The sequence below is a fragment of the Capra hircus genome, chromosome 1 (genome assembly GCF_001704415.2).
Source record: "Capra hircus breed San Clemente chromosome 1, ASM170441v1, whole genome shotgun sequence".
Taxonomy (NCBI): domain Eukaryota; kingdom Metazoa; phylum Chordata; class Mammalia; order Artiodactyla; family Bovidae; genus Capra; species Capra hircus.
In genome coordinates, this window is record NC_030808.1 from 127509409 (window position 1) to 127581497 (window position 72089).

At 39.4% G+C, this 72089-nt stretch overlaps 1 protein-coding gene across 4 annotated transcripts; it reads right to left on the bottom strand.

The window, feature by feature from the left end:
* SLC25A36 (solute carrier family 25 member 36) lies at positions 10389–45193 on the bottom strand. Of its 4 annotated transcripts, none has more exons than XR_001918224.1 (8): positions 44875–45190; positions 32542–32706; positions 27686–27763; positions 25483–25583; positions 21568–21604; positions 17762–17828; positions 15292–15581; positions 10389–14276 (listed from the first exon to the last, which is right to left on the bottom strand). XR_001918224.1 is itself a non-coding variant. In XM_018049798.1 (7 exons), the coding sequence occupies exons 1-7, from the start codon at positions 44913–44915 to the stop codon at positions 14083–14085; spliced, it is 936 nt and encodes a 311-aa protein (XP_017905287.1). In that variant the 5' UTR covers positions 44916–45185; the 3' UTR covers positions 10389–14082. The 4 variants fall into 4 exon arrangements, 2 of the variants coding, with proteins under 2 accessions (XP_017905287.1, XP_017905300.1); XR_001918222.1 differs by lacking the exon at positions 21568–21604 and having other exon boundaries at positions 10389–12103; positions 13776–14276; positions 44875–45185; XM_018049798.1 differs by lacking the exon at positions 21568–21604 and having other exon boundaries at positions 44875–45185.

The following is a 72089-nucleotide window of genomic DNA, read 5'->3' on the forward strand; positions in this document are numbered from 1 at the left end:
GGAGTTCATCTTTCAGTCATATCTTCTTGCCTTTTCATACTGTTCACAGGGTTCTCAAGGTAAGAATGCTGAAGTGGGAGATCTTAGCCAAAATGAAACTGTTTCCCTCAGATTAGGACTTGCACTCATGTGTTAGGACTCAAATTTGCCCCAAACCCATGGTCTTCCAACTGAGACCATATACCTGTTTCAGGATCTAATGAAGGTCAAGGTCTTGATGTCTCATTGCAGAAAGAATTCAGTGAGAGACAAAGTGATGGGCAAGAAGTGGATTTATTTAGAGAGAAACACACTCAACAGACAAGAGTGTGGACTGTCACCCAGGGAAAGTGTGGCCTCAAAATGTGGTGTGGTTAGCTTTTATGGGCTATGTAAATAGGATAATGAGTAGGAAAATTATTCCAAGTATTTAGGGGAAGGGGCAGAAATTTCCAGGAACTGGGCCACTGCCCAGTGTTTGATCTTTGAGGTCAGCCTTGGAACTGTCATGCTGCTCCTGGGTATGTCATTTAGCTTGCTGATGTGTTACAATGAGCATATACTGAGGCTCAAGGTCTGATGGAAGTGGCTTGTCTGCCATCTTGGACCTATTTAGTTCCAATCAGTTTATGTCATGTCCTTAGGCTATGTCATTCTTTCAAAGTTTATTCCCTTGCCCCCTTTCCTCCTTTTTCTTTGACAATATTTATAATACTGTATTACATACCTGAAAGTTGCTAAGAGATCTGATTTTAAATGTTTTACCACACACACATATAAATGGTAATTATGTGAGGGGACAGAAGTGTTAACTAACTTTATTGTGGTAAACCTTTGGCATACAAAATTGTACTATCAAATCATCATATGTACATCTTAAAGGTATACAAGGTTATACGTCAACTGTATCTCAGTAAGACTAGGGGGAAGGAAAATATTCTTGTAATAGTATGGGGAAAATAAAATTTAAAATAAACTCTAAAATTCTATTCTCTGAATTATTTCCCCAAATGGTGGAATTTTGGAATTCCAAATTTGGAACTACCTATATCCTGTAGTAAGATAGTTAATATTTATTTTTTATTTTAAACAACAGTGACATCAGCAGAAAAACAAAAAACCCTCTGTATGATTTGGATACATGCTGAAGTATAAGACGGGCCTCCCTGATCACTCAGTGGGTAAAGAATCTGCCTGCAGTGCAGGAGAAACAGGAGACACAGGTTTGATCTCTGGGTCGGGAAGATCCCCTGGAGGAAGAAATGGGAACCCACTCCAGTATTCTCCTGGAAAATTCCATGGACAGAGGAGCCTAGTGCACTATAGTGGATGGGGTTGCAAAGAGCTGGACATGACTGAGTGCATGACACCTGAAGGACGAGAACCACGGCCCCAGTGTGACCTTAGAAGGAGAGTTTTGAGAATCACAGAGCCTCAGTCTACTGGAGAATTGTTACAGCAAAGCCAACGTGCTCTCAGTCCAAGATACTTAAATACACAAGCAATAATTGCTTATTAGGTTGAGCCATTATGCATTCAAGTCAGTAAACTACAGTGCGCTAGCCAACCCTAACTAATACAAAGGCTTGCCTCATTAATTTTTAGCCTTTTTCCTTTTCTAATGTATGGACTTAAAATGAAATTTTTTCTTAGGACTGCTTAAAAATTCATCAGTTTGAACATTTAGACTCTTTATTATCATTCAGCTTAAGATATTTTGTCCATTTGATTGAGGAGAACTGTGGGTTCTCTAGAAGCATGTGTCTCAACTTCGATGCTTATGAAGTTCTTCAGTCTTCTTGTTGATTTCCAGTTTAATTGTTTTGTGGTCTGAGAAACTCAAGGAACTCCTCTGTATGACTTCAATATTTTGAAGTCGGATGAAATTGCTTGGGCTCATTTTTGTCAACATTCTGTGTATTCTTGAAAAATCGTGTATATTCTATAGATGTTGAATGCAGAATTCCATGCATTTCTATTGGGTCAGCATTGTTAATTATCTTGTTGAAATCTATGTGCATACTTTTTAAAAAAAATTTATTTATTTTTGGCTGTACTGGCTTTTCATTGCTGTTCGTGGGTGTTCTCTTGTTGTGGCTTGCGTGGGCCACACTCTAGTTGCAGTGCACAAGATTCTCATTGCGGTGGCTTTTCTTGTTGTGGTGCTTGGGCTCCGTAGTTGTGGCACACAGGTTTAGTTGCCCCTTGGCATGTGGAATCTTCCTGGACCAGGGATTGAACCCGTTTCTCCTGCTTTGGCAGGTGAATTCTTAACCACTAGACCATCAGGGGAGTCCTATGGTTTCTCTTTTTACTTGCTTGTTCTACCAATTTCGGAGTGAAGTTTGTCAAATACTCTCACTACTGTGATGGGTTTGTCTGTTTCTTCTTGTGGTTCTTTCTGTTTTGGCTCTACACAATGAAGAAATTTAATTAGATGCACGAAAAATTTAAATCATCGTGTCTTTGGTGAAACAAATCTTTTATCATGACATGATTAACTTTCTTGAATTCTAGCAATGTTTACTTGCCGGAAAGTGTGTTTTCTCTGGGGCTTCCCTGGTGGCTGAGCAGGCAGGAAACAAGGGTTCAGTCCCTGGGTGGGAATGATCCCCTGGAGAAGGAAATGGCAATCCACTTCAGTATTCTTGTCTGAGAAATCTCATGAACGGAGGAGCCTGGAAAACTACAGTCCATGGGGTCACAGAGAGTTGGACACAACTTAGCAACTGAAAAACGACATAGTTAGACTTGTTTTCCTTTGGGTAGCATTTTTATGTCTCATCCTTTTTTATTCTTTTACTTTCAACCTTAACATGTTCTTATGGTTTAGCTATGTCTCTCACAAGGTTGTTGTTATTTTAAAATCCAGCCTGAAAATCTTTGACCTTGAACATTTGATCCTATTCCACTTACTGTGACTACTGATATGTTTGGTCAACCTATATTATTTCCTGCTTTTTGTCTCTCCTTTCTGGCTTTTAAAAAAAAAAACTGAATTTCAAGTTTTCCCCTTCTACTAGTATGGGGAAGTGTACTATATCTGTCCCTTCAGTGGTTATCCAACATTTTATAATGCATCTTTAAAACTTTAAGTTAAGTTGCCCAGTCATGTCCAACTCTTTGCGACCCCATGGACTGTAGCCCACCAGGCTTCTCTGTCCATGGGATTCTCCAGGCAAGAATACTGGAGTGGGTTGTCATTTCCTTCTCCAGGGGATCTTCCCAATCCAGGGATCGAACCCAGGTCTCCTGTATTAGAGGCAGACGCTTTAACCCCTGAGCCACCAGGGAAGCCCAGTTTAAAACTTTAAATGAATCAAAATCTTTGTCTTTCTCTCGGATAATACAAGGTTCACAGAACATTTTAACTCCAGTTACCTCCTTCCTCACTTTCCAAATACTGCAATGCACTATATTTTTCTGTCATTTGAAGAAATGTCACAATTATCTCTTTCATGTAGTTTAAATATATTCTGCATTTGCCTGCCTAACTTACTGCTTTTTGGCTTACCATTTTTTCTTGCATCTTAGGTCTTCCTAAGATTTGATCTCACATTCTTCTGCCTAAATCTTTTAGAATTTCCTTTGGTGTGCTTCTGCTGAGAGCAAACTCCCAGTTTTAATTTTTCAGGAGTTTCATTTCACCTTCACTTTGGAGAGATTTTTACTGGGTATAAAATCCTAGTTTGGCAACACCCTGAAAGGAATTGTCCCATTGTTTCTATTATGAACATTGAGTTAGTCTGTCATTGCTTTGAGGAATCTGTCAAAGAAAAAATTCTGCTTTTATCTCAAATTTTTCTCTTGGTCTTTGGTTATTTAATTTCATGACTTTGTGTCTCGATATGGGCTCATTTTTATTTATTCTGTTTGAGATTACCTGGGATTTTGAGTACCTGGGAGCACTGTTCTTCATCAGTTGGAGAAAATTCTCAGCCTTGTAGTTTCAGATGCTATCTATGATCCATTTCCTCTCTGCTTCTCTGGAACACTAATTAAACATCTATTGGACTTGCTTTGTATCATCCCTGTATCTTTCTCTTCTGTAATTTGTTCTCCCTCTTTGCTACATTCTGCATTTTTTCTGCTCCATCTCCAGTTAAGTAATTCTCTTTCAGCTTTGTCCAACTGCACTTTATTTTTATTTTTCGTTTCTGGAAGTTATATTTGGTTTTCAAATCTGGTCTACCATTTTTAAGTGGCCCATTCTCCTCTTTTCAAGTATGCCTTGTGTTTTTAAAAATATACTATTTGCATTTTACAATCTACATTTGATAACTCCAGAATCTGTTTTCTTCTGGGGGGGGTGTGGAGAATAGGCTGTTTTTGCTTCTATTTTGAGAGTTGTCCCCAGCAATGTGGTCTCCTTATATGCATATTATTCACTGTGTGCTGCTCATAGTCCTTGAAAAAACGTTTTTTCATGATGTGGTTTTACCATGACCTGGGAGGAGGGATGAGGATTGGTTTCTCCAGAAATGAATGGGATTTGCTTCTATTGTGCACTTGGGATTTGTTTCTGGAACCACTTTAATTCATGACCTGAGAGTTCCTCTCCCAGCCATTCTAGTAATGCAGATTTGGGCTTTAATTCTGCTTAAGGGTCAGTACTTGATCTACAGTCTCACGAACAGGTTTTTCCTCTTTCATTTTTCCCCCCCTTATTTCTGTTCAGTACCAAGAAAACTTCGTCTGTTCAGTCAGTCAGTTCAGTCGCTCAGTCGTGTCTGACTCTTTGCGACCCCATGAACCGTAGCATGCCAGGTCTCCCTGTCCATCACCAACTCCTGGAGTTTACCCAAACTCATGTCCATTGAGTCGGTGATGCCATCTAACTATCTCATCCTCTGTTGTTCCCTTCTCCTTCTGCCTTCAATCTTTCCCACCATCAGGGTATTTTCAAATGAGTCAGCTCTTCACATCAGGTGGCCAAAATATTGGAGTTTCAGCTTCAGCATCAGTCCTACCAATGAATATTCAGGACTGATTTCCTTTAGGATGTACTGGTTGGATCTCCTTGCAGTCCAAGGGACTCTCAAGTGTCTTCCCCAACACCACAGTTCAAAAGCATCAATTCTTCTGCACTCAGCTTTCTTTATAGTCCAACTCTCACATCCATACATGAACACTGAAAAAACCATAGCCTGACTAGACGGACATTTGTAGACAAAGTAATGTCTCTGCTTTTTAAGATGCTATCTAGGTTGGTCATAACTTTCCTTCCAAGGAGTAAGCGTCTTTTAATTTCATGGCTGCAGTCACCATCTGCAGTGATTTTGGAGCCCCCAAAAATAAAGTCAGCCACTGTTTCCACTGTTTTCCCATCTATTTCCCATGAAGTGATGGGACTGGATGCCATGATCCTCGTTTTCTGAATGTTGAGCTTTAAGCCAACTTTTTCACTCTCCTCTTTCACTTTCATTAAGAGGCTCTTTAGTTCTTCACTTTCTGCCATAAGGGTGGAGTCATCTGCATATCTGAGGTTATTGATATTTCTCCCAGCAATCTTGATTCCAGCTTGTGCTTCATCAAGCCCAGTGTTTCTGATGATGTACTCTGCATGTAAATTAAATAAGCATGGTGACAATATACTTTGTCTGATCAGCACCAAGGAAACGAGGCAAAAGAAAGAATCTAAATTTATTTCTGGGGTCCCAACTTAATGGGAAGGATCTACAGGCTCCTTGACTTAGGTGAGGCCTACTTGGTCATCTGCTCTGTCCCTTGAGAAGGTATCAAGATTATAGATCAGCAAACATGTCTAAGTGGCTGTTAACTTTCTAGGTTCTTGTTGTATCTTAGATTTTGGCCTGCTCATTCCTCCTTATTATATTAACTCTTGGATGTTAAGATTTTTGAGATATTCTATGTAGTATTTTAATTGCACTCATTAGAAACATCGGCCTTAAAACCTAGCCCGTCACATAGGTAGCAGAAATCACATCTTCATCTTGCTTTGATGTCCTTTAGTTTCACTAGGTGTATAGGCATAATTTAATCCTACATAGGATGCATTGTGATTCGTGGAGCAATGGATTCGTTTATCAGCTCTGGGAATTTTACCTTTTAAAATACTGCCTCTTCTCTATTCTCTTCATTAAATATAACCAAGTATTGCACATTCCCGTTCCATCCTCCATACCTCTTAACTTCTCTTTCATACAGTCCTTTTCTCTCTCTTTGCTGTCTTCTAGGTCAATTGTTTAGATATATCTTTAAGATTAAATCACTTTAGTTATGTCTAGTCCATTTCTGACTTGTTCATTGAGTTGATGTCAGTTCCTATATTTTTCATTTTTGCTGTAAGTCTGTTTACTCCTTTAAATTTTTAAATATATATATTTGGCTGTGCTGGGTCTTAGTTGTGGCATGTGGGATTTTTAACTGAGGCATGCAGTCTTAGTTGTAGCACATGGGATCTAGTTCCCTGACCAAGGATTGAATCCAGGCCCCCTGCATTGGTAGCTCAGAGTCTTAGCCACTGAACCACCAGGAAGTCCCTACTCTATTTATTCCTAATGTTTCTTATTGTAAGCTCATGTTAATAATTATAGCTACTCTGCCTTTTCTCGATCACTTGACAATTGGTGATCTGTGTTCCCATGCTTCTGTAGTGGCTGGTCTTATGTGTTTGGTGACTATTAAAAAATGCTATGAGAGTTCTGTTGGCCTGACTTGGAAGTTTCCCCTCTAGGGATCTGATTCGGCTTCTACTGGCATCTCCCACCTGGAAATAGTTCAGCCTGTTCTAATTCCCCTATTCTGCAGCAGCTGCTGCTGCTGCTAAGCCGCTTTAGTCGTGTCCGACTCTGTGGGACCCCATAGACGGCAGCCCACCAGGCTCCCCCGTCCATGGCTCCAGACCTCAAATATAATTGCTCCCAGTCATCTAAGCTGCAAAACCAGTCCCTACCCTGATTAATCCAGATTTATTCTGCTTTGGGCTTGGGGTGGCAGAGGGGAGGGAGAAATATCCTTAGGGGAACCCTTCAGTTTCTTGCTAGCAACGCCTTAAAAAGCATGTTCTAAGATCAGCTATCATGGAAGAGGTGAGTTGTTCAGGGATCCGGCTTTACTCATGACACAAAAATCAGATGTTCACTTTTAAAACCTTCATCTTATTTCTTGAGACATTAAGCATGACTGTTTATGAACTGTGGGCTTCCCAGGTACCTCAGTGGTAAAGAATCCACCTGCAATGCAGGAGACATGGGTACAATCCCCAGGTTGGGAAGATCCCCTGGGGAAGGAAATGGCAACTCACTCCAGTATTCTTGCCTGGGAAATCCCATGGACAGAGGAGCCTGGCAGGCTACCGTTCATGGAGTGGCAGAGTCAGACATAACTTAGTGACTAAACAAAAATTTTATGAACTGTACTTTGATATTTCCAGTATCTTGTTTTCGTTTCATTCTGTAGCTTTCACTAGAAATTTACTTTTTCCTAAGTATTTTTTATTTCACATTTTTAGGTTTAATTAGATTGATTTCTTCAAACAGTAAGCATGACTATGAACTGTGGGCTTCCCTGGTAGCTCAGCTGGTAAGGAATCTGCCTGCAATGTGGGAGACCTGGGTTGATGCCCTGGTTGGGAAGATGCCCTGGAGAAGGCAACAGCTACCCACTCCAGTATTCTGGCCTCGAGAATTCTAGGGACTGTATAGTCTATGGAGTCGAAAAAAGTTGGACACGACTGAGCAACGTCCACTTTCATTAGATTTTAAACACGTTTAAAGTGAACATTAAACGTATAGCTAATGATTTTCATATTGTGTACACATCTGTTTAACCACTACCCAGATAAGCATGCAAGAGATTTCCATCACTTGAGAGTTCCACTAGGCCCCTTGTTAGTCCAACTCCCCCTCCACACATCCTGGTAAACATTAATTTGGCTTCTATCATGTTAACTAGTTTTGCCTGTTCTTGGCCGTCACATAAATGGAACAGAGCATATACTATTCCGTGCGGCTTCTTTCATCTGTTTTTGATACTCATCTGTGCTATGGCATGTATCAATAATTCCCATCTTGGTTTTTTACTATGCAGTATTCCACTATACAAATTGCCCTTCTCTTGATGATATTTAGTAATGAAGCCGCTATGAACATTTGAGGACACATTTTCCTTTTTCTTGGGAATCCTTTCCTCTGCAAATGGTATAATTCTGGCTAATAGAATGGATAGTTTTAAATTTTCCTAGAAATAGTACTCCAAAGTAGGTGTATCATCTTACTCTAACCAGCAACGTGAGTCCGTTATTCGTATGTCCTTGGTATGGCATCTACTTGTCATCATACTGGGTGTACTGTAGTGTTCCTTCTTGGTTCTATTGGGTTGGCCAAAAAGGAAAAACCCCAATGAACCTTTTGGCCAATCCAGTTATTTGTTAATCAGATTATCTTTTATTATTAATGTCCTACCAGATAAACTGTGACTTGTCTGCACCTGCATTTTTAATTGTATTTTTAAAATTCTGATGTTTGTTTTTAATGGTTAGTACCATTTTTGGTTAAGCTACCTTGTCTACTTCAAGGTTGCAAATATTTTCTCTAGGTTTACACTTTTAAAGACCAAAACCCACCTTGTGTACAGTTAAGTAACTGTTCCTTTTTATTCATATTATTGTCCAGTTGCTCTAGCATACTTATTGGGAGTATGGAAACAAAAACACAAAATCAGTATATAGTTTAGGAAGATATAGATCAAATAATCTGGGCCACTAAAACATGTAGTTCACCTAACTTTGATTAACTTTATTGGTTTAATCTTGAAAGCTATGTCAGAAGTAGCAGCTGAAAATGGGCTATTTATTCTCGATAATAAGACTCAAGGAGGGATTATAACCTGCTTTTAAGGGATAAAACAAGGGTCCACAGCACTTTCATTGTACTGGATGTGATGAGCCCCTTTGAGTTAGACTAGGTTTAGAATCCTGGGTCTACCACTAGTTTCAAAATGCCAGGTCAGTTATAGTTACTTTTAATTCCCAGGAAAATAAAAGGGGCTGTTTCTCCTAATGGGCCATTAGAACACTTCGATCTTTTCTTCAAGTAACACCCCTCCCTGTATCAGTCTGTCAAGTTTCCATCTTTGTTTCAAAGTCTGGGTAAAATATTTTTCCAGGTAACATTTCCAGAGTTTTCTAAGAGAACTAACTAATCACCACACTTCAGAGGACACAGGACACCCCTGAGGTTCACAGGTAGTATAACTGAGGGCAGCCCATCTAAGATAAATTTAACCTCATGTTTATTAAGTCTGTCATCACGTTTTGGCTAGAAAAACATTGTTTCTCCAAAAGCCTCAGGATGTAATCCAAGCTCTATATAGATCAGCTTCAGATAGTCCATGTTCTTCCAATGTACAAACTGAGCTCCGTTTCTCATTACTCTTCAGATTCATTCTAAGCCAATCCCCACCTATCTTCACCGTTTCTTTAAACATCATTTCAGTGTCATCTGACGTGCTGATGAATAACCTAGTGTAGTGACTAAGGTTCCGAACACTGAAATAAAAAAAGCCCAGCTGTAGCTAACAAACCCTTGAATACCATATGTCTATTCACCCGATCTATAGGCTGTTGGGAAATTACTATATAAACACAACAATCGACAAATTTACCGAGTTGACTCCATATATAAAGGTAGTCCTCTGGTCTGCAATGCAAAAAATTAAGAAAACAAAGGAAACCACTGAACTACACTTTGCTTGCTTCCCTGAGTTTTATCAGCTGTACAGATGTCATACCTTAAGAAATCATAAATTCACAGATTCCTTCCTCTATCACAGCTCCTGATAACTGGTAGTGAACACACATCCACATTTAAACTCAAGACATTTGAGCTAAGTCATACCAACTTCAACCATTAGTTTGCCAGTATCTTCACTCTATACACTATTTCAGTTTCCAGAAAGAATACTGTAAGGAGGCCAAACAATGCCAGCTTTAGGTAACTTGAGAAAAGGAACATGGCAAATTTTTCCTGGTTTCCTTACCAAAAGAATTTGGTGAAGTTTGATGGTTGCTACAATTTGGGAAAATCTAAAAAAACCAAAAGACAAAACACAAAGTGGACAGGCACTACAAACACTTACGACGTGTCACATGTATTTCAATCTACAGCTATTCTAACCAGTTTCCAGCTCTTTTCCAGTTTAATTTTTAATATTCTTAGGTTTCTCAAAGGATGAAACTAGAAATTTCTTCCTGAACTAAGAGTGGGATCACTTGACCTTTAAATTGGTAGAGACATCTATCACAAGTCTAGCAGGTAGGACGCTAACACTTGAAAAAAAAAGGCAATGCACTTTTGCTCTACACATCATCGTAAGAAAGTATTATATTCTTACCATACCAGAATATTAGGATACATTATATAAAAACTAAAAAATGAGACTTTGGGTTTTCATAAGTATATTTTAATTTTTTGAATTTTAACAACTCAAATAAAATTCAGCTAGTTAACATAAATACAGAGTAAATGCACATAATTTACAGCCACATAACAGGAATGCAAGAATAGCAAACCTCACATAAATGGTCAAAGAATATCAACTCTTTGAAGTTGATTATTTAACTACAACTGACAGGTCATAATTTAAATGTTCACATATGCAGGGGTACACATTCAAAATGATTATTAACACAAAAACTGAGTAAACCAGGAATCTTCAGTTTCTAAAAGGAGTAGCATAAAAAGCAGAGTATAGATTGAGAAATATAAGGGCACAATGGAGAAGAGATTTGTGTAAGCTGAAAGTCTGTACACTGTACTAAGTACTTTTAATTAAAATCCCCTTCCAATTTAAATCATTTAGAAATATCTGTATTCTTAGGAATGTTGAAGTCATGATCAATCCTAGAGAAAAAGGCTGTATTACATCCGGCAGCCCCAAAAGGGTCCTGATAGTACTAACAGTCTAGGCAGAAGAGCATGCAAACAGAAGACAGCACAGACAATGCCGGAAGGTTAAAGGATAAACTGATTCCTAGCACTTAATTCTTTCAGGGTCAAATCAATATTTTTAGTGATCTGAAACAAATCTAAAAAATGCTGACATATTTATACTCCAGTAAAAGAGTAAACACTCATTATTCTTAATAACCCAAACTCAGCTAGTCCTAATATAACCATGCTATTCCATAATGGGCATTTGGTTTTAGGAGACAGAGACATAGTTAAACAATGTAAATAATATTCTCTCTTGGTGTCAGTTTAAAAAAATCAATTACTTGTGGGTCTCATCGAGTTAAGACTGGTTCCGCAAAGTAACACACATAAGGAAAACCAAGCTTTGGTGACACAGTTTCTTCCCTGGATTTAAAAGCACTGTGTGGTACCCCACAATCACAGGTTGGTGATTCTCAGATGTGCACTTTGAACTCTAGTAAACTGTTTCTGTGAGCCAGAAGTACCAGAGTTCTTTATCTGGTGCTCTATGAATATGCTCTTCAGTATGTACCGCTTTAAACTGAAAGGAGCAATTCAATTTTCTGAGAAGATTCTCAAATAAAAGTACATACCAATTTGAAGAGTGCTGACTACCTCTATACAGTAATAAAGTTATCTGATAGATGAAAATAAAACACAGAATAAAAAAAATTTCAATGCTTTAAGTTTTCTTTTTAAATGTTTGCACCAAAAAAAAAAAACCCTCCCAAGAAATGTTTCAGACAGACTTTATATACAATTTTTATATATGTATTTTGTTAAATTATCTGTCATAAACCACAGCAGATTGTATTTTTTGGGGGATAAAACAACTAAACATCATCGCTCCTTTCCAGCTGTCGCACAAAGAAAGCCTGAGACTCTTAAGATCCTTTTCTTCCAGCACAGAAATATACTCAACTTTTAAAAGCTGAATACAATGCACTAAAAGGTCAAGGTCAATACAAATACAAACAGGAACAGAATATGAGTTCATCCTTGAAGGACACTTGTTATGAATTTGCTACAACTAAATAAGATGTTCCTTAGTTGCTGGTTTTCATATCATTCTTAACCATTTGTGGGTATCCAGATCACTAAATTAGAGTCTCTTGTACATTCGATACAACAATGTTTACAGATCTTCACAAGGCAAATGGCACTGTATTAGGCAGTATAAGCGGCACCTGAAAATCAAAACACTATAGGTTGACACTTTCTCTACAGATTTAAGTTATAAACCCTATTACTCTTTTCTTTTTTTTGGCATGTTTCTCACAATAAATGTCAAAGCTGAAATTCACCATAAAAGATATGAATAATCCCAAAGGTAATGAAACTGAATTTGCCTTTGGTCTTCAAATAGACTGGAATACTAATTCCAATCGAAGCACCTCAAAAACATCCAGTTACTGTTGATTACAAGGAAATTAAGAAGGTGGAGGAATTTAACAGGGCACTGTGTTTCACTGGTGACAGCAGAGAAAGCTTGCAATGACACTATGTTTTTTATGTTAGGGGCACTGCAGTACACATAAGAATACTTAAAACATTTATTATATTAAAGATCCCCCATACAATATACCTAAATCCCAGAAAAAAAAATGTTATGAATACTGTTCCTGCCTAATACATTAACCAATGTTTTAAAAAAATAATCCAACATGGGAATCCTCTCCTACTCACACCCCTCTAACCTCCCAAAAGGCCACAAAGTGCATTCACAAAGAGTCATTCTTAAGATAAAGCCACTGCACACAATGTACAGTTCATGTATACCGAAATGAGTACCACACTGGAGTTTAATGGTAGAAGCTTCATACACCAGTATAGCAACAACCATAAGCAAAAGTCTTTAATATTAGAGACTTACAGCAAGTATCTTCACAAGGGCCATACATATAATAAATACACTTACAGTATTAAAAGGTGCAGTTGATCTCAACAGCAAAATGTAAAAGCTATCTCTTGTTAATACACTTCATCTGAATTAACTTGCATTTTTTAAATGATTTACCATTCAAGAAATTAGGATGGAATAAATTTCTTATGCAATGTAGTTTGTTCACTTATAAAACTATAAGTCAGTTAGGATCACTATCCACTCAATCAGATAACAGAGGCCCTTCTATAAATGTTTATGCTGCCCCGGATTCTTATAATGTTACCTTAAAAAGAAAAACGCCTTTTAAAGGCAAAGCTGAAAATTACCATTTTCTCTACTAAATAATGCAATGTATGAAGATCTTCCAGAAATAATCCAAAGGTTCAAATTCTTAATGTGAAACTAGAGAAAGATCCAGAAGCAGTGCATTTTTTTTCACTTTAAGAAAATGATACTTAGGTATGATGGGTGACAATTTAAGTTCATAATCAGTTAAGTTACTGAAGAGACATTGCCTTCATTCATGTATCGTTAGGTTAGACAGATAGAACATGCTCAAGTTGTCCAAATGGCCAACAATCAACATTTTGCTGGCTTATTTTGTCGCAAACTATTACCATTTGAGTTGATACATTGAGCAATTTTAGTGTTCACACTGGGCTAAAGGTAACACACCTGTGAGCAGTAGAAATCAACACATTTTAAAACTAAAAGTAAGCACAATATTTAGATATTACTTCATCTGTCAAAAACAGTGACTACCAATACCAAACAATTACCTTTAAAATACAGTGCCAAGTCCTCTCAAGGAAATGTAAATACTAGTATTGTTACTTTCCAATTTCATAGGAACTATACAGAAGCCGGATGTTAGAAATTTATGACTGTTACAACTTTCTTTGGATAGTTCTAGTATATATTATGGATGGCTTTGTCTAGAAGACTGGAAAAGTGCTCATGGAATAAACACTTACTCTGGTTGCCATAAATCAACAAAACGCCAACGGTATCCTGTAGACGTGACAGAGAAAATGGCAATTTTGAGGAAGGGGTGCTTCTAAAGGCTTTTTCTTGGAGGCAGCCATGGTTTTTTTTTCCACATTACTAAAAAGACTAAGTAATGTGGTTACAATTACTTTAATTCCTACAGCCAAACTTCCACGTAGGCACAGTTTCATGTTCCCACACTATTTCCCTTCTGTCCGCCATGCTGGCTCTGGTGCTCCATGGTCCAATTTCTCTTTTGGTCTTCCCTCTCTACAGCATAGCGGTCTGGCGGTGCTATCCATTGAGCAGGTAGACCACCAGCTCATAGGTGGCCATCATAATGGCTGTGTTTGGAATCTGTCTCACCAGATGCGTTGTCAGACCACGGTAAAGAGAGCCATAGCCTTCTTCTTGAACAAGCAAAGACAGTGTCTGAAAAAAGGATCTATATTTTGTTCCCTCTTCACGCAGTCTTGTTCTTACAACTTCTGTATAGGAAAAAAAAAGTCATTTTATTTAAATGTTAATAATATCTTTATACCCTCCTAATATTGAACACATTCCATTTATCAGACTGTAAGCGTGAGCTCAGAATAAGTGAGGAGTGATTTTTTTAAATGTAACTTACTGACACTAGTTATTTTAACACCACCAAACTCCTAAGTTAGCTAGCTAAAATCAGGCATATTAATTATAAAATTTCATAGGTTCCTGAATGGTAGAAGACAGAATAAACAAAAGTATCTGTTGCATACTAGATATAGATAAAAGAGAGAAAAGATGTGATTAAAAGACAGGTAAAACAGGAAAGGGAATACAGGTGGTATCAAAGATGAATACAGGACTTGCCTGGTGGTACAGTGGATAGGAACCTGCCTGCCAATGCAGGGGACACGGGTTTGATCCCTGGTCAGGGAAGATTCCACATGCCAAGGAAAAGCTAAGCCCGCGTGCTGCAACTACTGAGCCCACGTGCATCTAGAGCCTTGCTCCACAGTAAGAGAAGATAGCACAATGAAAAGCCCCTGAGCTCACCAAAACGATGAGTAGCCTCCGCTGGCCACAACTGGGAAAGCTCTCATGCAGCAACAAATATAAATAAATCTCAGGGGGAAAAAAAGCCCTATGCCACTCATACATATTAAACCCCATTATGATGAACTGTGTTTTGTTATACTATAATTCAGTAAAATGATAAACTGTTCTAATAAATGGGCCATGGGCTGAAGTGGGAAAGTATTTCAGAGTTAATGGGTTACTCATACACATCCAGGGCTTCCCTGGTGGCTCAGTGTGAAGAGTCCTCCTGCCAAGGCAGGAGATGTGGGTTTGATCCCTGGGTCGGGAAGATCCCCTAGAGAAGGAAACTGCAACCCACTGCAGTATTCTTGCCTGGGAAACCCCGTGGAAAGCAGTGCCTGGCAGGCTACAGTCTACTGGGTTGCAAAGAGTTGGACGTGACTAAGCGACTGAGTAACAACACACACCGTCCCGTCCTCTCACCGTGTGGATACGCTATACTTGTGGCACACGTTTTTGAGGTGGCGGCAGCTAGCATCATTCCCACAAAATCGGACGCTTCTTTTACAGACTCTTCTTCGTTTTCCATTGTAGAAGCAATCTTATATTCTAGTAGTTTTTGCTTAATACTTTCATATATAACAAAATGGATGACAGTCTCTGATATGCCAGCATATGAAGCAGACATGCCCCTATAAAATCCTCTAAGTCCATCTGTCTGATACACTTTACGGACACACTCGAAAGCACCCATTCGCTTTTCCCCACGGTTCCTGAGAAGCAAAAAGGAAAAAAAAATCTTATTAACATAAATAAAGTAGTGCAGCTTTTTAAATAAAGTAAATGCAATATATAGGAAGAGGCCACTCTACTCAAGAATAACCCTCTTTAATTCATGAGGATGTACAAATGAGAATTTAAAAACATTTAGACTTCCTACTCTTTTGTCTCAAGTCTGTCATATCAGACAGATGTACTTTATTTTACTGAATGCAAAACAAACTACATTGAACCTCCAGTTTCACTGAAGTTTGTATTGTAGGAATAAGCAACAAAATCCACCGTGACTGCAGCTCAAGAGAAAAACAAAATAAAAACCCCTCACGTTATACTAAATGCAGTTCTAAGCTGAGTAGATTTCTTTAGCACTTAACACATAAAAAGAATGACTGAAACACCAATGACAACAGACTATTAAGAAGTACAATTAAGGTGATTTCAGTGCACTGGAGGGATTCTTTCAAGCCTACCCAATTTCTCCCCAAAAATGACTGGGTGAATTTAAGTCAAGTTTTCTATGATCCTTTGAAGGTAATGGCTGTCTCTTTTACCTCAGTAAATAGTGAATGAGGACGTCTACAGTTATCAAGCATTTATTGAGCACTGTGCCCAAGACAACTTTCTTAGTGCTGCTTAAGCGTGCAACATCTATCTTGGATATAATTCTGAGTTCATAAAAATATTTATTACCTTCACTATGATTCCCTCAATAGAACTTTATCTGTAAGAAATGGGTTTAAATTCTACCCACAGGGAAAGAAGTAGAAAAGTTAACTTTATAAATTATATACAACCTGCTTATGATGTAACAAAATAAAATCACAACTAAGACATCTACCTGATAACCTACAGATTCTCCAACTTTATAAACTAGTAACTGTCTCGAATAACTATCCTCAACTAATCGTACTGAATAAATTACCTTCTTAGTTGAGTGATCCACGCAACCAACTGTAATTAGTTTCGGCTGTCAGATTCTTTCTTACAAGAAAGTTAAGAGAGCTCTAAGTCCTAAAGGATAACATGCAAACATACTCGCCCTATTCTCGGTCTCAGTGTTGTAAGGTAGCGCACCTTCCAATCAACCTTCCACTACTACCCCAAGCCTACTCCTAAGCCTAAAAAATTGTGCTGGCTTTACTATTACTTTTCACCTAAATCCACCCTCTAAATACTGAAGCATACATTCCCCTGGTAGTTTATAATAGTACAATACAGACTGGCATCTCACACTTTTCAACCTTTGGGTTGTCTTATCTACCACTACCTTTCAGTTCTCTGACTTCAAAATAAACTTTGAGTCTTGCCATAACACTGTACTTAGGTTTCACTAAAAATTATTCCAGATGAAATAAGGACTAGACATTTTAAGTCTCCAAGTGACATACAATTCCACATGACAAAATGCAGAAAACAGATCTTTAGGCAGGCATAATTGTTAATGATTTCTTAGGTCAGTTTTATTTATAGTCTACAAGATATAACACTAGGCTTACCAAATCCTAAAATATAAGAAACAGTGAAAATCTTTTATATATAGCCTACTCCAGACTGAAGGGTTAAATTAGTTTCAAAACAATTAATGTGCTTATTATTATTACAACACACCAGACAGATCATCTCTCTACTTCTGAAGGCCAATGGGAGCTGAGATGGCAGGACTCTAAGCTATACCACTTTTGGCCTTTCTCTCAGTTCCCAGAACTTGCCACAGGCATAAACTTAAAGATATGTGAGGTGTGCACTGACTAGTGCCTCTGCTTAAAATGGGTTCAAAAACCATTCATTGACTATTCCATTAAAATTGGTCCCCACTGTTTCCAGAGATATCTCTAGAACCTACCAGTACCTGTTCATTACAGATATATTGAATGAATGAATCTTGCTGCCATAAAGTGACTAGGGGTAACAGATGAAGTTCATGAATACATGAGCGCTAAATTCCATGCTAGAACACTTCGCTGTACAAGGTTCTTGAGTTTGAACAATGATCCTCAAAGACTCAGTCTAGACTCACTGATCATGTAGTTTGTTTATTTAGGTATTTAGAAGGGTTGATTATAATCACACATGGGGTGAATGAAATGAGGGGAAAACATACTTAGATACCTGGCACTAGATATAAATTTATAGAAAAAATTTTGTTGAAGCCAACTTTAATGAATTAACATACCTTGCATCGAGCTGTAATCGAGTCTTTATAAGCCAAATGGGGTTGGTCGCTGTGATTGCAGTAAAACCTAAACAAACATGTTTAAAATGAACTCTGGTAAAAATGAAGGACACACTACTAACCTCAAGGTTTTTTAAAACTTTATGTAAGTCTATATTTAAAAAAATGCATATAAATATTTACCTATAAACTGACGTATGCTTTACACTTTTGTTTTACAAATCCATTCACAACCATGAACATTTGTACTTTATTTTAAATTTAGTCTCAAAGTCTGACTCATAACTAAAAAAATTTTTAAGAACAAAATCTGATTATATATAATTCATCTTCCAATACATTCAGAATACCCTCTGGGCACCCTCTAGTCTCTAAATTTAGAAACCCATTTGTGCAGACACATAGAAATTTTGTGTATTCTAGGGCTTTTTAGCATGCAAACTCTACAACAGCTACTTGGGGTCCAACTAACATCACAAATCACTATGTTCAAAATGGAGTCTACATAAACGTCAGCATTTACTAATATTTGATCTTAAGTTGACTATATGACAGAAAGAATTATTGTTTGGCCTTATGAATACTTTACGTAACCATATACTTATTAATACTGTTAAAATAATGGTATCACAGAGATATGGTTTCTGTTAAAGAATTAAAAAGGGCAGATCTATTTTTTCATCCACTTAAAAACATACAAAAACTTAAAAGTACAAAAAGTTACAAATCAGAACTTCCCTTTCACTTTGAGACACTGAAGAGAGAAACTGAAGGTAGAAGGTAGCTTTATTAAAACTTTAAAACGAAAGTACTATGTATTAACTATCAGTGTAGAAGGGTGGTCCCCTAAGGTGGCTGATTTCAGGTAGTAAATTAAGATCTCTTGTATGTTTCTAGGCGAGTGTGTATCTTTTACTTGCTATCTTCCTAGAGCTACGGAAAAATAGCACACGAAATGCAATCTTGATGATAGAAATTTATGGAGATTGCTTCATCTCTACAAAACAGGGTTTTCATAATGTAATGCTTGTGAAATATTTAAGATCAGCTGCTACACAAATTTCATAGAATTACTTTTCATCAACCTACATTTATTCAATTGGCCTTTAAATTCAGTGAAAACTTACATGCAAAAATGTCTAAGGATCTTAACTGTTAATACTTTCTATCAAATACTAGCAGGTCAAGCACATTATTTTTAGAAAGGCTCTGAAATATAATCAGCACACTAATATTAGTAAAGTACTTTCAGGAACAAAAATGCTGTGGTACTACATTGTTTACTAATCGGAATTTAGCCTCATAGGCTCTTTCCCCTTCTATAATGTCAGATCACTAGCTAACTCCAATTTTACTCCTTTAATCCACTATATTAATATTGCAGAAATAGCCAGATGTTTCACAGAGATGCTCAAATTGAATCTATTATCAACTAAGATAAATGAAACAAAAGTTTGGTTTAATAACTCCTTTAATAATTTTTTAATGATTATATAGTCTCCATTTCTCTTAAGTGCTTTTAATGCTACATACATACATATAAAATTAGAAAGGGATCAACAATTTTGTAAGGATCAGCCAGTACCAAAACAATAAAAATTGAATGTGCTGAACAGGGTGTCAGGAAGATGTTTTAAAAGGTTCTTTTCAGCATATATTCTTGATAACAAGGAAAGAGAAGAAAACTATGAAACCAGATCAGTTTAAATATTTTATTTGGAATAGATTTGTACATGGCCTGGCTTAATTAAGAATAAAGTATCTTGAATCTCATTTTTCTAAGTGAAAAAGTCAAACTAAAGATATTTAAATTACATTCTAAAGCAAACGTGAACCTGACATCAGAATTCTGATCATACCCCTAATTTAATAATTCTTTACTTTAAACCTAAATATCTGTATTAGCTAAATGTCTTTACAGTAATATTAGGAGTTTATCATCAAAAGGCCTCTAAGCAGCACAAACCAACAAAATACTCTCCATTACTCGAAATAGTTTTTATTAATTATTCTGTGGAAATTTTAAGAAAAAAATTTGCTTTATTAAACTTTGAAAGCCTAAAACTGGGTATCAAACTTAAGCATCAAAGCTTTCTAAAAAAATAAAGTTCTATGTCTAAAAATATAAACTGAGTACCTAAATTTATGAACACTCTTTCAAGTCTCAAATTCCTCAATTAGAGGCTGAAAAAAACCCCATATATGAAAACTTAAAATATTATAATACATATTTGTAATTATTACTAGGGATAAATTTTTAATTACCCATAATTAAGTTTTAATTATGCTCTGTACATGTTAATAAACAATGATAGGAAGCAAACAACAGGTATTTCTCACTTAACTAAAATTCATTTCCAGATACAGACTGACCTATGGAACGTGACACACTAAAATTTAACTGAAAGAATGACATCATCTTGTCCCTATAGAGTCTGAGCTTACTACAGCTGGGACTCACTCTCCCAGTAAAAAGCTAGCTCAATAAACACACTGCCTCACTGTCAGCAAACCATTAAGTTAAAGAAAAGAATCGGTATATAATCCACAGGTTTTTTAGCTATTGTTCCTTTACCAGCTCTGGTCCTAGTACATTCTCTTAACTGAAAACATTCTAATAAATTACGGAGACAGTTTTAGGCTGATGAAATCTAGAAAACATAATCTATTAGTTAAAAAAATCAAACAAGCAGGAAGAAACAAATTTATTACTAACTTTGAATTATATATGGTAAGGTGATTTGCAGCTGGCAAATAGCTTAAGTTAAACACCTTCCTACTTCTTTTAAGATAAACATACACAAAGATACTGGGAATGGTTCCCCTGAAATTTAGACATTTCCTGTTACTTTTATTTTGGCATTTAAATTTTGCGACATTTTGATAATATGCTATTTCATATTAATATTCTGAGTACCCTGTTAAATATTAAAACTGACTTATCTATTTGTAGGTTAAAAAGAATCAATATTGCTCCAGTCAATAAAATCAAAATGGCAATATACTGGCCATACTATTAGTAATATGGTTAATATTTTATTAGAAAGTTTAAAAAATCTTTTAAATGTAATTTTTAAAGCTTTGTTTCATTTAAGATTCCATTTGATAATGTAAACCAATTAAAAACCAGAACAACAGAAATCCATATAATAAACTTGCTGAAAATGTCTATTTCATTAAGTGAGTGATACCTGTAGTATTGCATTTTCAGTACTTTTTATTAACTTCCGTAAGAACAAAGCCCACCTAACCTTTGAAGAGAAATATATTAAAAACAAAACAAAACAAAAAACACACAAAAAACTAACTAAAACTAATATAAGATCCCATATATTCTTATCCCGTATTTGGAAAGTAATGGTAGGTATTAAGATCAATGTTTTTGCAAGAAAGTAGAAAGCCAAGTATCAACAGACAAGAATGGAAAGCACTGTATTAGACTTTTAAAATATGTTATACTAAACAAAGAGAACTACTATTTTCTAAAAGTTGTCAGATGGTATGATACCATTTACAGCTATGTCAATCTTAAATACTATTAAGGAATTCTTTGGAGGTCAAGGCTATTATGGCCAAGCTAAAGACCCCAGGCTTTTATTAACAACTGAAAAGTTACTCCATTCTTCCTTCTAGAAGGAGTTTACCAAAGAATCAGAATTAAAGTTTTATGAAATACTCAGATAATGCACACATAAATTCAGGAAATAAAAATTCATTTCCCGCCTTCTATTCAACAGCTATTATAAATTCCCAGGGTGTGTTTCTTATAACTAGAGGCTGCAAGAGATGCTCAGATCAGTACTCACGAGGTTTAAGTTAGTCCATATTTCTACAGGAAGTGACCTGCGGATGGGGAGCATGAGATGACACGATCTCACTCTTTTCTCGGGAGAAATGTACAGTAAATGCCTAAAATAGACACAGGCTTTTCTGTATCATAACAACAAGCAGTGACCTCATCAGAAACACGTGTACAAAATGAATCCCATTGGAAGGATTTGAGAAATATTTACTGTGAGATCTAACTTTTGAAAATTTTAAGTTAAAAAAGAAAAAGGAATATCAGAATGGGCCATAATTTCTTTTTTAAAGTACCGAGTACTGAAAATTCTGCCATCTGTAGCAGTTCTGAGAGTCTAAATACTTACCCAAAAGAAGATCAATTTTGCCTTAATGAAAAAATGCTAACCTTGTCAAAGTGGAAATCTAAGAAAACATTCAGAGCAGACTGTCATATCCCATTTTCCTACCATTATTATTTACCATGCTTAGAGCTGAAATCACAAATATTTTCTGTTCTTTAACAATCAGTTTATTTGGTAAATCTAAAAAACAACAACAAAAAACCCAGAGGAGTTCCCTGGCAGTCCAGTGATTAGGACTTGGCACTTTTACTGCCATGGGCCCAGCTCTGATCCCTGGCCAGGGAATCAAGATTCTGTAAGCCACACAGCATGGCCAAAAAATATTTAAATTAAATTTAAAAAAAAAAGTAAAAATTAAAAAAATAGAAAATTCAAGGAACTTCAGTTTATAACTGTAATTTTAAAAAAATGTAACATATAGGTGGCTACAATAGTAGTACCTTTCACTTTCTGTACTATGATCAGTAATACTGCACATCCATTTTTATAAAATATTTTGTATTCAGTTTCTTGTGCTCTACGAAACAAAAAACAGAAGAATGTTTACATGAAAACACACAAAACATCTAACCATCCATCTAGCTGAATAAACTGCCAGGGATAAATTATTTTTAAAAATATTTTATAATGTAAAACAAAATTTCTATTTAATGAGTAAAAATTTAACCTTAAGCTTTAAGTCAAATAGAAAATGTACCTTGAACACTATTAACACAAACAAATAAAACCCACTAGTATCTAGGAAATGTTAAATGATTACATTACTGGTATTAAAAAAATTAAGCAATCACTGTGTAAATATATTATCCAATAAAAATCAGAATTCATCTCTGTTAAATCTATACTGTTATATATAAAAGTATATATAAACCAGATAAAAACTTTGGAAGATTGGGAGTTACTATAGAAGAAAAAAATTTAATACTATTCTTTCTGTATACACACCTTTGTGTAGGTGTATACAGAGGGATATGCAAACTCATTTAAACAAAAACACACAAAAACCCTCAAGAAAATAAATATACCCTCAATGATTAAGATATATTTAGTCTGCCAAAGGTCATATGTGGGGGGAGGGGGGAAGGTAGTAAAACAAAGTCACTATTACTTAACCTGATTAAGCAGCCTCACAACTAGAAAAAAGTTTTTTAATGCATGAAAATGTATAGCTCAAGTTGAGAGTTTACAAATTCTTACATTATTTCCTTGAAACACTAAAACAAATGAAAATAAGACAGCCTTTAAATAAACTGTCCTTTAAATTAAATAGGTTTAGTATTCAATTTCATATGAATAGACTGCAAAAGGCAACTGAACCAAGAGGTTATTTGGAATAAAAATTATGTACATAGTTACTAAACCCTTAATGCATGTGCTATTTGATGTGGCAAAATCTTGTGGGCGTTATCAACAGTGGTACATTTTTTATACTAAAGTGACAAGGTTAGCATTTTTTTGAATAGTAAGAAAATAAATTTTCAAATGACTGCCTCTAAGCACTTTGCACCCCCAGTTCATATTTTGAAGACCTCTAAAAATGATCCTGAAGAAAAACCAGTCTACATTATTACAAGAGTGAAGGGGGCCAAAGGCTACCTTAACAAGTCTGCATGGGACCATTCAGTTTCACCAACCATGTAGCTATGTATAAAAACTGCAAAGCTAAATATTATTGCTCATGAACAGTTGCAAAGAAGCTCTGAAGATGTAATTCTCAGAAAAAATCTAACTGCAAACAAATGGAAGAAGTATTTTCAAATTACACAAGTGTATAGTACAATACTCTGAACAATGTAAGTCTTTCAGTTTACCAAAATTCAAGAAATTCAAGTTGGGAAACAGTATCAACGCATAGATAAAAACAGAACTACAAGTTAACATTCGTACACATTTGAGAAAAAAGTACAAAATGACAATTCCACTGAAAATCTTTGCAGTATGATACAAATATAGTAATAAATTTTGATGAGATAGTCTAATGAAAGATGTTCCAGTGGGAATTGGTTTTCTGAAACCCTAAATTTGCAATACTGAATATATTAACAACTATCCTCAACTTAAAATAATTGCTTACCTACTTTCTTGGCATCAAGTCTTTCAAAAAAGAAAGATTAACATTTCTTTACAATTTTCTGGGGTTAAAAAAACAAAAACATGAACACTGATAATCCAGAAATATATTCTTAAAGACCCTAACATAGTGGTTATATAGTTTGAAATTAGCCACTAACTTTTAGACTCAAATTTGGAGAGAAAAGTCATAGATATTCATATCCAACATTTATCAAAATATATTAAAAAACTCTAACTGTAACTAGATGATCTCTGTGGTATTAAAGAACTGATTTTCAAAATATAACCTAAGGTAATGGAGAGTCACATAAACTACCTAACTTGCCTAAGATCTCTTTTCTTTGGTAAAGAGTATTTCACCACCTTGATCTTTAAAGCTTTACTTTCCAGTTTTAAAACTCTGTGAGTCAGTCAACAATAACTAAATATAAAAAGCCATAAAAATAATTTGTAAGGTATGTACTAGATTATATGGCTACTGACCTCTCAGAAATTAGTATTTCAAACTTAAACTTAGTTCATTAATTATGTGGTTGAAATTGATCCAATTTATTTCTAAACAGAAAATAGTTAACTCATTATCAAGCATCTGACATTCCATTTCTCGATCAACAGTTGATAAAGGTAGTTATAATTTGCTTTATAAAGTCACAGCATAATTTAGAAATGCGAGGCATGATTGAATATGCACCAAATCTCAGAACTAGAGAGAATTTTCTGATGAGAAATAAAGGTCATGGCTTTGTCTAACATGCATGGCAGCAAATGATTCCAGAACCATACTGGTCAAACCAATCTCCCAGATTATCTTAAAGTCAGTGCAGAGGTCCAAGACTAGCTGTTTTAATTCACAATCATATATTCTCATGAATGATGATTAAAGAGTTCCTGGAAACATTTCTAGAGCAAGCTTGTACAGGTATCTGGTGCACAGCTACATTTTCAGTGCTATCTTAGTGTGATTTATGTGGAATGCTAAACATAGTTTTCAATACATACATTATAATAACTGAGTTATCAGTAATACACCACTCACAAAAATTTCAGCATTTGAGCACAGGACAAAATGAATACTTTACCAAGAACTGCCGGCACATTTCAGACAGAAGCCAAAACATGCAGCAAAAAAGGAAAAGGCACTAACAGAAATTGAGGAGAAAAGAGTAAATTACAGCTCTATAATTTTAAGTGTAATTATGGTTGGATTCTTAAAACAGTTAAAAGTGATCACAAAATATTCAGCGGACTACACAAGACAATGTAAATATTATATTACCTGCATGTATCACAAACTTCTAAATACATAAATGCCAACTGACAACAGATTTTACATATACTATTTAATCAAATTTATGGTATACTAAAAAATGTAAAAATCATGATTGCAGATGTGAATCAATGAAAAGCACATTGCCTTAACTTTACAAGGTTAAATTCATCAAAAAGCAATATTAAGTCTCTAGGTGTCAGAAAATTTTTTTTTTTAATATCATGTATTCATACCTGCCATTGCAGCTGAAATCATGTGTACCTGGGTAGAATCAGGATCAAATAAACCATTCAACTTTTCCTTGCAGTTTGAATAAGCAGCAAAGTATATGGCTCTAAAATAAAGATTTTAGTTTTGTCAATAAGCATGTTGCTTAATTAATAAGATTTACATGGCATATAAATTGATCTTTATTATTTCAGAGTCCAGAAATCTAAAAACATAAACAAAATCTTAACTTATTATTTACATTTTCATGTACTATCTACATATTTTTAAAGAAGACCATGAAGTATTTTTTGTATTGACTTGTTAAAGATAAACTTAAATGTAAAGCATTCTCAAACAGATGCTCATATCCCAATATTTTAATAGCAACTGACTGAAACAAAAAGTGTTTGTATAAGACTTTGATGATCAGAAAACACATGAATAAGGCTGAAAGGCCTATATAGCACTAAGGGTAAGTTAAATACATGACAGGAGATGTGATGTGGGTATTTTATGTTGTTTTTGAAGGGAGGAAGGCAGAACTAACAATCAAAGTGAATTTTCAACAATTCTGACACACTGTGCTATATATCAACCTATACTACACAGAGAGTAGCTTACAGCATCCCTAAATAGACAGAACAACTGCAAAAGAAATCAGTCACACTGGGTCGTATCAGGTATTCTAACATTTGTAAACACTGCATTAAATTTGTAAATAATTTTCCCTGCTAACTTATTAACTGTGACTTTATGCATTCAACTACCTCCTCACTGTTGATAGCTTTCCGGGCACTGAGTTACTTGCTGCTGTATCAAACATCTTGTTATTTTCCAACAATCCTGATTTTCTGTCTAAGAAGGGAAAGGCAAATCTCACTGACGTGTTTTTTTTAAACGTGCTTAAGAAAATACGGAAGTCAATAAAACTGAAAATGAAATATTCTTTTTCATGAAAAAAAAAAAAAGGATATACTGAATGATATCAAAGTAGGAAGAGGAATAAACACTGAATTACTAGATATGAATAAGAAAAAAAAGCACCCTAATGAGAAAATGGGCAAGGAATATGCATGTGTAATTCACAGAAGAGAGAGACAAATGGAAAACAGTTACAAGGAAGAGGACATGAAAGCACCAATATAAAACATATTAAAACAGCAAAAATCATGGCTAATCTATTTGGCAAGTATTAAAATACATGGAGAGTTGCCAACATTTGTAATATGTGGATAAAGAGCAACTAATTCCCTACTTGAGAATAAAAGGATGGCATGCCTTTTCAGAAGGGATTTGAGCAATTATTCACTAACTTTAAATTGTTCATATGCCCTTCTGTCCAGAAATTCTACTTTTAGGTAACTATCCTAAAGAAAAATACTTGCTTAAATACTCACAGATAAACGCACAGCTATGTTTCCAAAACCATTGTTTTTAACAGCAAAAATCTGGAAATAAATCTAAAGGTTTACAAATAAGGGGGTCAATCATACTATAAAAGTTTTTAAAAACTCAGCTATTTTCATGGAAAAAGCTTCAAGACAAACTTGGTGAATAGTTCAATACGATTCAATTTGTATAAATGATAATAAACATATATATTGTGCTTTTCATATACACAATTAGCCAGAAAAAAATAAAGGAAGACTTTAAACCAAACTTTTATCATATGGGCAGGGCAGAGAGTAACTGTGTGTAGAAAGGCACACTGGGTGAGAGGGGATGTGTTTAAGGTGACGCGTCAAGCTTTACACTACACATTTTTTAGACCTCACAATTAGAATGAATTTTGGATCAGGTTTTAAAAAGAAAGAACCCACAAAAAGTTGAAATCCCATAAATAATGGGATCTGGTTTTGCTACACTGTTTGGATAGAGGCCTGGGTACACATTTTCTGAATGTGAACTCTGCTGTGTTCTATCATGGAAAAAGTCAATCTAAGATAAAAGGATATCAGAGAAAAATGACAAAATATTAAGGCCTTTTTGGTTGTTTTGAACTTGGTGCAGAGACTGCTTCAGGACAATCTCATACATGACAATGACAACTGAGGCCCTTCACACCTCCACATGACACAATCTGCCCATCCTTTTGGATGGTTACTGGTATCAACCTGTCACAGTGCTTCATCCTTATCATCTTGACTTCTTGTCAGCATTTCCTCTCATTAAACTTGAAACGAGAAAGACTGCCACAACTGAATTAACTTAAATGTATTTTTTTACCTGGAAGGGGCCACCCCCACCAAATTGGGGCCTAATCCTCTAAATAGGGAACGAGGCCCTTCTTTTTCCAAGATCACCCTGAAAGAGAAAAATATTATTTAGAAAGGAAAGTCCTTCAAAGTGCGGTACTTTATTTATACAGAAAGTATAAAAGTCTAATAAATCTCCTGTTTGTACTATGTTATAAATGCTCGTCAGTGTTCCTCACCTCACTTATGAAAACCTGCTTTCCTTGACAAAGCATATAATAAAGACTGATAACGAATTTACTAGTGAAACTCCATTTAGATTCTTTCCTGAAAGTTTCAGAGACATAATCATCAATATAGATTTCTACATTTTCATATGATCATGCTAATCTTTTCTTTAATCTCCTCCATTTTACTATCTTTACCAGCAACTTCAGTTCCCAATTAAAAATGCAGTTGCTTCCTAGTATTGGAGATCCCTTCCTTGATACTGAACAATGCTATCCCACTGCAGTAGTATGTTATCCAACCACTTTAGTGAAATGGCAAAAATCTACCTACTAATGTTAGTACTAATCTACTAGTAATTTACTAATTAATCTACTAATGTTAGTATGCTTACATTCTTCAGGGTACTAAAATGGTTAGTCTGCTGTTTCTCCCTCTAATTAGTTAACATTTACTATACTGAATAGTTATTGTGTAAAAACTAAACACAGTAAGTAAGAAAAGATGGTAAGGACCCTGCCACTGAGAAATTTGTCCATTTGTGGAAAAAAGAATTAGGCTCAAGTAAGTAATTTAACAGACCATATTAATAAGTAGATACTAAACACAGGCTCTACTTTGGCCACCTGATGCAAAGAGCTGACTCATTGGAAAAGACTCTGATGCTGGAAGGGACTGGGGGCAGGAGAAGGGGACGACAGAGGTGAGATGGATGGATGGCATCACTGACTCGATGGACATGAGTTTGGGTGAACTCCGGGAGTTGGTGGATAGACAAGGAGGCCTGGCGTGCTGTGATTCATGGGGTCGCAAAGAGTCGGACACGACTGAGCTGAACTGAACTTGAACTGAAACACAGGCTCAGCAGGGAGAGGAACATAGAGGCATGTTCAAGTCATAGAAGGCTTTCTGAAGGTGAGTTATTAAATGAGATTTGGGGGTAAGAAACATAGATTGATGAAGTGTAGGTATTTTAACTCAAGAGTTAACAGACGAGGCCAATGGTTCTGAAGCATCTATATGCTTAAGAATGACTGCTTGAAAGGCAGTTGAGCATAATGCTTAACCAAGGGCCTGAATTGTGGGGCCTTAATATAAGGTCCAATTTTGGTAACTGACTAGTTGTGAAACATAAAGTAATGACCTTTCTCTTATCCTTATTTTTCATCAACAGTAAACAGGAAAATAATATTTTCAGGGGGGAGGTAGGGTGGTGGTTACTATGAGTAATGTGTGCTATGTGCTAAGTCGTTTCCGTTGTGTCCGACCCTGTGACGCTATGAACTGCAGCCTGCCAGGCTCGTCTGTTCACGGGACTCTCCAAGCAAGAATACTGGAGTGGGTTGCCATGCCCTTCTCCAGGGGACCTTCCCTTCCCAAGGATCAAACCCAGATCTCTCATGTCTCTTGGACTGGCAGGCAGGTTCTTTACTATTAGCACCACCTGGGAAGCCCACGTTAATGTAAAAAAAGAGCTGAAAAGAGTACCAGGCTTACAGTAAACACTTGATAAATCTTAATATTATCATTATTTTTGGAGCATTTGTTCAAAATGAAAATTTCTTAGATTACACCCTCAAAGTATTCTGATTCAATAGGTACAGGACAGTGTTTAGCAACTTGCATTTTTACCATGCTGCCAGATGACGGATATAGATGATACAGAGCACTTTAGATAAAACTAGGTCAGACAGAAGCAGAATTAAGAATGACAAACTGTAGAACACATTTGATAAATTTCAGTGTTTGCTACTCCCTTCTGTGATAAATTCTTTTGAGAAGTTAAGAAAGGTAACTGTCCTTTAAAATAGAAAAACATTTGCAAATACTCACAATATCGCACACAATTTCAACCTAATTTATAGATCTCTGGAAGCTCATCCATGAGACCCTAAAACCTAAGGGGGAATTCCCAAAATTCCTGGTTAAGAAGCCATGAAACACTTCATACCCACTAGGATGGTTACATAAAAACAGATGGAGTAAAACAAAGGCTGGTGAGAATTTTTATTTTATATTTTGGTGAGGAATTAGAAACCTCATTCATTGGTGGTGGGAATGTAAAATGATGCATCCATTCTGGAAAATGGTTTGGCAGTTCCCCAAAGTGTTAAACTGACCAACAATTCTACTCCTAATACAATATATATCCCCCAAGAGAGAAAACATGAACACAAAAACAGGTTTCTGTAATGGCATTATTCACACTGCTCCAAAAGGAAGACAATGCAAATGTTCATCAATCGATGGGTGGATGGATAAACGCATGTAGTACCAACCTACACAATGGAACATTTGGCGATAAAAAGACGCTTGCTACAGCATAGATGAACTCTGAAAACAGGCTGAGTGAAAGGAATCAGGCACAAAAGACCACATATTACATAGTCTCATTCACATAAAACTCCCTGAATATGCAAGTCCTTAATGATAGAAAATAGATTAGTAGTTGTTGCCTGGGGCGGGGGGCGGTGAGAAAACAGGGGGGAAGAAGAGAAAACAGGAGTGACTGCTAATAGGAAAGGGATTTTTTGTGGTGATGATGAGTATATTCTAAATTAAGAGTGTGGTGATATGAATATACAACTCTGAATGCAAACTCTGTGAATATAATATACTAAGAACAACTGAACTATACACCTTAAATGGGTGAATTTTATAATATGTCAATTATCTCGGAATAGAGATGATGGGAAAAAAGGAAGAAGCCATAAAACAGACTGATGAGGGGGAAAAATGGGAATACGAAGAAAGGTTAAGGCAAGAAAATGCGGACTTGGAAGTCATCTGGGTACCGATGACACGTGAAACATTAAGCTGACTTTTCACATGGGGGAGTCCTAGGCGGCACTAATGGTGAAGAATCCGCCTGCCAATGCGGATGATGCAAGACACTTGGCCTTGACCCCTGGGTTGGGAAGATCCTCTGGAGAAGGAAATGGCAACCCACTCTAGTATTCTTGCCTGGGAAATGCCATGGACGGAGGAGCGTGGTGGGTTACAGTCCCTGGAAAACTGAGAAACTAAAACAGAAACCAGAGGGATTCCTATCAGTTCCTCTGAGGAAAGTCAGAGAAGGCAAAACCACTGAAAAATGAAATAAAAAAAATATAGTACTGTCAAAAAGGTCAAAGGAAGAACTTTAAGAAGAGGAAGCCAGTGGTAATGTCAACATCATGGTATTAAAAGATTATCATTTACCATATAGAAGTATTTATCTGTAACTGTGGCATGTTCCCTGGTGGTTCGGAGGTTAAAGCATCTGCCTGCAATGCGAGAGACCTGGGTTCAATCCCTGGGTTGGGAAGATCCCCTGGAGAAGGAAATGGCAACCCACTCCAGTATTCTTGCCTGGAGAATCCCATGGACAGACGAGCCTGGTGGGCTACAGTCCATGGGGTCGCAAAGAGTCAGACACGACCAAGCAACTTCACTTTCACTTCAAATGGCATGTTAACCCGAAATTGTTAACAATTTTATTCTGCCTACTCAAGTACTTAGGTAAGTTTGAAAAAAGTGATGAAACCTTTTAGTAGTGAAAGTAAACACAAAGTACGGGTTTACTTGCTACCACAAAATAAACACTATTGAACTAAGTTCAAATAGATTATGTCCCAAGTGAGCTGATAAGAGAGACACATAGACCTTGAGTTACCCACTCATGCTTGTGATTGGTCGTTAAGCTGCGTCCAATTCTTTGCAACCCCATTTTCTGTAGCCCACCACACTCCTCTATCCATGGGATTTCCCAGGCAAAAATATGGGAGTGGGTTGCTATTTCCTTTTCCAGGGAATCTTCCCAACCCTGGGATCAAACCCACGTCTCCTGCACTGGCAGATGGATTCTTTGCCACTGAGCCACCTTGGAAACCCACTCAGTTAAATACTTAAGTTAAACATGTAAATTCCAATTTCAATAGTTTTTTTTAAACAAATTTACTTATTTATTTGGCTGTACTGGGTCTTAGTTATGGCGTGTGAAGATCTGGTTCCCTGACCAGGGATCAAACCCGGGGCCTGTGCTTCGGGTGCATGGAGTCTTAGCCACTGGACTACCAGGCAAGTCCCCAGTTTTCAACAGTTTAGAAATTTCTAATCTAGTTTGTAATATAATGCAGCATGACAGAATGTAAAAACACATCTTTTTCAAACCACCAAGAAATGCCAAACACTAAATTACATTTTAAAATCTGCTTTAAATCTTGGTTATATTTAGGCTCTATAAAAATCAGACTGTCATTAATTGGATGTACTTCTGTGTAAGTACTTTAAAAATTAAAAACACACACACAAGAATTAGTATTTAACATTATCACATTTCAAAAACTAAACTGTTTTAGAACTCATAATCTGAAACAAAATAAACACAAAGTATGAGTTTACTTTGATATCTTTCTGAAATATATCTTTAGAAAATAAATCGAATGGATAAATGTAGAAAAACATTTTAAATGCACATGATTTGGAAATAATGTTTTATATTATTCAATTTACTTTTTCTCTCCATTAGGGATGTTCACTGTTTCTACTGAACAGGTGAGAGTAATTCTGTCATTAAGTCTGTAAAACCTTTTTTAAATACGGCAGCATATAAATAGGTCAGCAAGGCTATCATTAAGGTAAATCAACAACAACAACTAATGAGTACTGCGCTCTCACTTTAGACAATGGAGAGGTCCAGGAGACACTACTCGATTGACACTGGCTCCGGCCATGGTGCTCAGCTGAACTTCAGAGATATAAAGTGTCACAGAAGACGACTGCAGCCGTGTTTTCACAACTTCCAGTGGACATGTCAGAATAGCTCCCACTGTACCACCACATCTACAAGAAAGTACAAAGAACGAAACTCTACTTAATTCATAAATTAGTACACATGCACAGAGCTGTGAAATAAAATGAGCAACTGGGGCTTTGAGAAGGTACTGAAATCTACAATTTCTGTATTTAGGAGACTAAATAATTTCCTACATGTTTCATGTATTTGACTGTACAGAAACATTTAGAAGCTAAAAGTAAGAGTTTAGTACCTACCTAGCAAGAAAAATTAGCTGAAGAATCCAAACAGTGGGTGCTATTGTTAAAATGTATATCATATCACAGCTTTAAATACTGTTATAAGGGTTTATTTAATATTTCTTGCCCAGATATTAGTTGTGTTGAATCTGAGACAATTATGCGAGATATATCCTATTTCTCAAACTCCTACCTTATCTTTCAATACTCAAGAAATAGTCTTGACAACCTGAGGATATACTGGGCCGCACCGAGTGCAAGATTGTGGTTTAATTCTTACAATTTTAATAATACTGCTAGCTATTTTACAAGATTATTGTTTCTTGCATTACCAAACGTGTGACTGAGTATCTGACAAAAACATAATTTTATGAGTTATGACCCTAACTCTAGATACAGGAAGATAAATAAGAGGACATTTCCCCCTGGATCATAACAGATTAGTAACACAGGTTGTACAGAGTCCTTTGGTTACTGCTGAAAAGACCCAGTCAACTAACAGCACACCGAGTGGCCTATGAGTGAAATCTCTGCCAGATCTAGGAATGCCTTCCTAGCACCACAGGACAAAACAGTCATAAAATGCCTCCCAAAGTGCGGTTGAATTTATGACCATGAGGGGACCCTGTCAACTACAAATTGACCCTTACCATCTACCTCTACAAGGATTAAATCATGCAGTTGCTGATTTTCAACACCCCCTGAAAGTAGTTCAGGGTGGAGAGCAGAAATGAGGCACTCTGTGCTTGGGGAAAAACCGGCAGAACAGGTCTTCAGATAGATATTTCCAGGAGCTGATTTTATGAACCCAATTCTTGTATGTCCTTATATCTAGAAAAGCACTAAAATCCTTCATGGTGATGCTCCTCGTGATTAGCAGAAACTTTTTGCAGCATCATCTTTTAGGATTTGAAATAGCTCAACTGGAATTCCATCACCTCCACTAGCTTTGTTCGTAGTGATGCTTCCTAAAGCTCACTTGACTTCACATTCTAGGATGTCTGGCTCTAGGTGAGTGATCACACCATCGTGATTATCTGGGTCATGAAGACCTTTTTTGTATAGTTCTTCTGTGTATTCTTGCCACCTCTTCTTAATATCTTCTGCTTATGTTAGATCCATACCATTTCTGTCCTTTATTGAGACCATCTTTGCATGAAATGTTCCCTTGGTATCTCTAACTTTCTTGAAGAGATCTCTAGTCTTTCCCATTCTATTGATTTCCTCTGTTTCTTTGCACTGATTACTGAGGAAGGCCTTCTTATCTCTCTTTGAGATGGATGCTGAGTCGTCAAATCAAAGGAAGCAGATTTATTCTAAGAGCATCCATTCTTATTTAAGCCTTCCATGGTTAAAAAGATTTGAGGTTACATAATATACTTTATGTTCATAACTGATGTGGCTGGAGAACTACTGTTGAATTTATAGCATCAGAAGAACTGAAAATGTGATGTTATTTTATGCATGTCAACAAAGGAGTGACCTGTTCTTCTACAGAGAATGGAAATCGGAAGTCAAACAGCCTTTTGTGCTCCAAAGAAAAGTGAAGTGCTGCTGGTTGCTCAGTCACGTCCAACTTTTCCAAAATAGGGTCTCAAACATTTTGCAACCTTCATTTAAGTTGTTAGGAGGCTTGAGGATATTAGTATATTAATCTATCTTCCAATACATTTTAATAAAGCACTGAATAAATGATGCAATGGATCAATGGATGAGTGATCAACCAATAGTTCTGCTAGTATCTGATTTCTTCCCCAATAAAGTTACATAAATTTAAAAAAAGTTGTCAGTGTCAATTACTGATAATAGCAACTAAATTTTTTTTAATGGAACTATTACTAACGGGCCAGATCACAAACTAGACATATACAGTATGATCCCTTAAAAAAAAAAAAACACCCTCAATAAATAAAACACACGAGGATCTAAACTGTATAGAGCTGCGGTTAAGTGTAAGTGGGTATAGACACAAACACTTATACTGTCCTGAAGGAGTACATTATAAAATGTAATAGGTATGCAGTACAAGAGTAACACTTCAGTGTTTCTCATGCTGCTATTTTAAAGAAATTATTTTGTACACTGAAATCATTGATCAATGTAGACAACAAAACTATTGCGGTTGAGAAACATTTAAAATCCCTATTCTATGAGAACAGGAATAACTACATTAGATTTAGCTCCTCTCCTCTGTCTAAAGGAAAATGCCAAAGGACAAAGACAGGAGAAAGGTTTCAAGCAATGAAGCAAATGGAAAGGATTAACTGTCTTGGCAAAGACGAAAGGCTTGCAGAGGGAAATACCAAAGCGTTTCGGAGAAGGCGATGGCACCCCACTCCAGTACTCTTGCCTGGAAAATCCCATGGACGGAGGAACCTGGTAGGCTGCAGTCCACGAGGCTGCTAAGAGTCAGACATGACTGAGCGACTTCACTTTCATTTTTCACTTTCGTGCATTGGAGAAGGAAATGGCAATCCACTCCAGTGTTCTTGCCTGGAGAATCCCAGGGACACAGGAGCCTGGTAGGAGGCCATCTCTGGGGTCACACAGTCGGACACAACTGAAGCGACATAGCAGCAGCAGTAACATTTTTGCCTTGCTGAGACCCCTTAGAGGTCTAAAGACCAAGAGCACCAAGTACTCAAGATGGAGATAAGGCACAGAATTGAACGCTGACAGGTAATGAAGCAAAGTGGGATACCCACGTTGTATTCTCTCCCTCTCCCACCTACAGTGGGTAAAACTATTTCCAGGGGAAGAAACCTAATTCTCTGAAGAACATGAACTCAAACTCTGAGTTCAGGTTTAACAGGTACAATGGATCCAAGAAACTCATGTCAAGTTACAATACTAGAATCCCTCAAAATACTGAGTATACATTGGAGGGAGTGGGGCAAAGGTAGAAGCAGAGACTTCTAGAAAGAACAAGAGATCACATACATAAAGAAGCCATAAAAGCATCAGACTTCTCAGCAACTGCAGAAGCTAAGTTACTCTAGAATTCTAAACCTAATGATTAAACAGATAAAATAAGAAGTGCCCACTGGCAGGGAGACATGGGGTAAGGCAGCAGGGAAATGTCGGTTTTCATGATCTTTCAGCAGCTTTTTTAAAAACCTCATGTATACATCTTTATTTTCAAATAACTTTTTAATCAAAATTTTTAGCAGTAAATGTCCTTTAAAAACAGCAAGGGTTTTTAACTGGAGAATGTGGTTGACATTTCTGGGACTCAATGAACTCCATGAAAAATGGTATGTTTGTGCAAATGTCTTTGACTCAGAACTCCACAATAAATTTTGAATCGTGACCTACCTCTCACCATTTCCACCCTGGTCTAAGCCACAATATTGTACTAAGGTTACTGGAGCAACCTTCTAAATAGTGTCTCTCTGCTTCTACCCTTGACCCACTCCCTCTGATGTATACTCTAAAGTGACAGCATTGAAATCTTAAGTCAGATCAAGTCTTTTCAAAGACTTCCTATGTCATTCAGACAAAAAGCCAAAGTCCTCACAAAGATCTATAAGACCTTACACAATCTCATCCATTTCCCTTCTCACTCAGCTCCGACCACACTCACTCCTGCTCTAATTCTTATAATTTAACACATGAAGCATGCTCCTGTGGTTTTGGAGGACAAGCATCAGTTCAAAGGGAGTTAAAGGGACACAGAGGCTTTTGATAACTGACTATCTTCACGTCTCACATGTTCTACATTCTAAACTTCCTTTCATATTTCCCCTGACCATCTCCACCACAGTGCCTTGAAGCAGAGCCTCATTTCATGTCTAACCTTCTAACTGGTCCTGAGTCCCTGTGATTCAGTGACGTGGCCATTGAGTTAAGATTGCAAGGTGTCATCAATGTAATTTGCTACTAATGAAAGTACTAAGTTGGATGCTTTATTGTTAAAAGTTATAATTCAAAGTGTCTCAAATATTTGCTTTAAAAGGTTTGATTAGCAAACAATTCCAAAGGAAGAAGAGCCAACTTTGACAGCAAAAGAGCATATAGTTATTCTGCAACATCAAAAAAGTAGCAAGGGTGGTTCTAATCCAGTAAAACTTAAATGTAACTATACCTTTGGAGAAGGCAATGGCACCCCACTCCAGTACTCTTTTGCCTGGAAAATCCCATGGACAGAGGAGCCTGGTAGGCTGCAGTCCATGGGGTCGCTAAGAGTCAGACATGAGTGAGAGACTTCACTTTCACGCATCAGAGACGGAAATGGCAACCCACTCCAGTGTTCTTGCCCGGAGAATCCCAGGGACGGGGGAGCCTGGTGGGCTGCCGTCTATGGGGTTGCACAGTCGGAGACGACTGAAGCGACTTAGCAGCAGCAGCAACTATACATTTGTTATATCCAGGTTAAAAAACTTCAATTACATTCTCTTAGTAGAACTATGAATACTTGGATTAATGCACATTTTAAAGTGTCAAAGGCAAATGTCACACCTTTAAAAGATATGAGGCCAAGGCTGCTTGGTGAGAGCTTACTATGTAACTATGAATTGATTTTAGAGAATATTTAAGAACTGTTTAATATGGTTATCAATAAACGTCTTTACAAGACATTTAAAACTATTCTATTTTCATATGTTTGAGAAATTATACAATAAGTAAATCAAGTCATCCCAGGAATTAACTGGATTGTAGACCCATTTTTAGCCTATGGTAATTTGGGAGTGTAAATGTCTCAGAACTTTCTAATGTCACTTCTACTTGTTTATAGTATATAATGAAGACAAAAATTTTGACACGTCAGACATTCTAACTACTGAAGGGCGTACAGATCCCTTGAGAGTAAAGCAGAGGCTAAAAACTGCTTAGAATGGAATTTTTCCCCCTTTGAAGCTAGGCAAAATATAACCAAGAAACTGGTTAAAAAAGAAAACACAAAAAAATCTAGGAAAACAGGTACTCTCCTACACCCAAGTTACAGCAACACAGGAATCAGAAACTTGAGAGGTTGGGGAATGATAGGGAAAGGGAAAAAGAAATTATTCACTAACATAAGTAACAAGCATATCAGTTTCAGCCAAGATGCCAAGAGTCATAAATCCCTAGGGTCAGTGCATATGCAGAATGCCATCATCAGAATAGCCTCAAGGGCCTGAACCACTAGATTCGGTTTCTCTGGGTTTAGAGACTTTTACTAGACATATCTGTGGAGGAATCTAATTGGTGCCCCAGGTTTCTGCTTAGGAAAGGATGAAAAGTCAAAGTGTTAGTTGCTCAATCATGTCTGACTCTTTCATGGACTGCAGCCTACCAAGCTTCTCTGTCTATGTAATTCTCCAGGCAAGATTATTACAGTGGGTTGCCATTCCCTTCTCTAGGGGATCTTTCCAACTCAGGGATCGAACCCAGGTCTCCTGTACTGCAGGCAGATTCTTTACTGTCTGAGCCACCAGGGAAGCCCCAAGGAAAGGATGGGTCATGAAAAAGCAATGGGATTTAAGACTGTGGTTGTTGCACATACATCTTTGATTTTGACCTTTTGAGCATGTATGGATCAGGACACTTGTTTTTACTAGGCAAGGTAATTCATAAATCAACAAAGTCTATTCTGCTTGGGTCCACAATAATGATGTGTACACACACATATATTTATATCTATATATACATATATATCATAGGTACTTTAGAAATACATTTGTTAACATTAAGCAAACCTATTTTGTCAAACAACTGCAGTGTTTAGCTTTGCAAAGCAAAGTGAATAGGTTAAAATATTTTGTTATCTCTCTGCTGCAGGTAATACGCCCTTGTAATTTCCTAATTAGGACATTAGTCAAAGTAAGAAATACCTCAAAGAAAAAGACTCATTAAAATGTCAGAATTTTGCAATCACAAAAATGTAGCCTGTCTTTGAAATTGTAGAAAAACCATGTTTAGGAAGTCTTACTGAAAACTGTTTTCTCTGATAATATATTTGTAGAGGTACTTACTCTGAAGCTTTAATATTTGAGCAAGACACAAATTCTTGAAGAATCAAAGACATATCCTATATACTTGACAGAATAACTTATGAAAAGTCAGACAGATGTGAGATGTGGTTGAGAATAATGGTACTTGGTAGGGGTGGGTATCTGTAGTGTTTCTCATGCAGGAAAAAAACTAACAAGCTAGGCTTTTTCAAAATGCTAAAGCAAAATCAAAGCACTAATAATATTGAAAAAAAAAAGACATTAACCAACAACTTAGATAAACATGGAAAAACTGGTATCAGGATTAAAATTCACTATAGAAGCAAAATATACTGAGGGTATGAGATAGGTTTAGTAAAAATAACAACTTCCTCCCCCCATTATTGCTTTGTTTCTTTGCTCCCCCCAGCAACAAATGTCAAAATTCCATTTACTGCCTAATTTCTCTCCCACTTCCATCAGATTTCCACTCCTCAAGGCAGATTTCCACTGCCTTGAAAAATGCTAATCACAGTAACCAAAGGTCTCCACAAATGTTAAATTCAATAATGAAGAACTCTCAGATCTCATCTTAACAGACAATGACAGAGGACAACTAATCAGCCACTCTTTCCTAATATTGTATATATTTGTTTCTTCATTTGACTTTCAGAGCACATTTTTGTGGTCTACTTTGCTGGTTCCTCTTGTTCTGATCTGTTCTGCTGAAATTTCCAGAGGTCCTCTTTTTTGCCCTATGTTTACTCCCTTAGTGACATCAAGTAAGCTCATGTTACCATCTATATACCATTAATTACTAAATGTGTGTTTCTAGTCCAGACCTCCTTTCTGGGCTCACCTAATACATACACCTTGTTCAAACTTACGTCTTAAATGGAACTATATACTTATCTTCCTCTACCCCAGCCCTATTCCATCTGCAATCTTGCCCATTTCAATTAACAATAATTTCTTCCCCCTTCAGGTGCCCAAACTAAAAATCGCAGTTACTACTTTTTCTTCACGTTACATAGATTACAACCTTCTTTGAAGAACCGCTGCCTCTCATTTTGATTATTTCAACAGCCGAATCATCTCCTCACCTCTGGCCTTGCCCTATGTACAGTCCACTCTGTGCACGGCAACCAGAGTTAGCCTGGAAAACTCCTGCAGTGACTCTTCCCATTTCAGGAAAAAAAGCCAAATGGCCTAATACGGCTCTATTACTCTGGCTATACTTATCCAAGGGCCTTTTCACTGCCTGGTCTACCTAAATAGTTAACTCTCTCCCCTCCAGGTCTTTGTTCAAAAGTTACCTTCTCAGTTAGGACTCCACCAAGACTCCCTACTTGGAACTACAGTGTTCCCCAACCCCCATTATTCTCTTTTACCCTGCTCCAATTTTTTCCTCAACCACGACACTGAAACCATAATTAATGATATAATTTACTGAGCATAACAATTCAATCCCCCCTTTTCAGATAATTGTGGGCATTTTTCAATATTACATTAAAACTGGACATGTGGTAGGCTCTTAAAATTAGCTGCAATGTGGAATCTGGACTACACCAATAAACTTTCACTTTGTTAAACCCAAATTTAAACCCACTGCTTTACGTTCTGATTCCTTTACCTATGTATTATTCTATAACATCATGCACTGGTCATTTAAAAAATACTGGTTCACTAGATTATACAGGTCTTTCAAATGCTGATACATTTTATTATACAATATCTTAAAAATTACATCTCCTATCTAGTCAAGATTTCAAAAGTTCCAATTAGTGTTTAAAATCTCAGATTTTATCACATGGCAACAAATGCTACCAGTGGTTTTCCTCAAAGCAACAGGCCCACTTCTTTCATTTTTTTGGAGAAAGTATTTGCCAAATATTCAAGTCTGAATAGTCACAGTTGAGTGGTTCTCATGAAAAAAGAGGCTAGTTCAGTTTGAGGCTGCAACAATTGCAGAAGTACTTTATTCGTGTTTCCCATTTTCTCACGCAGAATATAAAATGAAGTTGTATACACAAGCGTCAAGATTTAAAACTAATTTTTACTGTTTCAAAAACATTCTTAAGTGAACCTGTGTTTTTAAAGTGCAAGCGCTAGTGACTACCGGCACAGTCTGGGGATGCTGCCTTGAAGCATGCTAAGGCATCACTGCTTTTGCACCAGAGGTCCAAACATCAACAGTGAAAAGGCAATGTGTTAATATTTTTATGAGAAGAGCTTTAACATCTCAGACCACCAAGAGTTCTTGGGAACTCCCAGGGGTTCCTGACCTACAACGCTATACCACAATAATCTCCTTACAGGAATGTAAGTTTAAGCAAAAATGTAGATAAAGTAAACTGTATATAAACCACATTCATTATGCTTTTACGTATTCTACTTCTGCCCAGATTGTACAAGGAAACAGGTGAAGTCATTTAACAAATATTATGACAAAATTTCGGCAGAAACAAGATATCTGACACCCACTAGAGATTCTTACTGAATAAATGAAAAATAAGTGGTTTAATAAATGACTGGGTTAATTCCAGGATATAAAACAATCTTAGATAGCCTGAGATTGCCCACTATATGTTTTAAGCTCTCACTGTCACAGGAGCTACACAGGAAAAAAATTCATCCACCTAAGTTGGAGATTTATTCCTCCTGTTTGTGGCAATCTCTCTCTCAAATAGAAAAAAACCCCGAACTGCCACACAAGTAAACAATGTAGATCTACCAAAGAATGTAAAAACATACTGCTTAAATCTTCATATACGAACACTGTTACTAAAAGTATAGCTAAAATAATATTGTATTTACATCTTTTGCAGGCTGTCACGAATGGCCTCCGTTAATACAATCAACCTAACCGATGACCTTACTCTGAATATTAACCCTGACAAAAACTTAATGGGACCAAAGGGTGTGTTAAAGCACGAGTTACACATGTGAGGCTGTCACTCAGACCCAAGGTCCAGTGCTGCTGCTGCTAAGTCATGTCAGTCGCGTCCGACTCTGTGCGACCCCATAGATGGCAGCCCACCAGGCTCCCGTCCCTGGGATTCTCCAGGCAAGAATACTGGAGTGGATTGCCATTTCCTTCTCCAATGCTAGAATGTTTCAAAATTTTCTGGTTTAATAATATCACTTCAAGGGTCCTAAAAATCTGAGATGCAAACACATATTTGAATAAATACTATTATAATCATCAAGGAAAACAATTCAAAGGCTCTATCTTAAAATGATTTTTGTCTAATGATTAGATGTGACTGTGAAAAGTTTTTGGTTCTTGCACAACAGCTAAAAAAAATAATTCCTCTTCTCTATCTGGTTATTATTAAAGTAAAAAGTAAGTTTCCCTAACTCAATTTACATAATTCTATCATGATAAAAAAATGAAATCTAGTTTTCTATAAAGAACGTCCAAGAAATGATTGCCTAAATGCACAACTTGAGACATACTGTGTGTGTGCATGCTCAGTTGTGTCCAACTCTTTGCCACCCTAGGGACTGTAGACCACTAGGCTCCTCTGTTCACGGGACTGTCCAGGTAAGAATCCTGGAGAAGGTTGCCATTTCCTTCTCCAGGGGATCATCCCGACCCAGGGATGGAACATGTTTCCTGCAATGGCAGGCAGATTATTTACCAGGTGAACCACCCAGACATCTTCAATGAAGAACAATGTTTCCCACAAGTCAATTTGCGTTTCTACAATGGTTAGCATACAGATTTTCAGAACATTCCACAGCACTGATTTCATTTAAGACAGAGCTGGAAGGTTCCTTAGAGATTATTTACCTCTCACTCAACATGTATGAAAAGTTGTTTGATGTTGAATAAGCACATTTTTTATATCTTGGTATTTCCCCATATTTTGAAGGAGCTAAGTCAGACGATCTTTACCATCGTTCCTAGTTCTAATGTTTCTCTAAGAAAGATAAGCCAAATTTTACTGAAATAACTTATGCAACTACATATAATGGAGACAAGATGCAAAGAAAGAATTTATAAGGCTGAGCATCTATCTTATGTCAGGTACTATAAACAAGCACTTCATTTAAGACTCTAAATAACCTGCACACGCTAAGTTCTTTTATGGGGGCTATTGAAAAGTCAAAGTTGCTTAGTCGTGTCCGACTCTGTGTGACCCCCATGGACTATAGAGACTATGGAATTCTCCAGGCCAAAATACTGGAGTATGGAGGGGTAGAGGGGCTCCCAAATTGTGAAGTTAGTGCAATCAAGCTAACACTGCAAATAAATATGCCCTATTTTTAACAAGGCTTCCCAGGTGACTCAGTGGTTAAGAATCTGCCTGACAAGGCAGGAGATGAGGGGTCAATCTCTGGGTGGGGAAAATCCCCTTGAGAAAGAAATGGCAACCCACTCCAATATTCTTGCCTGGAAAATCCCATGGACAGAGGAGCCTGAAGGGCTACAGTCCATAGGTTCACAAAGAGTCGGATGTGACTGAGCACATTTTAAACAAAACTTGACAGTATGTAGAGCAATAAAAATTTTAGGACCTAGAACAGGGCCTTAGAAACCGTCTCAATATCCTCATTTTAGAGATGAAGCAACTGAGATCAAAGAGTTTCTCTTTCTCACTCAGATTAAAATAGTGGCCAGAAGCAGATGTGTGTCTAACTTTCAACAATTACCTTATAATCTAATTACAGAAGGGAACCCAATTATTTGCACAACAAGACATCTTTACAAGAATACCTACATGGCTAATGGGTTTTAAAATGATTTAATTTGCCAAGATTACTGGTAAACATATAATATAGAAAGCAAACCCTGCCAAAACTGAGTCTCACAAACTAAATGAAAAGTACTTTAATGTCAGAACAGTGCCTGGTCCACAAGCGGTGTGCAATGTTTGTTGAGTCAATGTGCTATGCTAAGGAAAGCATGGTCATCACTGGCAATAGAGTCCACACGTCTAACTCCAATGAAGCCACTGTGAACAGAACCGCCTATGTATTACTTTAATATTTTTAAAGTAGCTGATTCAGAAACAAACTGCATGCTTTGAGGGGATGCGACTTTATATGGTCACTAAGGCAGAAAAGAACCTCAGCATTATTCGTCGTATCCATTTTTGATAAGACTCTTTATGACCCTGCAAAAAAGAAGTCACTCCTAAATTTAAAATTGCTATGCCTCTCCAAATTTGGAAAGAACAACCTAAAAGAGGAGACTAAGTTGGCTGAACAAAAAATCTGTAGCACTCAGGCTGGCAAACAGGGAGCTAAGACTTTTAGTCTTAACCTTCCACAAACAGTAACTATTGTCAAAGCTTCTAACCTCTCCCCTACCCCCACTTTTCTTCTTTAAGCGGACGAAAAGCAGAGGATGTGTAGGAGGGTTGATTTTCAGGAAAAGAATCTGACACTGGACGCACTGTCGCTTTGAGACAGCACCTCGCAACCAGGAAAAGCTCAGGAAGGAAATTTTCTGAGCTAGAAACATACAGCTACTGCGAGCAACCGAACCCCAAAGCTTTCTCGCTGGAGCCGGAAGCCCCAGGACTATTCACCGGGACTGACTAGGGCCCGGAAATCAGCCGCAAATCAGCCGCGCGAGGTCTGAGGAGGGGCGTGAGCTACGTGAGGCCCCAGCGCAGCCCGCGCGCCAGGGAGGGAAGAAGAAGGAGGTGCGGCGCCCATTTTGTCCTCGGCCTTCGCACTTTCCGCCCCCGACCAGGCCGGACAACCTACGTGAGGCCTGCAGCTACTGTCCTCCCGCGGCCACGCATCCCCGAAGCCCGCTAGGCCGCGGCGCGTGGACTGGGCCTACGTGGACCCCAGCGCCGCCAGCCACTCCCCAGGCCTCGCTCCGGCTCCGCGGGCCCAAAGCCTGACGTCCAGCCAGCTTCGCCCTCCCACCCTCCCCGCCTGGGCCTCAGCCCTCTGGGCTTCTTCAGCTCCCAGCTCCAGTCCCCTCATCCCTGCGCTTCCGGGCCGCGTCCCCCTCACCCTTCTAGCCCGCGTCTCAGGCCACGGCCCTCGGCCTCAGCCCGGAGCCCTCAACCACCGTCCGCAAGCCCCGGCTGCAACGTACCCTCCGGCAAACAGATGCACCAGCGTGTCCCTCTGGCTCATTCTCTCTCCCGCATGTCCTCCGGGCGCTGAGGCGGGACGCGGATCCGGCAGCCCGCGAAGGCCGCAGCTTCCGCCCCGGCCTGGAGCAGCACGGCGCCCCAGTGACGGCGAGGGGAGCTGACGGAGACCTGCAGAAGGAGCCGGCGCGGCCCTCCCCGTACCGCTGCCGCCGGGGCGCCTCCCGCGCTGGCTCAGCGCTCACCACCCGCACTAGAGGGCAGCGCGGCGACGGCGAAGTGGGGATGAATATTCCGACCACCACTCCCCGCCCCCCCCGACATAAACAGAAGCTACCATTGGCCCGCGCTGCATGACGTCACGCAGCCGGCATGCCTCTTTCACGTGATCGCTAAGGCGTTTCTCAATGAAAGGGGCCGGGAGGCGGGGCCAGAGCGCGTGCACGGAGGGTAGTAGGTCACGGTGTCCTCGCACCTCGAGCGTTTGTCCGGAGGGCTGCGCTCTGCGCGGTCTCGACCCGAGCAGCCTAGAGGATTCGATCTCCTCGATCCCCCGGCTCCTGGTCTGGTATGCAAGAGGAGTGCGGTGCGAGCCGGCCTAATCTCTGATTTGATTTAAGGACTGCTGTTTGTTTTTTTTTTTTTTTAGAGCTGTTTTACATTCACAACAAAATTGAAACGAAGGTACAGAAAATTTCCATTTGCCTCCTGCTTGATTCGCGTTTTAAAAATTGGATGTATGACCCAGCATTTCCGCTTCCTGTTATCTGTTGATATCTTAGTCGTGGCATCATGCTTGGGATTAGTCGTGTCTGACTCTTTACAACCTCAGGGACTGTATGTAGCCTGCTAGGCTCCTCTGTCCTTGGAATCTTTTTTCAGTTAGGAATACTGAAGACGGTTGCCTTTTCCTACTCCAATTGATACCTCAGAGTAGCACTCAAAACAATCCAAGAATGAAAGAACAAACAAAAACAAAAGGAAACAATCCAAGAAAAGGCTCGAACAAAGATACTACTACAGGATCACAAACAATAGTACTGTATTTACAAACAGTGCTTGTAATGGGAAATGATCAGTAGGAGAATGGAGAAATGAGTCCCAGAATATTCCTACTGTGGAGTATTATGCAGTTGTAACAAAGGGTGCAGTAGATCCATGTGAAAAAAAAATCTCCAAGGTGTAGTAACTAAAACAGGCAAATGGAATGAAAACACTAAGGTTTATTTCAGAAAGAAGAAAGAAAACCATTATTTACTAATTTTTCTAACTAGCAGCTGTTTCTTACATGTATATGTAAGAAGGTCAAAGACTGAGGGAAAGAAAATGTTTTATCCCTTTAGAATACGATCATTAAATATTTAAAAATTTTCCTAATTAGTAGTTATTTCTGAGGTGCAGAATATAACATAACACTGAAACTGTTTGTCACTCACAGTAAATAAATGTTGATCTTTTCCACCTCTTGGCAGCTTCCATTTCACCTTCAAGGCCCTTACCTCACTTTCCCACCCTTGCAAGGTCACTTACTTCATGAAGTCCTCCCTGATTACCTCAGCTCTCTATGCTCTACCTGCTCCTAAATTTCCACAAAATGTATGTACAGATTGCACAACACTGTCAAGTTCATGCACTTCACAGTAAATGCTCATCTGTAAAATGAGTGCTAGAGTACTTATCTCACAAGGCAGTAATGAGGACTGAACACCTTAAGATTCTGTAAAATGCTGTAACAGTGCTGTGTAAGTGCTACCTGTAATAATAAGTAGTAGTATTCTACTGTGTTGTATTCGTAATGAGAAAAATGATGGCAGCTGATATTTCTTGAATACTTACTAATATGTCAGGCTCTGATCTAAATCCTTTACAGCATTCTCTTATTAAATGCACAAGTACCCTATGAGGTCAGTGATCTTACCCCCCACTTTTTCATGAGGAGACTGAGATATAGAATAATTTACTTGCCCAAGATTCTCTCTTTCACCCAGAAAGAGTTTGGATTTGAATCATCCAGCAGAGTCTCTCTGATCTTAGTGCTTCAGTTGGTGAAGTAATAGCTGCACATCAGAGAGGGAAATTTTGAAACAAAACAAAACTCCTAGAGAAGTAGAAATAAAAATTGACACCCTGGCCATACTTTCCTCAAACCCTTGTATTAACTTTTGGTGGTGGTGTTGTGGGTGTGTGGGTAGATCTTTTTTTTTTTTTAATATACCAGTTTTATTGAGGTATCATAAACATGAGATAAAATTCACCCATTTAAAGTATGGTGAGTGGTTTTTAGTATATTCTGATGGTTGCACAACCATCAGTTCAGTCAGTTCAGTCGCTCAGTTGTGTCCGACTCTTTGTGACCCCATGAACTGCAGCAGGCCAGGCCTCCCTGTCCATCACCAACTCCCGGAGTCCACCCAAACCCATGTCCATTGAGTCATGCCATCCACCCATCTCATCCTTTGTCATCCCCTTCTCCTCCTGCCCCCAATCATTCCCAGCATCATTCCCAGCATCCATCACCACTGCCTAATTCTAGAACATTTTCCTCATCCTGAAAGAACATTTCCTCACTCTCATACTTGTTATCAGTTACTCCCATTCTCCTCTCTTCCTATCCTCTGCCAACCACTAATCTACTTTCTATCTCTCTGGATTTGTCTAATCTGGACTTCTCATATAAATAGAATTATACAGTATGTGTCCTTTTGTATCTAGGTTCTTTCACTAAGCATAATGTTTTCAAGGTTTATTCACGTTTTAGCACTTATCAGCACTTCATTCGGAGAAGGCAGTGGCAACCCACTCCAGTACTCCTGCCTGGAAAATCCCATGGATGGAGGAGCCTAGTAGGCTGCAGTCCATGGGGTCGCTAAGAGTCGGACATGACTGAGCGACTTCACTTTCACTTTTCACTTTCATGCATTGGAGAAGGAAATGGCAACCCACTCCAGTGTTCTTGCCTGGAGAATCCCAGGGATGGGGTTGCACAGAGTCAGACACAACTGAAGTGGCTTAGCAGCAGCAGCAGCAGCAACAACACTACTTCATTCCCTTTTATGATAGGATAGCAGTCCATCGTATGACTATTACTTCATTTTGTTTATCTATTCTCAATTGACGGCCATTTGGATTGTTCCCACTTTTTGGCTGTCATGGATAATCCTGCTATGAATATTTGTGTACAAGTTTTGGCATGCATGTATGTTTTCAGTTCTCTTGGGAATATACTTGGGAGTGGCATTGCTGGGTCATATGATAGCTTGATGTTTAATGCTTTCAATAACTGCCAGACTGTTTTCCAAAGTGACTGCATCAATTTATGATGCATTTTCTTTGAGACAGTAAGTGTGGCTCCACGTTTTTGGCATAGTGAATACTGTGGTGATTACATTTAATGAAGGTTCTGAAACTGGTAAGGAAGGAGCCTGAGTTCTTCGGTGCAGTAAATTATTCCCACAAGAGCAATAGCACTTTATAATGTGACTGTTTCCTTTGGATCCTCCTTCAGATGCCATCATGGAAGGAGACTCTGTGCCCTGCACCTTCTGACTAGTGGCCCTGGGGGCCACCCACTGGGGTGTGGTTGCTGAGGCTGTCATTCCTGCAGGGATTCTGGGGTTGCATTGCCTGTCCTGTTTCTTGAGTTTCTACTGCCCTGTGTCATCTGCCAGCTGTTTTATAACTTTCCTTCCTCATCCCTATTTTCTAATGTCTTCAAGTGCTTCACACAGGACCAGCACAAAGAAGCGGTTACTTGTGCCCTTGCCCCTTAAACAAACAAATTTCCAGGTACTTTTCCAGAATATTAAAGTAGGATGGGTGGGGCAGAGACCTTGCTTTGTTGTCAGGTATACCTGTACCTCTTTCAGATCCCCATTCCTACCGAGGGGCTTTCTGGGAGCTGTAGTTTTAAACTGAATGTAGAAAGAGAAGCTAATGGGGAAAGTGTGGCCACATCTGGTTGCCTGGCTCAAAACAAAGAAGCTCATTGTGAAGTGGAGGAGACTGCTCCTCTGTTTTTCTGATTGGTACTGAGCTCAAATTTTCATTGCTAAAGGCTGAGAAGTTCTGAGTACCTATTTGTTGGGAAGTGGAGCACAGATGGGCCAGTGATACATTTCCCTCCCCCACTTTGCCTCAGTTGGTCTTGTAGATACAGAAAATTCATACAGGTTCCAAACCTTAGGTTGGTGACATTAGTTTTAAATATTTGAGTGGATTTTTTTTTTTAAAAAGCTTTGCGTCTTCTTAGCTTTGAATGGGATGTTTGGAGAGATTGTTTTATATTCTCTTAGCCAGATGCCATTAAAATAGTTTTCCTTATGTTGCTTCTAATAAAAAGTAATAAATTCAAATAATACAGAGGTGCATGAGTTAGAAATTAAAATCCTTACCTCAACAACCTCCCTTCCTAAATCCTGCTCCTCCGAGGACATCACTGGTAAGTGTTGGTTAAGCACCCTTCTGGGTACTTAATGCCATGATAGTAATCATCTCAAAGAGCTTCAAGTGTGTGCAGTGCTCACCATGTACCAGGCACTGTTGGAAGCGCTTTTCATGTATTTAACTTCAGAACCTAATGAAGGACATATTATAGATGCTGCTGCTGCTGCTAAGTCGCTTCAGTCGTGTCCGACTCTGTGCGACCCCATAGACAGTAGCCCACCAGGCTCCCCATCCCTGGGATTCTCCAGGCAAGAACACTGGAGTGGGTTGCCATTTCCTTCTCCAATGCATGAAAGTGAAAAGTGAAAGTGAAGTCGCTCAGTCGTGTCCGACTCTTAGTAACCTCATGGACTGCATGCAGCCTACCAGGCTCCTCCATCCATGGGATTGTCCAGGCAAGAGTACTGGAGTGGGGTGCCATTGCCTTCTCTGGTAAAGTGGTGCAGCTACTATGAAAAACCCTATGGTAATTTCTTAAAAACTTAAACAGAGTTATCCTGTGTTCCAGTAACTGCACCTTTATGTATATACCCAAAAGAACTGAAAGCAGAGACTCAGATACTAACATCAAGGTTCATAGAATCACTATTCAAAATAGCTCAAAGGTGGAAACAACCCAGGTGTCTGGCGTCAGATGAATGGATAAACCAAATATGGTATATACATGCAGTGGAATGTTTACTTAGCCTTAAAAAGGAGGGAAATTCAGACACATGCTATAATGTGGATGAACCTTGAAGACACTATGCTAAAGTGAAATATGCTAATAAGCAACCAATATTGTAGCATTTCACAAATGTGAGTTACATAGAATTGTGAAATTCACAGAGGAAAAAAGTAAACCAGTGGTTCCCAAGCGTTTGAGGAGGCAGTGTTTCAGTTTGGGGTGATGGAAAAGTTCTGAAAAGTTCATCGTTTTTGCTCCTAGAGGTGCTGCGATTCATGGGGTCGCAAAGAGTCGGACACGACTGAGCGACTGAACTGAACTGAACCACTTTCAGCTTTTTCTTTAGTTCTAGATTTCTCAATTATAGCAATTCATGCTGTTTCTCTGGATTTATTAATTTCAAATGTTATCCATTACCCTTTGGGTAATAAGAGATGCAGATTCAGGGTTCTTATTCTACCCCTAAACTCCTCATTTTTCCTGATTCATCTTCCCAATAGTTGTATCACATTTTTTAAGTTAAATTGGCAATTATTTATCTTATCATGACTATGTAGATTTTGTCCACTACAAAGCCAATTGATGTACAAGTAGTATACTGTATATCTGCATCGTATCTATCAATGGCCTAAAATATTATTTTCCAAATGTTTTAATATCAGTCTATCAATCCTACTTCTTTTCCCTCACTCTAGAGGCCTTCCTCTTGGATTCTTCTATCTTGCTGCTCCAACCTGAATTAGTTATAGGTACTCTCTTGGCTACATAATTGTCATCCTGGGATTTACATCCTCTTACCTGTAATCATTAGATTTTGTATGCTTTTATTTTATCTTCATATTAGATAATTTGGCTAAGTATGGGATTCTATGAACAAAGCTAGTGGAGGTGATGGAATTCCAGCTGATCTATTTAAAATCCTAAAAGATAATGTTGTTAAAGTGTTGTACTCAATATGCCAGTAAATTTGGAAAACTCAGCAATGGCCACAGGATTGGAAATGATCAGTTTTCATTCCAATCCCAAAGAAGGGCAATGCCAAAGAAAGTTCAGACTACCACACAACTGCACTCATTTCACATGCTAGCAAGGTAATGCTCAAAATCTCCAAGCTAGGTTTCAACAGTACGTGAACCAAGAACTTCCAGATGTATGAGCTGGATTTAAAAAAGGCAGAGGAATCAGATCAAACTGCCAACATCCGTTAGATCACAGAAAAAGCGAGGGAATTCCAGAAAAACATCTACTTCTGCTTCATTGGCTATGCTAAATCCTGTGACTGTGTGGATCACAACAAACTGTGGAAAGTTCTTAAAGAGGTGGGAATATCCAAACATCTTAGCTGCCTCCTGAGAAACCTGTTTGCAGGTCAAGAAGCAACAGTTAGAACTGGACATGGAACAGTGGACTGGTTCCAAATTGGGAAAGGAGTATGTCAAGGCTGTATATTGTCACCCTGCTTGTTTAACTTCTATGCAGAGTACATATCAGAAATGGTGGGCTGGATGAAGCACAAGCTGGAATCAAGATTGCTGGGAGAAATATTAACAACCTTAGGTATGCAGATGATACCACCCTAATGGCAGAGCGCAAAGAGGAACTAGAGAGCCTTTTGATGAAGGTGAAAGAAGAGATTGAAAAAGCTGGCTTAAAATTCAACATTCAAAAAACTAAGATCATGGCATCTGGTCCCATCACTTCATGGCAAATAGTTGGGGAAACAATGGAAACAATGGCAGATTTTATTTCCTTGGGCTCTAAAATCACTGCGGACAGTGACTGCAGCCATGAAATTAAAAGACTCTTGATCCTTGAAACGAAAGCTATGACAAACCTAGATAGCATATTAAAAAGCAGAGACATCACTTTGCTGACAAAAATGACTATAGTCAAAGCTACAGTTCTTCCAGTAGTCATGTATGAATGTGAGAGTTGGACCATAAGGAAAGTTGAGCGCCAAAGAATTGATGCTTTCAAACTGATGAAGACTCTTGAGAGTCCCTTGGACTGCAAGGAGATCAAACCAGTCCATCCTAAAGGAAACCAACCCTGAATATTCACTGGAAGGACTGATACTGAAGCTGAAGCTCCAATACTTTGGTCACCTGATGGGAAAAGTGGGATTCTGGATTGAAAATAATTTTCCTTTTATTTTGGCTGCATCAGGTTTTAGTTGTGGCACAAGGGCTCTCTAGTTGTAGTGCACAAGCTTATTTGCTCTGTGGTATGTGGGCTCTTAGTTCCCTGATCAGGGACCAAACTCTCATCCCCTGCATTGCAAGGCATATTCTTATTCTTTTTTAATATGTATATAATTTTATTTACTTTTGGCTGTGCTGGGTCTTCACTGCTGCTCAAGCTTCTCTCTAGTTTCAGCGAGCAGGGGGTGGGAGACCTCTCTTCATTGCGGTTCTGAGGCTTCTCATTGCAGTGGCTTTTCTTGCTGCAGTGCTGTAGGGAAAGCGCGCTTCAGTAGTGGTGGCATGTGGGTTCAATAGTTTGTGTTTCCAGGCTCTAGAGCACAGACTAATAGTTTTGTTGCTTGGGGTTATTTGCTGTTTGGCATGTGGGATCTTACCAAGTCAGGGATTGAACCAGTGTCCCCTGCATTGGCAGATGGATTCCTAACCACTGGACCACCACTGGGCCTCTGACTTTTGAAGTCACTGACCCATTGATTTCTAGCACTCAGGCCCAATATGGAGAAGCTTGACTCTATCTGTAGCTCTGGTCTTTCTATAGAACGTGTGTTTTCTTTTCTTGTTTTTTCTCTTTTAACCTTTTAGGGTCTTTCTTCTATGGTTTTGGGAAATTTCACAGAGTACCATGTTGATGGTGGAGTCTCTTCATTCATTGTGCTGAGTACCCTATGGGCCTCTTATGCTTGGAAATGAATAACTAGAATTCACTCTTGGAGTGTTGTTTAATGGTTTCACAAGTGCTCATTTGGGTCTTTCAGCTCTGAAACCAAAAAGTATAGCTGATCCTTTTTTTTCTGGTATCTGGCAATAAATTCGCACTGCATCAGTACTCAGAGTCAAGGGCCAAATGTTAAAAGGATAGACTTCTGGTTTGGCAGCAATGCTGTGGGAAAGCAGAATTTTGCAAATATTTGGTGGGGAAGAGAGTGATAACAGTTTTATTTCGTAAGTGGCTGATTCCCTTGAATCTGGATGCCCTCTCAACCTTCTCCCCGCACCCAGAACCAATTTAGCAGCTTTCCACCTTCTCCCCCGCCTTGACCTCAGGCCATGCTTTCTTATCCTGCTGAGAAGTTGGGTGAACAGAAGAGAAACAGAACAGGACTGGGGAGTCTCACTAACCTTTGGGTTATGGTCAAAGATCTGTGCTGGAAGGGAAAGCTCCACACTCCATAGTCAGAATTGCCTTGGGAAAAACCTTTCAATCTCTCAGAAGTATGAGATATTAAGAACTTTTTGTACTTAATGTTTCTCTCTGCTCCTCAGTTAATCCCTTAGTGTCTTCTTTCAAGATGTCGATGAAACCGTCACCAGCCAATTTTTTGGCCACAGCTGAATACTTTGTTTTCCCTCTTTTTATTGATTGGGAAATACTTAAAGTTGTTTTCCCAACTTTTCCATAATTTTGGCTATGTAAGTTTTTCACTTTCAAACAATGTGGAATAACGAGGGATCAGAAATATAATGAAAATCCAGGCAAAATATATAGAACTGTAAACAAAAAGAATAAAGAGCATAGCTCAATATCTACTTACACAAAGAATTGAGTGCCACATTTGGCACATTCTGTATGCAGGTGAGGAAGCAACAGTTAGAACTGGACATGGAACAACAGACTGGTTCTAAATAGGAAAAGGAGTACATCAAGGCTGTGTATTGTCACCCTGCTTATTTAACTTATATGCAGAGTACATCATGAGAAACGCTGGACTGGAAGAAGCACAAGCTGGAATCAAGATTGCCGGGAGAAATATCAATAACCTCAGATATGCAGATAACACCACCCTTATGGCAGAAAATGAAGAGGAGCTAAAAAGCCTCTTGATGAAAGTGAAAGAGGAGAGCGAAAAAGTTGGCTTAAAGCTCAGCATTCAAAAAACGAAGATCATGGCATCCGGTCCCATCACTTCATGGGAAATAGGTGGGGAAACAGTGGAAACAGTGTCAGACTTTATTTTTTGGGCTCCAAAATCACTGCAGATGGTGATTGCAGCCATGAAATTAAAAGACGCTTACTCCTTGGAAGAAAAGTTATGATCAACCTAGATGGCATATTCAAAAGCAGAGACATTACTTTGCCGACTAAGGTCCGTCTAGCCAAGGCTATGGTTTTTCCAGTAGTCATGTATGGATGTGAGAGTTGGACTGTGAAGAAGGCTGAGCGCCGAAGAATTGATGCTTTTGAACTGTGGTGTTGGAGAAGACTCTGGAGAGTCCCTTGGACTGCAAGGCGATCCAACCAGTCCATTCTGAAGGAGATCAACACTGGTATTTCTTTGGAGGGAATGATGCTAAAGCTGAAACTCCAGTACTTTGGCCACCTCATGCGAAGAGTTGACTCACTGGAAAAGACTCTGATGCTGGGAGGGATTGGGGGCAGTAGGAGAAGGGGATGACAGAGGATGAGAAAGCTGGATGGCATCACTGACTTGATGGACATGAATGTGAGTGAACTCTGGGAGTTGGTGATGGAGAGAGAGGCCTGGCGGCTGCGATTCATGGGGTCGCAAAGAGTCAGACACGACTGAGTGACTGAAATGAACTGAACTGAACTGACAGTGCCAGGGTACCCTGCGGGGAATTCAAGATAAAAGAAGCTGGAAGCGTTCTATGCTTTTGAATATCCAGTCTCCTAGACAGTTTTTAGGGCTTCCCTTGTGGTAAAGAATCTGCCTGCAATGTGGGAGAGACCTGGGTTCGATCCCTTGGTTGGGAAGATCCCCTGGAGAAGGGAAAGGCTACCCATTCCAGTATTCTAGCCTGGAAAATTCCATGGACTGTATAGTCCATGGGTTTGCAAAGAGTTGGATACGACTGAGCAACTTTCACTTCACTTCAGAACTTCAGACAGTTTTTAGAGCTTCCTAAGCGGTGCAGTGGTAAAGAATCCACCTGTCAATGCAGGAGATACGGTTTCGATCTCTAGGCTCTCTAGGTTAGGAGGATCCCCTGGAGCAGGAAATGGCAACCAGTTCCAGTATTCTTGTCTGGAAAATCCAATGGACAGAGAAACCAGGCAGGCTACAGTCAGTCCACGGGGTTGCAAAGAGTCAGACACGACTAAGCACACACACACGTGCACCGTTATTACAGTTTCTGCAGTTGTTAGAGTTATGCAACTAACTTTTATTCAACACATTGTTATCAGTTAGGAATCTGACGTTTAGTGGGTGCTTCTGCAGGTATTATATAATTCTGTTCTTATAACGCGCCTGTGAAGCTGGATTTCTTTCTCTTTTTTTTTTTTTTTTTCTGCTTGTAAGAAAAGGAGGGAGTTCCCTTGTGGTCCAGTGGTTAAGACTCCACACTCCCAAAGCTGGAGAACCGGTTTTGATCCCTAGTCAGGGAACTAGATCCTGCATGCTGTAACTAAAGACTCTGCATGCTGTAACTAAAGACTGCATGCTTCAACCAAGACCCAGTGCAACTAAATTTAAACAAAGGGGGTGGGAAGGCAGGGAGGAAGTGGTGGGGTGAGAGAAGAGATGAAGATGATAAAGGGGAGGCAGAAAAATGAGAGGGAGAGACAGAGAGAGAAGGAGAAAGAGAGACAGTTGAAAGGAGAGACAGAAGAAAGTTCAACTCCCCCAGATTGGCACTTCATGGTGAAATATCTGTCTACCCCTCCCTGCAACTCTCTCAGCCCTTCCTATAAGCACAGGTCCCTCTAGGCCATCTGAATTCCTGGCGTTGCACACATTCCCACAGTTGCTTCACTCCTCTGGGCTTTCAGAAATGTCCAGGTCTGTGCTGGCCTCTCTAGACCATGCCCTGTCCACTCTAAAGGCCCGTGTACTCCCTGGGAGCCAGGATTCCTGGCCAACGATGGGCACCACTCTTCCTCACTCTGGGAACCGTCTCATAGTTGTCTCTGAACATAGTGCCTCTTGGGCACTTGGCACTGTGGACATTAACTAAATATTTTCCATGTGCCTACCCTGTGCCAGGTACTACCCTAGCAGGGCAGAGAGACACTCAAGGGGCAAGCTCTCACAGAGTTTATATTCTACTTTACAATAGACAATGTGCTGATCAACAAATAAAATAACTATATTTTGTGAAAGTATTTTAATGTGAAGAAAAACAGGTGATGGGAAGCTGTGGTTTAGACTGAGTAGTTACAGACATTCTGAGGACATGGCATTTATGTTGAGTGCTGAGAAGGCTGAAAAAGAACCAGCCGTGTAAAGATGGGGCTTATATTAGTTTCCTAGGGCTACCATAAGGAAATACCACAGACTGCATGGCTTAAACAACAGAAATTTATTTTCTCACAGTTCTGGAGGCTCGAAGTTCAAGATCAAGGTGTTAGCAGGTTTGATTCTTCTCCTTGGCTTGCAAATGGTCGCCTTCTCACCACGTCTTCATATGACTGTCTTGCAGTCTGTGTCGCTGCTCGAATCTCCTCTTATAAGGACTCCAGTCCTGTTGGATTAGGGCCCACCCATACGACCTCATTTTACCTTAATTTCCTCCTCAAAGGCCCTGTCTCCAAATCTAGTCATATTCCGAGGTACTGGAGGGTAGGACTTCAACATATACATTTTGTGAGGGCACAATGCAGTCTGCAACAAGAGTGAAGTGCATTTCTAGGTATGGCGAGTGAAAAGGCTTTGAGTGAGTTTAAGGAAACGTGAAGACAGAGGGGTAAGGGTAGAGTGAGCAGGAAAAGGCAGGTTGGAGATGGAGTTGGCTAGGTGGACAGGGCCCAGCTTATGTAGGCACCTGTAGACCATGGCAAGGATTTTACCTGTCGACTGAAAACAAACAACCTAAAACTAGAGAATTATGTTTTATTCAGCAGTCTGACTGAGGACTTAAGCCTGGGACGCAGCCTCTCGGATAGCTCTGAAGGACTGCTCCAAAGAGGTAAGGGAGGAGCCAGGATGTACAGGAGTTCAAACAAACAAACAAAAAAACAGGTAGTTGAACCTCAAAAGATTACTGCTAATTAAAGAAAACCAGACATTTCAAGTTAATGAATTGAATGCTTTTCTCTGTATGGGAAGTTGCACGAGTCTGGGCTCATTGAAATCATTCCTCAAAGGTTAAAACTGTCTTTTTTTCTCCATCCTAAATCCACTTGGGGTTCACAGTTGGGGACTGCAGTGGCTGATGGCTTGATGGCTGCAGCATTCTCTGTTTACTGATACGGCAGATAACGTTTTTAGTCTGCATATTCTACGTGAGATGAAAACCCACTGGAGGGTTTTAAGCACAATGATGTGAGGACCTAGTTTTCTTTAAGTTTCTTTCTTTTTATTTTTTTGGCTCAGAATAAAATACTGCATGTTATATGAGTAGTCAGTTTCCTATCTTTTATTTAACTTTCCCCTGTCCCATTGCCCAACTCTTGCAAACATACAAAGAGAGCACTCAGAGAAATAATAAAGACCTAGACTTTGGAATTGGAAAGATCTGGGTTTGAATTATCCTTCTTTGTGATATTAAGCAAGTTAATCAACAGTCTTTTTCATTCAACTGTAGAATTGAAATAATAATGTTCACCTTACATCGTAATGATAATTTAAATTATGCCTCCTAAAGTAATGGTTGTATATACAATTGGTAGGGACAGAGTGAAGGGACAAAGTAGGTGACTAAATAGTTAATACCATGAGGGGACTGTAAATAGAAAAAATATGGGAGACCCCTATAGGTTAATGATTACTCAAGAAAGGAGGTTTACTTAACCACCAAACCAAGCAGTCTTGCTTAGCAAGAAAACCAAGCAACAAAAGCGTGAGACATGCCCCCAAACAATAAAACAGTGGTGGAATGAGACCCACATCCTGCCCAGTGAGCTCAGTAAGTTAATGATCCCTAGGATATGTTTTCTCCACTCATAAAAAACCAGTAATTTGTGGACCTAGCTTGACCATATAGGGATAGGAAAACTCCCCTCCCTTATCTGGAGGAGGAGCTGATGATAGAAACTTTCCTCAACCTACCCACTTTTCCTTTTATTATGAAACTGTAGCCCAGTAAGTTTTCTGGGCATGAAATTTCCTGCTCACCCACTTGTAAACCTCAAAAGTGTCCTTTACTAATAAATAACTTCTTAGCTGTCACTTTGTCTCTCGCTGAATTCTTTTCTGCACTGAGACATAAAGGGCTGTGGTACCAGAGGTCTTTGTAGCCCCCAAAACGGCACCAGTGGGTTTCATAATCAATATATATTAAATAATTTTGAAAACTATAGATTTTTAAAACATCAATTGTATTTTATTTCTTTTTTCTCTTAACCGTTTTTTAATCGAAGTATAGCTAATTTATGATGTTGTGTTAGTTTCAGGTATACAACAAAGTGATTCAGATACCACACACACACAGACACAGACACGTATATCTATGGATGCATGCTAAGTCATTTCTGTTTTGTCTGACTCTTTGTGACCTTGTGAACTATAGCCTGCCAGACTCCTCTGTCCTTGGGATTCTGCAAGCAAGAATACTGGAGTGGGTTGCCATACACTCCTCCCGGGTATCCTGACCCAGGCATTGAACCTGCATCTCCCGCGGCTCCTGCATTGCAGGTGGATTCTTTACCACTGAGCTACCAGGGAAGCCTATATATATTTATATATATACAATGCCTATATATATATACACACACATATACATATATAAGACTTCCCTGGTGGCTCAGACAGTAAAGAGTCCGCCTGCAATGTGGGAGACCAGAGTCTGATCGCTGGGTTGGGAAGATCCCCTGGAAGAGGAAATGGCAACCCACTCCAGTATTCTTGCCTGGAGAATCCCTTGGACTGAGGAGCGTAGCGGGCTACAGTCCATGGGGTCACAAAGAGTTGGACATGACTAAGCAACTAAGCATAGCACAACATATATATATATATATATACACACACACATACACACTCACACATATATGTATTCTCTTCCATTATAGGTTATTACAAGATATTGAATATAGTTCCCTGTGCTATACAGTAGGTCCTTGCTGTTTATTTTATATATAGTCGTGTGTGTATGGTAAGGGACTCAGTTTTCAATTTCGAAAGATCACTCTGGCAATGCGTGGAGGCTAGATGGGAGGCGGATAAGAGAGGGAACAGAATGCATTAGGGAGAACTGCAATTGGTGGCTTGGACTGACTACTCTCAGGGGAATAATGAGATGGCTGGAGTGAGGGGATGAATAGGTGAATGGGGAGGAATAAGAAAGTCTATGATATGTTTCATTAAAATGTAATTTCCAAACAAGATTTGTCATCACAGTGAGTAAAAGATGCTAATTTTAGAATTCCGTGAATAAATTCATTTCAAAGAGTCTTGGATAACTCGACTGGAACAGTGCCATTCACTAAGCCTCAGTTGTCTGACAGATAACTTGCTTTACACGTAGTTTCATGTGTAAAGTTTCTCATCTTCATTAGAACCCCTTGAGAGGGAATTGCCACCATCATTTAGAGATGAGGGAACATGGGCTCTAGTGAAACATGGGAGAGCAGGAAATATCCTCTCCATCACCCAGCACCCTGCTTTTCCCTCTGCCCTGGGCCCTCCCAAGATGCTTTGCTTACTGTTCACTGTGGAGCTCAGAGGAGGGCTGCTCTCCTGCACCTTCTCTGAGCAGCTGAGCCCAGCTCAGATCTGCCAGCAGAGTGAGCCTCGTAGACCTGTGGCTGTGGGCCTTTAATGAGATAGAGTTGATAAAAACACTTAATGGCACAATTTATTAATTTCTTTCCTATGAAATGTTAATTATGAACTCCTGCTAACACAAAGTTTGGGGAGTAGTGTGTAGCTTTGACTTAGGGCAGTGTTCAGAGTCCTGAGCCCTCCCCCGTCCCCACTCTCTATGAGTTTTGGTTTCTGAGCTGAATTCCAGCTCATGATCCTCTTTTCTGTCCCATTTATTTTATGAAAAGGAAAATAAAATATTTACAGAGAAAGAAAGAGAGGGAGAAGCCCAAGGTGAGAAGGGAAACAGCTGCCACTGCTGGGAAAGCAGCAGTCCAGACGGAGATGGGGTATAGGGTGTGGAAAGGTCAAGGTGAAGACCACCTCTTCCTGTGTGGACCACTGACAGGGTGGGGGGTGCAGGGGTAGCGAACCTGAGCCAAGGCCACCGTCCTCGCCTAAGTGGTTTTCTGCTGGCCATGAGGAATGTTAGCAATGGACACCAAACAGAAATGGTCTTTATTTTTACTCAGCTCATGGCGCACAATGCCGCCTTTTCTTCAGGGGGCCCCAGGGCTAGGGGCTGTTTTAAGCAACAGTCAACAAGAAGGCAGTGACTAGTATGTAGGGGGGGTAACCAGTGATTTTCAGAGATGTTTCCGCCTCTGCCCTGGGGCATTCTCATCTTAATGAAGTGAAGTGAAGTAGCTCAGTCCTGTCCGACTCTTTGCAATGCCATGGACTGTAGCCTATTATGCTCCTCCGTCCATGGGATTTTCCAGGCAAGAGTACTGGAGTGGGTTGCCATTTCGTTCTCCAGAGGATCTTCCCGACCCAGGGATTAAACCCAGGTCTCCCCCACTGTAGGCAGACGCTTTACCGTCTGCGCCACCAGGGACTCCCCTTAATAGTAGTAGCAGAAGGGTCTTTTCCCCCCCATGGAGGAAAAAGTAACTTATTCTGTGATGGCCTGCTGATAAAGGAGGTAACTGAATCACCACCCTTAGGGAATGGACCGCCTGCTAGAGTAGACTGGAGGGCCTACCCAGGTTCATGATCTCTGTTCTCAGGGAGCTTCCTAATTCGTCCCTGGGCAAATTCCAATGTAGTTTGCACAACCGCTGTTTCCAGTAAAGTCCAGGAAATGGTGAACACATGCATGAAAATAATTAGGTACTTTATCACGTTTGAAGAAATTTTAGTTGACATATAGACACCTCTTGTTTTAAGTTACCGTTAGACACAGACTTTAAAAACCATCCTGTTTTTTAGGGGAGATGTATGGAGAGAGTAGCATGGATATTTACAATACCATGTGTAAAACAGATAGCCAAAGGGAATTTGCTGTATGATGCAGGGAACCCAAACGGGGCTCTGTGACAGGCTGAAGGGTGGAATGGGGAGAAAGAAGGGAGAGAGAGGGGACATAAGTACATCTATGGCTGATTCTTGTTGATGTATGACAGAAAACCAAAAAATTCTGTAAAGCAATTATTCTTCAATTAAAAACATTTTTTTTTAAATGTCAAAAAAAATTGGATGGCCGGAGATGAATTGACCTAAACATAAAAAAAAAAAATTCTGATTTTTAGATCCAAATGCATGAGAATTTGGTACAAAAGTGGCATTTCAAAGTAGTGGAGGAAAATGAATTATTTGATAAAACATATCATGATTACTGGGTTATCCTATTTGCAACAAACCAAACTTGGACTTCTAAGTTCACTCCTTAGATCAAGATAAATTCCAGATGGATCAGAGATTTAAATACAAAAATGTGAGCCAGGTCAAAAGAATGAGAAGACAAACCACATACCGAGAGAAGATATTTGCAAAACACATGTATTATAATAATCAAGCCATGAAAAGACACGGAGGAGGAACCTTAAACAAATAATTACTAAGAGTAAAAAAAAGCTAAGCTGAAAAGGATCTGTACTGTATTATTCCAAGTACATGACATTCTGGAATAGGCAAAACTATGGAGACAGTAAAAAGATCAGTGTTTGCCAGGGGTTGAAGGAAGGAGAGATGAATAAGCAAAGCACAGAGGGTTTTTAGGGCAATGGAGCTATTCTGTATGAGATTATAGTGGTGGATATAGGTCATTACACATTTGTCAAAACACAGAATGTACACCACCACAAGTGAAACCTAAGGTGAACTCTGGACTTTGGGTGACAAAGATGTGTCAGTATAGCTTCATCATGGTTAACAAATGTATCCCTCGGGCTGGGGATGTTGATATTAAGGAGGCTGTACATGTGTGGAGTCAGGGAGTGAATGGAAATTCTATACTTTCAACTCAATTTTATTGTGAACCTAAACCTGCCCTAAAAAATAAAGACTATTAAAAAAATCAAGCTATCAGAAACAAAACAAAAAAGTGGAGTCAAGCATATTATGCATAAAACCCCAAAACTGTAAAATATCCAGGGAGTGAACTACTACTCAACAGTAAAAAAGAAAGAAGGTACACGCAATAACATGAGTAAATCGCACAGACATTGTGAAAGAAGCCAGATACAATTCCAATATTACATTTTCGAATAGGCAAGACTAATCTAGGAGGAGAGAAAGCAGATGCCTGGTTGCTGGGGTGGGGGCTGGAGGTGGGATTGACTGTAAAGGGGATGGAAACACAGTGGAGGGAATTCAGTTACTGGAACTCAATCAATGAGGTGATGGAAGTGCTCTTAACTGTACTGCTGGTTACTTGGCTATATGTATTTGTCAAAACTCGATTGAACTGTATACTTGAAATGGGTGCATTTTATTGTATGTAAATTGCCGGGGGCCAGCGTGAGGAACTCTGCCCATGGCAAAGGTCATGAGGAAGGAGGCTTGGCATACGCAAAGGCGTGATCAAGCCTCAGGAAACCCCCTGTTCCCGAGCATCTACCCCAAAACCAGAGTCTGTTTTATGCTCTCACCTACACCTCTGACTTTACAGGGGGCTCTCCCCCATAACCGTTTCTCTCGGAGAAGGAGTAAATGTGCAGCTCCAAGGCAATAAAAATTCCTGGGCGTGACAAGAGTGTTTCAGCTTACGGACTCCTCTGAAGGTTATCTAGCCCACCTGTATAGGTTAGTCCGGCCACATGTGATTTACAGCCTCCCAGTCTGAGAGGCACGAGATGTTTTAGACTTATTAGAGGAAAATTATTTTGGGGAGTTAGAAATTATTAGTGTAATGGGTTGGTTAGGAATTATATTGGTGAAGGGTTCTTCATTTGTTGTGTCAATAATTGCTGCTAATTCCCTGCTCTGGGTGGGACAAGGATGTCTCAGGTCAAACCTCTCTGCTGGCAGACTAGCTTGTGTGACAGGATTATCCATACTCCTGCCACATGATTGTCTACTACTTCTCAACCATAAACAGCACAGAGAGTTTTGGAGTATTTTGAGAGTCTTAATTAGCATAGGGCTTTTCTCATTGTTGAGCCAATGATTGCCACCAGGCCTCCATATCCTTAGGCACCTGGGAATATATTAATCAATGTATTTGGAATATAGCAAAGGAAATATGGTAGTTTTTGATGCTAGCAATACTAGACTTTTTGAGTTAATGGATTTTCTCTTTTGTAATAGATCACTGTACTTTGTTATATATCACTGTGTCCTTGCTATGTAAAAATGTAACTTTATCATATCTTAAGACTAAATAGATCTTAAGGGGAGCATTGGTGAAAGGATTTTCATTTGTTGGGCTGATGTTTGCTGCTAAATCTCCATGTTCCCTACCCTTATAATGAATATAACTAACATATAGAGGAAATAAGTATTAACCTTTAAGCATATAGGAGAAATAAGTATTAACCTTTAAGACTAATCATGTTAACCTTGGGTTAAATAAGTTCCTTTCTTGATTGTAACTCACTACACCCTCACCCTATAGGAATGCAACTTTATTTGGAGGGTGGTTCCTGGTTTAAGAAAAAACACCCTTGGAAGAAATAAGTTTTTTGGTTATCAGAAAGAAAGGATCATAAAATGTCAGCAGGTCTCACTCATGGCCAGAAGATGATGTACCTTTTTTATACATTTATGTGAAGCACCTGATTTTGATAAAGGTCAGGACTGCTGACTCCCGCGTGACTCTGTATTCATCCCTATATGTAACAAAAGGTATATAAGCAAACCCAAAAATAAAGAAATCGGATCAGTTTCCGGAAAGACTGATTCCCCCATGTCGCTTCTTTCTTGCTCCCATTTTTCTGGCTGAATTCCTATCTGGAGCATGGATGCTATTCCACATAATCCAAGTTATTCAGCCTCCTTTTCTCCACTAATCTTCCTACTACACTATCCATTTCTAATCTCTCTATATCTGTGATTAAATATGTATTTTTCCAAAGACGCCGACTCCGTCCCCACCTTCAAATCACCCTGGATTCACCGGGGCTGGACCCCGGCAGTAAATTATACCTCAGTATAAGTGATTTAAAAATGAAACCCTAAAAATGTTAAAATATATGAGCGACTTCCAGAAAGAGAAAGACAAATACCATATGATTTCACTTATGAATGGAATCTAAAATATCTCACAAATAAACCTATCTACAAAACAGAAACAGACTTACATAGAGAACAGACTTGTGGTTGCCAAGGGAATGTGGGGAGGCTGGAGTTTACAGATGTAAGCTATTATATATAGATGAACAGCCAGGACCTACTATATAGCACAGGGAACTATATCCAATCTCCTGGGATAAATCATGAGAATAGTTTGAAAAGCATATATATATAATGTATATTATATTATTTATCTATAACTGAGTCACTCTGCTGTATAGCAGAGATTGGCACAAAATTATAAATCAATTACTGTTGTTGCTGTTGTTCAGTCACTAAGTTGTGCCCGGCTCTGCAACCCCATGGATTGTAGCCTGCCAGGCTTCTCTGTCCATGGAGTTTTCCAGACAATAATACTGAAACAGGTTGCCATTTCCTACTCCAGGGCATATTCCCCGATCCAGGGATCGAACCCACGTCTCTTCCTCTCTGCATTGGCAGGTGGATGCTCTACCACTGTGCCACCTGGGACAGCCAATATTATTTCAAAACTGAGCCTGGTAAGGGATATAAGGGCATACGTGTTTTGATAACCATGGGTGGTGATGGGAGTTGTGTTAGGTTAATTGTGAAGGGCTTGGCTTCCTGGAGGAAATGACATAAATATATATATACATATTTTAGGACTTCCCTGGTGGCTCAGACAGTAAAGTGTCTGTTTACAATGTGGGAGACCCTGGTTCGATCCCTGGGTTGGGAAGATCCCCTGGAGAAGGAAATGGCAATCCACTCGAGGACTATTGCCTGGAGAATCCCATGGACAGAGAAGCCTGGTAGGCTACAGCCCATGGGGTCGCAAAGAGTCGGACATGACTGAACGACTTCACTTCATACATATTTTAAAATTTTATTGAAGTATACTTGGTTTACAATGTTGTGTTAGTTTCAGGTATACAGCAAAGTGAATCAGTTATACACATACATATATTCATTCTTTTTCAGATTTTTTGTTCCCCGTATAGGCTGAATTGCTGATCCTGTATGTGACGCCAGTTGTTTTGCGGTGTCTCACTGTGTACACTGTTCGTTGAACCCATGGTAGACAAGGTGCAAGCAGGGAAGCAGGAAGGAAACTTGAGGAGCCGTAGGAACTGCAGACTAGTTTATCCTCTCCTGGACGGTGCAGCAGCCACAGCAGCAGACATGCTATATTCTCTCCACTTGTGGTTGACCCAACAGACACAGCCATGACCCAGCAGTAATGCTGCTGCTTTTTAGGTGGATCCCTGGGTTGGGAAGATCCCCTGGAGAAGGAAATGGCAACCCACTCCAGGACTCTTGCCTGGAAAATCCCATGGACGGAGGAGTCCGTGGGGTCGCAGAGAGTCGGACACGACTGAGCGACGGAAACATTTACTTTGCACTTTTTCATATAACAAAGGGCTTCCCTGGTGGCTCAGAAGGTAAAGAACCTGCCTGCAATGTGGGAGACCTGGATTTGATCCCTGGATTGGGAAGATCCCCTGGAGGAGGGCATGGCAATCCACTCCAGTACTCTTGTCTGGAGAATCCCCATGGACTGAGGAGCCAGGCGGGCTACAGTCCATGGGGTTGCAAACAGTCCGACAAGACTGAGAGACCAAGCACATGTAACAAAAGTACTCCGTATCCAAAGGAGTACCTCATGATTCGCATGTGCAATGCTATAAGTGATCTCAGCTGTTACATAGTCGTTACTTACAAAACATGAACACCTGAACACGCCATCTTGGCTAATTTGCTTTCCCCACACAGGGCATTACAGAGTATTGAGTAGAGTCCCCTGTGGAAAACGATTTATAATAACAGGGCTTATCCTATCTGGGAAGTTCCTACTTGGAACTGAGATGTGACCATAATGTCACTATCAAACTGGTCTCAGACTACTAGTGGGCTGCTGAGGTTGCAACTGCAGCTGCTGCTGGTGATAAATGATCTCACATGTCTGCTTTTAGCATATTTATGCAGATCAAGATTGGGTAGGGGGGCACTGGGATCTAGGAAGATTTTTATTCCCAGGGTAGTCTTTTCCCCTACTCCTGTGTCTTGATCAAGATGTAGGAAAAATCCCTTTCTTATGTGTTTGGACTATTTTCCCAAATGAAATCTTACAAAGGAAACAAATGGAAAACTTCTCCTGGGCACTGTTCCCCTCCTCTACTGCTTTGCATCTAAGTTTTGTTGAGAAACCTGGTTTCTGATTAACCAGTCTGGTCCCAGATTAGACTGGCTGACCCTGCTGATCTCATACTTGGCCCCAGGCTCCTTTTCCTGATGGCAGCTATGTCTGAAGCCTAAATAAAGATAGCCTGGCCTCTAGGCCAAGGTCAACAGGTTGGCATAAAATCCAAGCCTGGCTGGATGCTGTGTCCTGCCCAGAGCCGGCTTCCTGGTCTCAGGCCTTGGGCCTCAAGTCACCCCCTCAGCCCACTCTGGTATTTCCACTCTAAGGCATGCTGCATGTGGCCTTCATCCCAGCACTGGGCCCTGGCTTCTCTAAGAGAAAGTCCCTTTTCTGTGTGTCCCAAAGATCCTCCCCTTGTTCTTCAAGCCATTCACCATTCGCTTTGAAGTTTCTTGTTTTTCTTCTCCAGGAGCTATGGATCTGAAACTGTGTAACTCATTGAGACCATGCAACTCAGATTGGGGCTTGAACCCACAGTCTTTTAATTGAGATTATATACCTGGTCTTAATGAAGCTCAGGTTTTTGATGTCTTGATGCAGAAAGAATTAAGTGAGAGACAAGTGGTAAGTAAGAAGTGGATTTATTCAGAGAAGCACACTCTGCAGGCAGAGTGCGGGACATTTCAGAAGGCAAGAGGCCCTGAAATATGGCATGGTTAGTATTTATGGGCTGGGTAATTTCATAGGCTACTGAGTGACAGGATTATTTCAACTATTGCAGGGAATGGATGGGGATTTCCAGGAGTTGGGCCATCGCTCACGTTTTGGCCTTTTATGGCTAGCTTGGAACTGTCTGGTACTGATGGATATGTCATTTAACACACTAATATATTACCAATGAGTGTATAATGAGGTTCCTGGTCTACTGGAAGTTGAATCTTTTGCATCTTGGATCTACTTAGTTCTAACCAGTTTTCTGTTATGTCCTATGGCTATGTCATTCTTTTAAAGTTGTTCCCTGCCTTCTTCCCTCCTGTTTCGGATCTGAGCTCCCAGAAATCCTTCTCAACCTTTCTGGGTACCTGCTATGTACTTAGCTACCATACTGAGCTAGATGCTGAGGTCAGCCCTGCCTTAAGTTGCTCAGTTTAGTGGGGGTAGTCAGACAAGTAAACAGGCTATAACAAATCATGGCTGTGATAAAGGGAAGCTCAGGGTGGGGAGGAACAGTGAGATCCTAGAATTCAGCATGATTTACCCAGCTGAGTAGATCAGAGGAGATTCCTCCAGGAGGTGATGTTTGAGCCCAGATCTGAAAAGTGGACAGAAAGCCTTGTTGGGAAGATGCCCCGGGCAGAAGGTATAGCCTGTGTGGAGGCGTGAAACAGGGGAGTGAGCTTTGGAATGTGGAGGTGATGCTGAAAACTTGGCCTCTGTGCACTGGTGCCAAATTGAATTTTGGAGACAGAGTTCTGGGTGAAGCAGAAAAGAGTAGTTTTATTGTTATGCCTGCCAAAGGGGGATATAGCTGGCTCCTGCCCTTGAAAATTGTGTGTCCCAACCCAGCAGGATTTGGTGAGGAACTTTATAGCAATACTTCAAGGGTGCGGATGCTGATAAGATTAGGGTTGAGGGTCCCTTGGACTGCAAGGAGATCCAACCAGTCCATTCTGAAGGAGATCAACCCTGGGATTTCTTTGGAAGGAATGATGCTAAAGCTGAAGCTCCAGTACTTTGGCCACCTCATGCGAAGAGTTGACTCATTGGAAAAGACTCTGATGCTGGGAGGGATTGGGGGCAGAAGGAGAAGGGGATGACAGAGGATGAGATGGCTGGATGGCATCATGGACTTGATGGACATGAGTCTGAGTGGACTCCGGGAGATGGTGATGGACAGGGAGGCCTGGTATGCTGCGATTCATGGGGTTGCAAAGAGTCGGACACGACTGAGTGACTGAACTGAACTTAACTGAAGTGAGAGCCTGATTTCCTTTAATCTGGTCTCGGGTAGTCTTTTTTTTTTTTTTTTTTTGTCCTCACAGCTTGTGGGATCCCAGTTCCCTGACTAGGTATCGAACCCATGTCCCCTGCGGTGGAGGCACTGTGTCCTAATCATTGGACTACCAGGGAATTCCCTGGTCTCAGGTTTGTTTGCTTTTGGCTGTGAGACTTTCAGGACCTTAGTTCTCTGACCAGGGATTGAACCCAGGTCCTTTGCAGTGAGAGCATGGATGCCCAACTACTGGACCACCAGGGAATCCCCCTTAGGTAATCTTTTGATGAGCTTCTTTGGTTCCTTTAATCTGGCCTTAGGTGGTCTTCTCTGGAATTAAGAAGACTGACAGCTTCCTTTTGTTGGGTGTTTTAATTCTATAGAGAGCTTAAAAATTTGGTGGTATGTATTGCTTAAGGTGGAACCAGAACTCTGCTCCAAGGCTACACTCTTGCTTCTTGGCTATTTTTCCTTGTCTCTTCCCTCCCTCCCTTTCCTGATTAGCAATTGTTTGAATCTACCCTTGGGATGCAGCAAAGGTCCTGGAGACTGGAGTCTGTTTCCTACAAACAAGAAATGGGAGACACGGAAAGGCTTCTGTGTCTAGGAGCTCCATAGGTTCCTGCTTGGTTTCAGAGGCAGGAGCTTGTTTTTTTCTCTATTGGGCTATATTTGTCAGGAGCCACTCTTCCATCTATTTGCAAGGCCCATTTTACCCTGGATTAGCTATCTAAGATGTAATATAAAATTTAGTTTGAAACAGCAAACGTTTATTATCACATACAGTTTCTGAGGTCAGGAATTGGTAGCAGCTTGAGCTCAGTGGTTCTGACTCAGGATCTCTCATGCAGTCACAGTGAAGCTATCTCAAACCAGAGTCATCTGAAGATTTGACTCAGGTTGGAGAATCTGCTTCCAAGATCATTCACATGCTTGTTGTCAAATGTTAATTTCTCACCATGTGGTCTCTCCATAGGGATGCTTATAACATGGATAATACAGTGGTGAGCTTCAGTGAGAAAGCGTTAGAGAAAGAAATCAGAGTCTTTTGTAATCTAATCTCAGAAGACACATCCCATCACTTTTATCACATGCTTTTGATCACACAGAACAACCTTGTTGTAATATGGAAGGGGACTACACAAGAGTGTGCATTTAGGAGATGGGATAAATGGGGCCATCTTGGAGGCTGAGTATCACATATCATATGGTTAAACTGGATTGCATCACTTGTGATCTTAGGTGTAGTAGCATGTAAACTTAATTTTTCAGACATCCATGTGACTTCATTGAGGCCCCTCATTTTCACTTGGAGTCTCTTAGAAAACTAGACATTTCCTTGCTTCTTCCTACTTGGGGTGTGGAAGCTTTCTTTTTGGCCTCTCATTTTTGTTTCTCGTTTGTAGAAATCCCTACTTCTTGCTCCACTCTTTAGGGGGTTTAGGACACGCTGAGTCAGATGCATGACCAGATCTTCTCTGACTACTTTTTGAGAGTCTAGGGGATGGCTAGCATCCAGAGGATGGATCTTATTGAATCTGATTGCTTTGATTTTACCATTTCAAAATATCAAAACACAACTTTCCTCAAGAGAACAGGAAGGTTGCTGTTGCCCACATCTTGGAGAGGTGGTATATATAGTGTGGTTGAAAAGAACAGAGGCTTAGATTGCAGACAAGCCCGATTGCCTCACTGGTCAAGGTCCTTAACCTCTCTGGCCCTGTTTTCTCACCTGTGAAATGGCTTACTCTGAAGATCAAATGAGGTAATTCATACAAAGCGTTTGTTGGCAGTAGGTTGTAAAACTTGGCACTATATTTTTTCTATTAATGGTACTGGTTTTAGTCCTATCACTACCATCTTCTCTCAAGGTCCAACTCAAATATTTACCTCTACTTCAAATCTATCACCATAATCAAACCAGTGTTGCCTTCTCTGTTCTCTAAGCTCAGATAACATCTGAGTCAGCACTTCATTACCCTTAATTACCTATCATTTGACACATTACTTTCTATTTATTTTGTGTCAGTCCTGTCTTCACAGTTAGATTCTGTCTTTTCTTAATTACCTGACATTTGTTCAAGATACTGAGTGTTCAAAGGAAGCTGGCTACAGAGTAAATTCCATGCTTTGAGCTCAGAAGACTTCAGATGGTGAAGAAAAGAGAAGGAGGAAGGAGTAGCTAAGTATAGATGCTATCAGAAATCTCTGCATGTGAATTGTTGTATTTTACTTCACTTGCTATGATTTTGTTGGGTTTCCAAAGTAACTGCCAAAATTCTCAGTACAGCTAGCCTCTAGCAGGATAGATATCAAACCAGTTTGTATTCATTTCTTTAAAATAGTGTGAATTAATTTGACTTCTACAGGGGAAAACAGGCTCTCATCCTTTAAAACTCAGCTTCAGATAAACCAGCGTAATATTAATCTGAAAATATAAACATGTCTCCCTGCAAAACAGAAGTGCTACTATTAAACAAAGCAAAATAAAACCCAAACCTAGATTTCTTTGTCGCAGTTGACAACATGTTTATCAACATGGAGACTGTTTTGCAATAAGGGAAGAATGGTTCCATTAAGGCATCAGCTTTATGGAATCTAGTGGCTGGCTTCAAGTGCTATTTTAGGGCCTTTGTGACATGTATAAATGTCTGTGTTGACAACTCTAGCTTCCTGTTACCAAATCTGGTGAATCAAATCTGTCCTCATTTAAAGAAGGAACTTACTATATAAAGTTGAATTACAGGGCTTGTTCATTAGGGTGCCCATTCCTTGTATAGAAGCAGCTCTTGTGGAGGGGAAGGATCTCCAGCACACTGTGCATTGTTGGAAATTTCCGCAGAAAAATAACATTGCAGTACTGCTCAGGTCATAACCTGAGCTGTGAGTCATTCTGTGGCATTCTGATGAAGCCAAAGAAGGGACTGTTCCCCAGAAAAAAAATTCATAGTCGTAAATAAAAAATACACAAGGTTTCCACTAATTGCTTGTAAGACTCAATGGATCCTAGGTTAAGAAACTCTAGGTCAAGTTGACCAGGGAGTTTGGGGTTTTGGGAAGAAGCTGGAAAATCGGTGGTGACCTGGAGAGTATGGTCATGTCTCACTGGCTCTCTAGAAGCCAGCAGAGAGTGCTTAGGCAATGGTGTTTAAATGAATGAATGAATGGATGGATGGCTGGAAGCATGGTGAATACTTGTATATCTTTAAAATCATCACAGAGTCAAGTCAGTGAATTTAGGGAAGAGAAGCAGAGTTGGTGATGACCTCATATAGAGGTCCTTTCTCATGTTCACTTGGGATTGCAGGTTGATAAGCACAGACAGAAGAGTCATGCTTGTCTCTGACCTCTGACCCTATTTGGAGAGGAGAGAATCCAGACATAGTCAGAAGGCATTCTCACCATCCCTTTGCAGGTCCTGCTTCTCCTCTCAGAATCCCCATGTCCTAAGGAGTTCAGTCTCCCAGGAGGGCCCACTTTGCACGTCTCCCGTTTCCACATAGTACTTGGGGCCGGTCTGTACCTTTCCTTCCTAGAAGGCGCCCACATCCTTGCTGTGATCTCAAGAGGCGATATGGTACATGAATTCAC

What these genes read in the sequence shown, in the direction of transcription:
- SLC25A36 (XM_018049798.1), bottom strand. Translation starts at nt 44,915, where the DNA reads ATGAGCCAGAGGGACACGCTGGTGCATCTGTTTGCCGGAGG. An exon ending in GTGGGGGTGGCCCCTTCCAG is followed by an intron (nt 25,584 to 27,685) that starts GTAAAAAAATAC and finishes TCTTTATTTTAG; the next exon opens with AGCCATATACTTTGCTGCTT. An exon ending in AAGTATAGCGTATCCACACG is followed by an intron (nt 14,277 to 15,291) that starts GTGAGAGGACGG and finishes TTTCCTATACAG; the next exon opens with AAGTTGTAAGAACAAGACTG.